The following is a 72,089-nucleotide window of genomic DNA, read 5'->3' as shown; positions in this document are numbered from 1 at the left end:
AACAGCTTCCAGGGGAAGAGAAAGAGAAGTCTCTTATTTCACCATTAAAGTTGGTAAAAGAGAGATTCCCTGACTTTTGTTTTTTTAAAAATGATAACTACTGCCATAGGATAAAATTAATCATTATAGCAAATCAAAACTAGATTAATAAATCTCAGAAAAATGTGTGCCTCTGCTTGTGTTGAGGTTGGAGGGAAGGAGAATGAGGTGATATAAAAAGATCATTTAATCTGCCAAGACACTTGGATATAGAATCTTATTTATTATATCCTAATACACAAAATGAAATACAATCATACATTTTGTTAGTAGTATAGATATTCAGAAAGTCTTTGTGGGATTAGAGCTGAAACCTAAGAAATTAATGATTCTTTCTCATTTCTGTCAGTAATATGTTCTAGAACACCAAAAGCCAAAAACTGGACCAACTTTATTATTTAGTCTAGAATTTGGCTTTAATTACTATTTAGTCGATTAGTGTAGGAAACATAGTATCTAGAGAAGGATAATTGAATGAAATAAATTGTAGCTATTACAATTTATTTCATTCTTTCAGATAGCCAATTGTTCCTAAGGAGTTTGCAGAGCAAGACTGTGATGTGTTAACAGAGGCTCTCAGAATCTACTCTTAGCTTTCTGTACAAATCTCACTTTTCCTTTGTTTCTAGAATTGAAAATGTTGTTTTGGTTACTAGAAATAGGTCTCAGATCCTTTAGTAGGTTTAATTTCCACACCATCTCTCCTCCCTCCTAACAAACAACAAGAAAATCTCCAAACATCTTTTCATCTAAATCAGTGATTGTCAACCCAGGATGTGTGTGTGTGTGTGTGTGTGTGTGTGTGTGTGTTTTGTCCCCTAGCGCATATTTGCCAATGTCTAGAGACATTTCTGCTTGTTACAACTGACATCCAGCAAGGATGCAAGGATGCTGAAGCAAGGATGCTGCTAAGTAGCACACAGTGCACAGGTGAATTCTTGTCAAAGAACTCTCTGGCCCCAAATGACCATAGTCCCAACGCTGAGAGAGCCTGGCTTAAATGGATCTATCAAGTCTCATTCTGCGGGGCACCTGAATGGCTCAGTCAGGTAAATGTCTGACTCTTGGTTTCTGCTCAGGTCGTGATCTCAGGGTTTTGAGATAGAGCCCTGCACTGGGCTCCATGCTCAGTAGAGTCTGTTTCTCTCCCTCTGCCCCTCCTCTTGTTTGTGTTTTCTCTTTCTCTCTCTCTCAAGTGAAAATAAATAAATAAATAAATAAATAAATAAATAAATAAATTTTTAGATGCCTGCTAGGCTGTTCATTTTTCGATGCATTCTTTGCTTTAAAAAACAAAAGGCAACATCCCTAATCTCAGCAGAAAAACACGCATGCAAGCATTTAGCTTAGTTTTCAATTATAAATGCTGTCCCTCTTGTAAGTACTCTTAAAATAATGAAGTTAAATCACTCCAGGGCTTACAAGTAACATTAACAGAGGCCTTTCTTCCCCAGAGGGATAAAACTGATTAAGGAATCTGTAAGTAGTGAGAATAGCAGAGTCATGAATACCCCATTAAGAGGCAATTTGGTGCTTCACACTTTTCCTCTGTTGACCTCTACTGTAGGATTGTTGAAAATTACCTGATACTCCTAAAAAATGATTACCCTGATTCCTTGAAAAAAGGAGATGGGTTTACATAAAATTCCACCACCTGTTCCAGTGTAAACAGCAACACCCACCCACAAGCCCAGTCCTGGCAGGATTCAAGGAGAACCTTTGTGTTTTGTTTTCCCAACAGCAACCACAACAGCCTCCCTGCAATGGCAAATGGGTGTCAGTCAGTGGGTGTTCATTAAATATTGTTGACGGACTAACTTTAGACCTTGAGTGAGATCTTCTCTTCCTTTTACTCTGGCCATGATCACTTTCACACAGTCCACCTGGGCTCCTTCAAGACAAGTGAGCTTCTGAACGTAAGCAATGAGAATGAGATTTTCACTTTTGAGCGTAAGACAACTCTTAGAAGACTAAAAATTGTGTTTCTTACGATTAAAGAGGAGAGGTCAAGACAACCCACTGAGAACCATTCGTTAAACTTCAAGGTTGCCTGACCTTATTTTGACATCATGTATACCCTCTTATCTGCCTCATGATGAGAGTTCTTTGTCAGCTCATGAAAAATATTTTGACTACGGTGAAAGCTGATCTATCTTGTTTTGCTCAAACGGATTGGGAAACAAAATCATGTGAAAGTCTGGGGATAGAAAAGAGGCCTAAATGGATTAAGGTTGCTTTTAGTTTATGAGTTCTATTGATCTAAGTCACCATCTATAAACTAGAAATGCAAGTTGCATTTAATTCCAAAAGGTAGTTTAAACACATGGGGGGGATTTTCAGATCTGTTCCTGAATGTTTACAGACTGCTTTGGAGTCTCAGTTCTGGAGAAATTATAAACCAAGGCCAGTCCCAGCCTTAGAAATAGGTACGGTACATTCAGTAGGCCTCTTAGCTTTTGTCGGCCTGTGCCAGAGTGTTAGGTGACCTTCCTGCTATTGACAGCCTCGGTGCTGTAAAGGAATGAGTGTCGGAGATCATCATTGGGTCCTTTGATAAAGAGGGCTGATCTAGAAGAAAGAAATCCCAGTCGGCCTGAGGAATCACGTAATCAGAGAAACCACAGAGGCAGTGAGGCTCGTAGCCACTGGCATCAAAGGCAGAGTCCACTCAGGTAACAAAGCCACCTTTTCCAAGTCAGCCGATAGGGATAGGCAGTGAATGACCCATAAAAACAGGCCTGATACTAGGTCCATTACATAATTGGCCCTCTGTCACTCAAGATGAGTTCCACAGTTACAGTTTGTGTTCCACGCCCCTTTCTGCTGCTTGACTGTGAGTGGGCTTGCCGCTTACAACCGGCAGAAGGATGTTGGTTTTCCTAAAGAGATTTTAGTGTGTGACCAAGGGGACAACGATTAAAAAGTAAGGGTGATACATACATCTTTGTTCTTTATTCCCATTGTGGCATTAAAAAAAAAAACCATTTTAATTTAATCACCTCCTCACCTGGCTGAACACCAGTGACATTCTGGAATCTTTTATTCAATTCTCAATCCCTCATCTGATGATCAGGAGCTTGGTAGATCAGAAGTTACCACTTAATCTTTCCTTTCTCAGACTTGCATCTGACTATGTGGAGATGCTTAGCAGAGGGACTTCATGTGGGTGCTACAGTCTCACATTTATTAATTCATGAGAGAAACTTTGGTTGATTCTTAGAGCTGGAGGGGCCTGACAGCATCAGTGTTTTCTGTTTTTTTTTTTTTTTTTTTTTTAAGATTTTATTTATTTATTCATGAGAGACACAGAGAGAGGGGCAGAGACACGGGCAGAGGGAGAAGCAGGCTCCCTGTGGGGAGCCCAATGTGGGACTTGATCCCAGGACCTGGGATCTTGATCTGAGCCAAGGGCAGATGCAGGTGCCCCATCAGTGTTTTACATTTGAAGAAAGTGTGGGACAAAGACCCCAAGGAGCCCACCAATCCCTGTAGACTGGGAGAGCCCAGAGGTTAATGCTGCCTTCCTCTGTGAACCCATGGCTGGACATGTACATCCACGTCCTCCCTCCATCTTGGGATTCTCTGCCACAAGACCTCAAGAATTTGAGAAACTAATGAGATGTACTTCCGTTTTCTCTTCAAACTAGAAATGAGAATGGGATGTCCTTTATTCTGTGTTATTTGTTTCTTTCTAAGAGCAATGCTAGAGTTTTCTTCCTCATAAGCAATTAAATGGCACCTCTCCGGCCGAAGAACAGACTCAGTATATTTTATTTTATAAAAGATATATTTATTTATCTAGAGAAAGAAAGAGAGAGTGCATGTGTATGAGTTGGGGGAGGGTCAGAGAGAGCGAGAGAGAATCTCAAGTAGACTCCCAGCTGAGTGAAACCCGAAAGGGCTCCACCCCAGGACCCAGAGAACATGATCTGAGCTGAAATCAAGAGTTGGCTGCTTAACCAATGGAGCCACTCAGGCATCTCTGGCCTCAGTATATTTTAACACAACCACTGCCAGTGTATTTAAGCCCTTAAGGGTTCTTAGCCTGGGGTTTTCGTGAGCTTGAGGAACAGTTTGTCATCTTATGATGAAGCTATCATAAGTCTTCTCCTCCAGGTCAGGTCTGGAGCAGTAGGCCTCCTTCCAGGGGAGAGAATAGGTTGGTAATGAGATGGAGTTGTCAGGGGAACTCTGCTGATCTTTGCAGACAGACTAAGGAAGAGGGAGGATGGCACAATGCAATGGGCTGCTGCCCTGCATCTCTGCTGTGAGATGTGGGATGGAAAATGAGCTTCAAGCTTAAACAATTTCAGATCCCCAGATCAAGCTGAGCCTCCTCCTGGCAGCCTGCTGAGAAGCTGTTACCGCAGGCAAATGCAATTGACACATGACTATTTTGGGGAGGGAGGGGGGATCCTCTTACTTCACTTCTGAAGTGTAAAGGCTTCTTTTATAAAATCATCTTTGCCAAAGGCCACATATTTTAAGATTCCATGTATGTGAAAAGTCCTGAATAGGCAAATCCACAGAGCCAGAAAGTGGATTCCTTGGAGAAGGGGAATGGGGAGGCACTGCTTTGGGGAGGGTTTCTTTTGGGGAAAAAAAAAAAAACACCCTAGATTAGACAGTGATGATGGCTGCACAACACAGCAAATATATATTGAAATGGTGAATTTTATGTTATGTAAATTATATCTCAATACAAAATTAATATAGTTTGTCATCTTTTTAATTTTTAAAAAAAGATTTATTGATTTGAGAGAGAGTACAAGAGTGGAGGGGAGGGGCAGGGAGAGAATCTCAAGCAGACTCCCTGCTGAGCACAGAGCCTGATCTCAGGAGTCTGATCATGACCTGAGCCAAAACCAAGAGTTGAACGCTTAACTGACCGGCCACCCAGGCGCCTTAGCAGTGTATCATCTTACTGTATCACTGGTCAAAAGTGTCATTGGGGGTGATAGGTCCTGCAGGGCTCTGAATGATAATGGCTCCAGCCATTGGTTTTCACCTTGTGCATCATCACTACACCCCACCAAGCTGGGTACTATCATTGCCCACATTTTACAGATGAGGGAATTGAGGCACAGAGAGGTCTGGTGACTTGGTCAAGGTCACTCAGCTGGGGCATGGCCGAGCCAGCTTCCCTACTAGGTAGTCTGGCTCTAGAGTTTGCATCTGGACTCCAGGGCTGTGATCCTACCTGGATTCTAACAAGGTTACTCTAGGATACCAAAAAAAAAAAACCCCAAAAAACAAACCCAAATGACCAAAAAACAAACAACCCAACCCAACCCAAAACAAAAATCTAGAGAGGCTACGTGAGTGTAGGAGCTCAGGGTGGCCCACTTCAAATGTTGCCACAGGCGCGGCCTGCAGCAAAGGTTATCTACCCAAGTAGATTAGCCCACCTGGCTGACGTGCCAACCCTGCAGCTAACGTCAGCCCACTGGGGCCACTGTTTGCTCAGAGCTGGGGCACACAGGCGTCTCTGGCTGCAGATTGGCCCATGCCGACACACCTCTACCTCTCCAGATATCTCTCAGTGGGTGTGATAGAGGCAGCTTGGCTCTCATTTCTGTTGCAATACTGGTAAGCTGTCTCAACATGATTGAGCTTGAGGGTTAATGTGTGCAAGTAACACCATCAAATTTAGGTCTGAGGTAGGAAATAAGTTTTAAAGCAATTTTGAATCCTGCTTTATGGCTTTAAAATCACATACTGCTCTTTGAATGAAAGAAAAATGAGTCACCTTAGATATCTTAAAAGGATCCTGACTTTAAGTCGATAATATATAGAAATAATGATCTAGCTACTTTCCATTTGATTGAATACTTAAGGAAACATAATTTAATTTCCAGTGTTCTAATTTATCTTCAGAATCTCTTTCTTTTGTTAACAAGTGAAATGTAGGTACATACTTAACACCCAGAGCTCTAGGCCATGTGGACCAAGAGGTGAGATGGAGTAGAAGAACAGAACCCATTGTCTGGGTTTGAAGCTCTCTGCCTGGGCACTTAGTGCCAGCATGCCCTTAGACAGGTTTATTGAGCTTCTCTGTGCTGCTGTTCCCTGAGTGTGAGATGGGACAATCACAACCCCTACCCTATAATAGTACGAGGTTTAAATGTCCTAGCAAGTGCCAAGCACATAGAGAACAGCTAGCACAAAGCATGTACCATGCTTAACACTCATATTAAATCTAGATGTTTCAGTCTGATAAATGAACATTTAAAATGGCAATAGCAAGTCATATATTTGTCCCAAGCATTATGTGTTTCAGAGTGTGTTTTCTTCATTATCTCAATGGATTCTAATATGGTTCCTATTGGACCCACAGAGAAAAGTGACAGGTATCTGTTCAAGATCACTGGGCCTCAGCTGGATCCAGAGGTCAATTTTCCACTTTTAAACCAGTTTTGCATATTTTTGAAAAAAATCTTTCTATATAATTTATCATTAAGTTCTTAGAACATTTTTAAAAAGGAAGACATGTGTCAAGAGTCAAGAATACTTGAGGATCAAAAAAAGAGATGTATTGTTTGAGAGATGGAACCTGAGTCCTAGAACGACAGCTTGTTAGTTAGACAGCTTCTCGAGAAAGCCCCTGTGCAGTTGTACTTGTTCATGGATCAGATTGTTCAAAGTAGTAGGGGGATTAGGGATAATCAATGTTAACTCTGCATTTTATGGATGTGGAACCATTTCCAGAGAGCTGATGTGACTTTATTAATAGTGCTAAACAAGTAAGTATAAACTTTGAGAATCCAGCACATTAGTTTAGTTCCAAATCTGGTCTCCTTTCCATTTTAACAAATTCCGTCTCATGGGTGAAGGAACTTGCTTGGACTGCATCAGGATGAGGCAATACCTCCTTCTCAGCTTCCCTGTTCATTCCTCTGCCCATTCCTAAGCACCCTGCTGTAACGGGCTGTCCAGGTGGAAGGGCTGCAGGAAGCAGGATGCTTCCTAAGGCCTGAGATGTTCATATACATGCAGCAGGTGCACTAACAATCCTTCTCCCCAGGGCTGCCAAGGAATGAACTTCTCTTCTGCACTCAGGTCTTTTGTGGCATCTTTCCTGCCATCTCCTGACAGATATGGCAATGTGAATCCATTTTCCCGCTTATAAAACAGGTATAATTCCACCCATTTCGTAAGAGTAAAATGAGATCATAAATGCATGTGACTTAGTACAGTGTCTGTAAAGAGTTCGTTTGGCTGATACTATTATTATTATTCAAGACTGCTTTTTGGATTCATTTTAATATGAGTGGGAACACTTGTCAGAGGCAGTGGGGACAAGAGATTGACTCCAGGCTCTACATTCCTTGGGCTTGGGTCTCAGGGATTCCTCTTCTCTGGTTTACCCAACATCAGTCTCCAGCATCCTCAAGTCAAGACTTCACTAGCCCCTTTCTGCTGAATCCCGAAAGTCACTGGTTTGGTTTCTCTTCTGAGAAGGTATGATAAGAGCTATAAATCATCCTGAGCCATAGTTGGGCAGAGAATTGCACAGGCCTCCTACTGAAATGAAACATCAGCAGGAAGACACTGAGCAGCGTCCAGGACCAGTGGCAGGGTAGGTTCCGTTTCCCCAGGCCACACGCTTCCAGCATGCTGCCCTGCGGAGGTGGAGCCCCCCCCCACCTCCCTGCAGCGGGAGGGAGGGCACATGCTGAGGCGGTGTGCAGGTCTCTGCTGAATTCTCCATGTTCGGTCACCCGGCCCCCCATCATCGACAGCATGCGATTGTCTTGCCTCAGGGCTAAGAGTGTTCGGGACTTTTCACACTCCCCTGTGTGGTCCGCTTACTTGCTGGCAACTCCCACAGGCAGTAGGATCCTCATCGGTAGAGATAATTTCTTTTTTATTTATTTATTTATTTATTTTTAAATTATTTATTTATTTATTTATTTATTTTTATTTTTTTTAATTTATTTTTTATTGGTGTTCAATTTACTAACATACAAAATAACCCCCAGTGCCCGTCACCCATTCACTCCACCTTTGCATCTATAGCTCCCAGCACACAGTAGGTGCTCAAGAAATGCTTTTAAAATAAATCACTGATTAGACAAACTTCAAAGCAAGGGAGGCATCCATGAACACGAAGTGAAGGATGAACCTCAGTGAACTTTTCAGGCTTAGAAGCCAGGACCCAGCCTGACCTGGCCTCTGTCTTACTTTGCATACTGCTCTCCTGTTCGCCCTCTGTGGAACAATGACTCTGATCTTCTTTCACTGCCCCATGCTCATCATGTCCTTTCTTGCCATGCAGGGCACACAGTACAGTTTGCCAGGTTGTGTAGCACACAGGCCACTCCACCAAAGGGTGTTTCAGCGTTGTCCAGGAGAAATGTCATGCGAGCCACAAACAGAGCCACACGTGTAATTTTACATTTTCTTGTAGCTCCAGATTAAAAAACATGAAAAGAAGAAAGCAACAATAATAAAATCTTTTACCTGAGCCAATATATTTAAATGGTACAACTTTAGCCTGTAATTGATAAATATAAAAAGAATGGAGGTATTCTGTATTTTCACGCTAAGTCTTTAAAATCCAGAGTGTATTTCATACTTAGAGCACATCTCAACTTAGACTAGCCACATTTTAAGTGCTTAGGAGCCAAACACAACTAGTTACTATAATATTGGGCAGCATATGGGCCACTAATGGTCCAGATAATATAGAATTGTATAAACAGAGTTTCTGAAAGGTGACAGTAAAAAATCTTGTTTGAACAAAACTAGCAAATCATGAAATTTTTCAAAGAAGCAAAGGGTCTTGAGGAGTGATATCTTTTTTCTTATTTACACAAAGACGCTTCCGGCCAGTGGTAGACTTGCTACCACAGGGCTTTTGCACATGCTGTTCCTTCTCCGTGGGAGTCCATCCCACTGTGATCAACATGTGCTCCTCTTTCTAGTAAAGCGTCACTCTTTCCATGAGGTCTCTTTTTGTTCCATTTTCTCTCAGTCCTGTTTCTTTGCCTCATCACGCTCATTTGCATTTGTGGTAATATATTCATATGTGAGATGTTTGGCTAATTTCCGTCAACAACACAAAATAGTAAACTGTAGGAAGGCAATTCCTCTTTTGTTTTTGCTCACCATGGAACCTTCAACTCTGAGCACAGCACTTGGTTGCTTAGAAGGGGTCCTAAAGAGGAGCTGAAAAACTGCCCGGCTGAGCACCTGCATCAGTGTTAACCAGCCCCATTGGTTTTAGATGCTCACGTTCTCATACTTCCAAGTACATCTTATTCTCTGCCTTCAAGATGGAGCCGAGACTAGAAGGTCATTCAGGGCCTCTCCAGGGAAGAAAGCTGACCATCCCCTCTCTCATTATTCAAGTATATTTCCTGTTCAAAGTATGTGAATTCATCTGACCATGTTCCTCTGTATCTGTTCCCAGTGCAGCCCACTTATGTCTCTAGAGCTGAGTGACCCTGAGTTTTATCTGGAACTCATTCAGGAGATTTCCTCTTCAGTGGCCACTTTAAAACAAACACATTTTAAAAGCAGGGTAGTTGGTAACACAGAAAGCAGCTCAGGTGATAAGACACTCTGTGTTTTGAAACATATAGGATTGTGCAAGTTCTTATCTGAAATCCAAGAGCTGTCAAGCTGGGAAATTTACTGAGTTGCTTCATATTCTGTCTTCTCCCTTCCCATCCTCCTGGGATTCTCACCAGTAAATAAAATCCACACGTAGGGCAGTTAGGAAGAAAAGCTATAAAATGAATAATGAAAGTAAGGCAAATGCTTGCTGGGCAATTAGCGTTAATAGTATGTGTTTAATGTTAAGTGTAGTGATTAAGATTTGGAATTCTGATGTCATTGGACTAGGTAGATTCAAATCCTGGCCTTGGCATCCATTAGCTGTGTGACCTTGGGCAAGTTAATCTCTCTAGGCTCAGTTTCATCATTTGTAAAATGAAGGATTAAGAAAAAAGAGCTTACCTCATAAGTGTGTTGTGATCCTTGAAAGAGCTTCTGATCATACAGCGCTTGCATAATGTTATTCAAGAAGTTATACCTAATTTTTTCTTTTTTTTTTTTGTGAAGGAGTTTGCACCCATGTGATATATTAAAGAGCTGGTTAAGAATGACACTTCAGGAAATTATTGTGCAGACAGAGCCTAATTTGAGAGGAAACAAGCAAGGTCCAGTACTCAGTAATACTTGGATTGTTCCTTTAGACTTCTTCATTTAGGCCTTATTGAAAAACAATGTTCCAACAAAACAAGACCTTCTATGAATGAAGTAAAAGAACTGATGGCATCAGGGTGTAGGGCTAGATCTCACTGAAAATATAGAAATATTTCATAACTTGGGAAGTGTTCAGGGCTCATATTGACCAGTCTATTCTAACCAGACTCTCCTGTGCCTAGAAGATAATCTGGCTCATCCAGGGAAGTAGAGCAATACAACACCTGCTTTCCTGCCAGGCCCATCAAGATGCACATAAAGTGGTTTCTCCCAGAGAGATTGCAAGGAAGCTGCCATAAGGGTGTTCCTGCTCAAGATTTCGTGCCTCACAAACCTGGCAAAGTACCTACAAATCCCACCATTAGAGACGCACTCCTTTGTATTGACGTGTTGGGATCTGCCACGTTAAATGAGAATTTCCGTCCTCCGCACTTAGTACACTAAGCCACCCCTAGCTATTGCACCTCGGTTTGTCTTTGACAATTGGCAATTGGGATGGTGGAAAGGGCATAGAGTTTTAGGTTAGTGATACTTGACCTTCAAAAAACTGTATTCTCTCTAAAAATTGTCCAAGTCACTGGGGCTTGTTATTTCCTCACTTATAATGAGGGGTGATGCTAATACGCTGCTCTATAGGGTTGTCCTGGGGATTAAATTATATGATGACTTTGGCATAAGGAACACAGAGTTGCCTATAATAGATGTCATTACCCTGAGAAATGGAGAGGTAAATTATGATGGAAGAAGGCAAAATCCAGGGTAGCAGCTCCGGCCTGGACCTGGAGCTCTGGAAAATGGGAGATAGCATGAGGCCATGGGTACTTGAATGGGTGTGTGTGTGTGGGGGGGGGGGTGGGGGGGACGGAAAGGGAAAGGCAGAGCACATGACAAGGGGAAGAGGACACTGAACACAAGTGTCACCAGACTTACAGTGCCCAAGTATATGTAATAGAGTTAATAGAATGGGGATGATAATGACATTACTTTAATCATGAGGAGGGAGAAAAAGAATGTACTCCATGTATGGAAAGAACTTGATGTATGTCACAGTTATAATGTATAATCCAGATATTAATTTATGTTCACTTATTTATATACTTCTTTGAGAGCTTGCTCCAGGCCAGGCACTGTTCTGAAACTGGGGATACATGCAGAGGTGCGCATTACAGCCAATTAGTTGCCAGTGAGCTAATCGGAGGGAGATGGACAAAAACCAACAAAGAAATACAAAATATATCAGATGATGAATGCTAAGAGAAACACTAAGTAGGTAAGGATACGGGGAGTGCTGAGGGGTGGTATGTTAGATAGGATGGTCAGAGAAATCCTACTCAATAGCAATTGAATTAAAAAAAAAACCCTCCTTATTCATTTCCTTTGATGCACCTTTCCTGAGTACCTACTATGTGTTAGGTAGTTTGCTAACAGATGGGAACATAATGGTGGACAAAACTGACAAATTCCCTCCATTTCATGAAGCTTTCATTCTTTGGAGGGGAGAAAGACACATGTAAACAAATGAATAAGCAAGGTAACTTCATAGAGCATAAATGTGTAAAAGCAATAGCCAATAAAGTGGTAGAATATGACAGGAGAGGGATTTTGGGGGCAGGTAGGATAGGAGAAGTGGGTGCCAGCATAAGGCAGAATTAAAAACTCCAGACAACTTTAACATACAAGTGTGCAATAAAAATCATAACTTATTGATTATATATAATGTGTGTCTGTAGCCTTAGGACATCTTTAATACATCAGAACATGTTAATAAAATTTCAATCATAATTTGCTTCTATGTGAGAGAATATGAAAAAATTCTGGAATATTTTATGTATATTCCTCTTTCTTATGATCTACCCATTGATGAAGCCAATTTTCCCTTCTTCATTGTCCCCGATGACTTGAGTATTTATGGTTATCACCCATTTAAAATACCTTAGAGGTCAACATTCTTCAGATATTTCACCTACACGAACAATATCAATACCCTACCACTTTCTCTGATCACTAGCTAAATGAAGTATGCTTAATAAAATAATAGCTTAGGGCATTCTGTTTAGTTCCAGAATTATCTCAGGATTTCTACATGAAACATGGCTACCCTCACTCTCTTAAAATGAATGCTATTCAGATCTATTCTCTGATACTCTGACAATGTAAAAACCATTTTGTAGCAGACTCTAAAACAACAATCCTTCGAAGGTCTTTTCTCAATAGAACTGGCTATAGAGCTGCAGAATGTATTTCTTCTAATCATCTTTGAAAGTGACTCAAAGTCTCTTCTTAAGAGGATTCATTTGTAAGATATTTGTCCCCATGACTTGGTCACCTAAAGACTTTGTAGTTTCTCTATCCCTTTGCTCCTTGGCCTGTCCTTCAAAAGCTTCTCTTGTTATCCTTCATTTCTCCTCTCTTTGGGCTTTATTTGCTCTCCCCGATGAACAGAGCTCTTTCCATAGCTTCATGTCACAGTAAATAACATGCCTTTGCTTCCCGCATCTGGGACTGCAGCCTGCACAAAGTCATCTATCAGTAGCCCATTGCAGCTCCGCATGGAGAGTCCAGAGCCTGAGAAACTCTACATCTCAGATGAAACTCTGATGTCCCCTCCAATTGATTCTACTTCCTCTGTATGAGTTTCCCCTGTTCAGTCACTTCAGCTGGAAATCTAAGGGTCATCTTCAACCCTCTCCTTTGTTTCCCCATCAACCGCAGGGGACCCTGTCCTGCTGTCCTATGTCTTTATCATCCACATGGTCTGTCCCCTTCCCCCACCATCCCACAGCTGTTGTCTCCATCCAGCTCTATTCAATCATCCTGTGCTTCTTATAACTGCATCTTTCTCACCAGTTTAGAGCTTGAAATGCAAATCTGATTGTTTTGCACTTTATTACTTAAAATTCTTCCATGACTCTCCATCAATGACTATAGATTGAGGTCCATACTCTGTGGTGTGATGTAGAAGACGCTCCTCCGGCAGGGACATTCCTGCCAGTTTAGACTTGTGCTCTGCCCTTGTGTCTTGGTTCCTGCAATCAATTGTCATTGTGTTCCAGGTACTGTGCCAAGGGCCTTCTAAATACTCTTTCACTTACTTTTCAGTTAATTGTACTTAATTTTCACAACACTCCTATCAGGTAGATACTACTATCACTTCTATTTAATAGCAGGCATAGCGTTCCCAAGGTCACATAGGTAGAGGATTGAACTTTGAATACAGGACTGACTTGTAGAACCTGGGTTTATAACAATTTTTCCCTAAATGATGTCCATTTCACTTCATTGTAGCTCACTTGTTCACCTGCATGGTGCTTGCACAAGCCCTCTCCCTTGGTTGGCTATGCCTTCCTCTGACTTGTCCTCAGGTTTCCTTTCAGGACACTCCCCAAGCAGTGCTTCCACAAGGAATCCTCCCCAGGGGATACACGTGCCCATCTTTGGCTTCTAACTTGCTACCTCTTCTCCACGGTAGCTCCCACAGCTCTTTATGGTGCTGATGTTTTACACATCTGGCACCTCCTCTCAGCTATAAATTCCTTGAGAGTAGGAAGCATATTTTATTTGTGGAACTCCTGTGCCTGGCATAGCACCTGAAACATGCAGGCACTCAACAGTGTTTGTGCAATGAATGACTATGCAAATGAACAAATCGAGTGTGGGAACAGGGGCAGGGCTGAACTCACCCACCAGCTGCACTAAAGTGAACTGATGTAAGTCTTTACTTTTTACTCAGTAAATTCCATCCCTGGATTCCTCTAGCACATGAATTCATTCATTCCCTCACTCAATTTGGCTTTGAATATGCACTGAGTACTGTTAAGTCCCAGCTAAACTCTTGGAATGAAAAGGTGAAGAAAATTAATTCCTATCCTTGAAGAGCTACAATGTAGAGAAGTGAAGCAAAGTGGTTAATAGAGGATTATAATACAATGAGATATATGCCAACAAAGGGTTTTTATGTAATGTGTAAAGAGCAATTTGAGGACACCAGGGAAGCCTTTACAAGAGAACATAGGAGGGGCACCTGGATGGCTCAGTTGGTTAAGCATCTGCCTTTGGTTCAGGTCATGATCTGGGGTCCTGGGATTGAGCCCAGGGTTGTCTCCATGCTAGGTGGGGAGTCTGCTTCTCCCTCTCCCTCTGCCTGCCACTCCCCCTGTTATGCTCTCTCTCTCTCTCTCTGAAATAAATAAATTAAATCTTAAAAAAAGAGAACATGTGTGTTGAGTCTTGAACGATGTGTAGACGGCAAGTAGAAAAGGGATGAAGGGATGACTTCAAGGTTGTGGAAATGCTTAGAATGAAGGACATTGAAGCAGCACAAACAGGAATATAAAAGCACAAGGTATACAGGTTTATGGAGGGTAAGAGAGGGCTCTTTCCAAGTGGAGGGAGAACTGGAGAGGCAGCCAGGGTTCAGGTGTAGATAGATTTGAGGTACTCGAACTGGAGAGGCAGCCAGGGTTCAGGTGTAGATAGATTTGAGGTACTCCAAGCAGCATGGGCTTGCCTCTGGAAACCTTGGAGAGCTAGAGGGGAAGTGTGTGCAGGTGAGTGAGGGATCAATGGTGTTGGCTTGTAGGATGGTCACCTTAGGATCTGGGTGGAGAATTGATGAGGGCCCGAGTTAGGACTGCTGCTAGATTGTGGAGAATGGATGGGTCTGAGAGACACTCAAGGGTAGGACAAACAGAACACGGTAACTGAATAAATGTGGGTCCAGCACAGAAAACAGATGTGGAAGGAAAGTGAAGGTTGGTGCCATTGACTGAGCTTGGGGCATGTGGTTTTATTTCTTCATGAGTACTAATCACCCAGAGACAATCATAGGCTGAAGAATTTTTTAAAAAATACTTATTTAATTGATTGAAATCATTCCCTTAAAACCATATATATATATATATATTATCTTTTGCATGTGTTGTATTTTAAATATTTAAATACTTTGGTGTTAGGGATCTGTTTCAACAATCCTTTGGACCAAGTCAATCTCTCTAAATAAATGGTTCTTTGACCCAGGTTAGGGACTGGATGCCTTCACTGGGAACAAGAAAGGTCCGAGCACACAGAGCTGCAGGCCAGCTCTCAGTGATGCCAACTGCAGTATCTCTACCCTTATTTATCAACACCCGGCTTACACTGCGAATTTCAGAAAAAGCTCTGAAGCTTTATTATCTCTGAAATCACCAGTCTAAATATCAGTAACACATGCAATACATTTTCTTAAATATAAGTGCTTGGCTGCAGTTCTGTATTACAGGGTGTTTCTTTGTGTGGTTCTGTTTGTTTTCATGTATTGTTTGTTTCCATCTGGGAAGTTGTAGATCATGTCAGAGGACACAGTTGGTAAATCTGGTATGTTGTGCCTGATTGCTCTTAATTGCCAATAAGATTGTTTTCACTGTCACGTATCTCTGCTTCCTGATAAACAGACATCTCACACACCATGATCCAGGTTTCTCCCAACTGTGGAAACAGAGGACAACACCTGTACCCGGAGTGGCCGCCTGGCCGCGCTGCTGCCTGCAGCCCATCTCAATGAGGTCAAGAGTAAAAGCCAGCCATGAGTCAGCTGAGAATTAACACAAGTTGTTGTTTTTGAGTTTTCCAAATATTTCCCAACTCCCATTGTGAGTTTTTGTGTTTTGTACTTAGAAACCCCTGCCAAAACCTCCCCCAAAGGCATTCCTTCCTGTGTCCTAAATCATTTAGACAGAAAACAAAACTTCTCATAGGTCATTCATATCAAGGAGGTATGTTTGTTAAAATATAAGGAAATGACTAGAACACACATATACTTTTTACCATTTTTGGTTTCACAAATTAATTTTTTTAGAAATAAGAACTTTGCTGGTTGCATTTGTAATCTATTCCTGATTTGCATCTTTAGGACAGTGTTCAGATACTCAAAATGTATCTAGAATGAAATGCTCCTGTGAAGTTAGTAGACACAGATGTTGAGGGCAGGTTGAGAGAACAAGAGAGGATAGAAAGCTAGATAAGCTCAAAGAGAAAGTACAAACATATACACATCGCCATTTTCCTAATATACATTTATGTCTGTTTATATATGTGTATTGTCTATAATATGCTGTTTTTCCTGAGACAGAAATATATATGTATATAAATTTTCTTTCTTTTTTTTTTTTCTGCCCATGGACAGACTCTTCTTGGGAAAACTGCTCTGCTTCTATCCCTTTTGTTAAATATCACGAATTTTTAGTATGCCTTTTTCTCATTGATGATCATTACATTCTTTAGATAATAGCAAGACAGTTTTCCTTTTTTCTACCTATGCTTATGAGCACTGTATTAAAATTGATTCTAATAAATCATGTGTGCAAAGTACTGATCTCATTTTTCTTCCTTTTTATTACTGTGACCAATGGGATGGTATAGATACGATACCTTCATGCCCCAGAGAAACAGAAAACAGAGGTTGTCCCTCCTTTGCCAAGGAGATTGATGTCTTAGTTGATATCACAGTGGGACATATGGGAAAGCTGCCTTTCTCCTGTCCCACTACTCTTCCCTGATTATCAGCTCAGCCGTGGTTGTGATCTTGTTCCTTTCATTATTTCAGCAAGGGAATGTTAAGCTTTACTAACTCCTTATTCAAAATGTCCTTGAAGAAAGACAATGAAGTGTCAGAAAATAATAGATTCACAACTTCTCCACAAACCTCTTAAATGTCCTTGGAAATGCAATTGTTTGACTCAGTTTCCCTCTCTCTTGGGGAGAATAGGAATTACAGGCATCTAAGGTAAGCTAGATTCTTAGATGCCTTTGCTACCTAGAATGGTCTACACATAATGTATCTTTTCTATAATGTATCTTTTACATTTCATATTGTCTCACTAAAGTTCAAAATATCTATTAAAACCACTAATAACATAATTTACTGTTAGCTCTTGGCTTTGCAACAAGCCAGTTCCATCCTGCAGCAAAAAAAAATAAATAAATAAAAAAAAAAAAAAAAAAGAGGGCGGGGAGGGAGTTGTTGTTCTAAATGATAGGAAGTTTATTCATTATTATTTAAAATCCATGTTTCATTTTTTTCTTTGTTGGTTTTTAACTTGAAATCTGTTTTGTGATATAAAGAATATGAAAAGATTTAGAAGGAAAAAAATCTTTGAATACACTACTCCAAATATTTTAAACCCCTTTGGTATGCACAGATAAAATCCATTGTAGTTTGTGTGTGGGATCTTGGTTATGTAGCTATGAATTATGTAAAGAATGTTTATGCAACATAAAGAACAATTGTCCAAAATATGAATACTTGTTTTCTTCCTTTTGAGTTGTAAATTCATTGGTGTTGCTGTCATGGAGGAATACTTTATTGACCATAAGCCTAGTTTTCTGCCTTGCGTTTTGGTTAGAGTTTTGGCTCACATGAGCAGATCAATTAATGAGTTTCCCCACATTCAACCTGTTGTTCTTGGGAACAGTGTCAAGTGTGACAAAACAATGACCCCATAGAACACAAACTTCAGAGTGGCCTCTATGACATCTGGGCTGCCTCTTGTGTCAACAAATGTCTAAAATTATAGCATCTAATTGATTACTTTTCCACAAGGGAAATAGTATAGGAAAATAGCCCCAGGCTCTGAAAGCTGCCAGACCTTTCACTTTGGTTGGCCTTTTTTATATATTAGGGTCCAGCTTAGCTCTGTACTCATACTACATTTTTTGCTTTTCCCTTCTAAAATATCTCATTATATCTATGAACTAATTAATAGGCCAGTTGAATTTTTTACTGCCCATAGAAAAGATTTGTGGGGTGGAATGAACACAGAGTAATATCGCTCTGTTTTTGTCTCTGTCTGTGGGCTTGAAGAAGGATCCACTCATTAGTGATAAATATTAAGTCCTATGTTGTGTTTAAAAGAACAACTTAAAAATATACAATGGAATAAGTTTGATTTGATGAGAGCTTAATATGAAGAGAAGTTCCCTCTGGACTGGAGGTGGGTTACCTGTCAAATGTGAGTGAACAGGATGGGGAGGCTATCCGTTCTGCAGGACTGGCCTCAAGGTACATTGAAGGAAGAAGCATCATCCAACAGTTATGACAATCCTTACGGCCTCTTCAGGCCTTCTGACAACTGTCTGTTTGTAGGCCCTCCCTTTCAAATAAGATTTGCCCGAAACTTAGAAAGCCCATTGAAGAATGACCAGGATAATTGGATCTCAAAATAGTGGCACTTGAGTGATGAGCCAGGAAGGATATAATTTAGGATGGTGCATAACTGCTCTTGTAAATATTTGAAGGGTACTGTGAGAAAGGGGTCGTATATCTTCACTGTGGCTTCAGAGAATGAAATTCTGGCCAACAGGTAGAATTATAAAAAGTACATTCCAGCTTAAGGAAAGGAAGCTATTTCGAATGGTCCAAGCTCTTCGAAGTGGGAGTGCTACAGGATCTAGGGAATTCCCTTCACTGGGGGTGAGCAGAGAGAGGATGGCTGCTCCCCTTGTGGAAGGGGGGTGGGGAGTCCCAGTAGGGACTGTACTGGATGCTCTCTGTGGAGACTCTCATCACAGTCTGAGTCTGTTACAGAACACAAATTCTCTGTGTCTCTAAATGTGTAAAGATTTACCTATAATAGGCACTTTACAAAAATGACGTAAAAATGTCCATTACGAAGGCATTGGTTAAGTGCTGGGGTTCTAGAACTAGGCTAGGTGGGGTTACTATTTAGGAGACAAGGTACTTAACCTCTCAATTTACACAAGTATAAAATGCAGGGTAGTAGAATGCATCTCATAGGGTTGTTGTAAGGAATAACTAAGACATATATGTGAAGCTGTTAGAGCAGGGCCTGACACAAGAAAGCTCTCTCTATGGGTTAGCTGCTTTTATGTCATCACGGTACTTGCATATACTAAGTTAACCCTGCATCTTAACTGAATTCAGATAGCCATAGATTCTGGTTGTGAAGTCCTGAAGGATGAGAGTCTACTAAGAAGGTTCTTTGAGTTAATCCTTAGTAGTTCCTGAGACTGAACACAGACCGACTAACCAGAGAATTTTTTCTGCTATTAGTGGACAATGATTTTTCTGACTAAATAGATACCAAAATGCATGATACTCTGGTTCAACTAATTGCTTTCCCAATGAGCCATAAACTGTCTAGTTAATATGTCTCTGTCCCCTCTAAAAAATCAAGTTTTCCAGTTTTCCCAGGCTGGTTAAACTCCTAATTATTATTCTAGTAACAAAATTGGAGCCTATTCAGGAAATCAGTGTGAAATAACTTTGAATTTTAACATAAATAAGTAAATAGTGCCTAATTTTAGAGGTAAATGTATATTTAGCACAAGCATGTGCTGCAAACATAATCCAACAGAGGCAGAAAAGGACATTTTGGATCAAGGGAAAAACGGTAGCATGGTAATGGGTTATTAACTCTGCATCATTTGCCCACTCCCTTACTAATGTTTAACAAGGCTTTATTGATCACAATAGCCTTGATTTGTTCATGGGAACAGAAGATTACATTTTGGGCACCAAACCAATTCTTGTATACAGCATCTGCCAGCCAAAGACTTCATTAATAATTGATTTTTGGGGAATTGTACAAGCCCATATGGGCCTCTTTTTTGCCAGCATGTTCCATCATAATATACAGATTGATTTACGAATAATCACAGGATATTAGTTCTGGAAAAGACCACAGATTGGAATTTGGAGGAGTTATTCAGTGGCACAGCCAGAATCAGGTTTTTCTGACTCCTTTTGTAAAGTCTTTTTTTTTTTTCTTTTGTAAAGTCTTTTACACAAAAAGTATGTTGAATCTTTCACCAACAGACTCTGAACCTTCGATGCACATATAAAACCTTACAGCTCAATGATAAAAAGCATGTCTCCAAGAGGCTCACTCCAGATGACCTGTAGATACTCTTGACTACATCTTCTGTGAAGTTCCCCCATGAAGCTGAATCTCTATGCCAGACACCATGAAGACTGGGTTCAGAAATTCTTTGTTTAGTGAGACACGCAGAGTCCACAGTTAGTATGGAAAGGTCTCAGGTAGCCCAATTTGCAGTGCAAAACTTTCTCCAAAATTATATAACACTCTTGCCTGGAAACTAGTTTCCTACTCATTAACACCCAGGACATCAGGTAGAATTAGCAGATCATGATTTGCCCAGATGTCTGGCTAATAGCCTGCACATTCACCTACGGGGAAGGCCACAGGTATGCCCCAGAGGTTGGAAGGCTCTCCTAGCTCTATCTTCTAGTGTCTGATGTCTGATTTCTAACCTCTTGCCTTGAATGTTTAAGGATCACATTTCTACCTTGGCCATTTTAATTGCTGTTTTCACATGAACTGCCTGCTTGGTCTTTGGTTTGGCTCTGGTCTTCCTCAGTTCTATGATTTGTGGGTCAGCACCAAGTCAATCCTGGTCCTGCAGGGCCTGTGTCTGGCAAGCTGAACTCTTGCTTGTCTAGGAGGGGAGTTCAGACATTCAATTTCTTCATCACCAGTTGTGTGAATATATCATGACTTACTGCCCAGGGCTGTGGCTGCTGCTGTAGCATTCCTTACCTGGGGTCCATCTACGACTCTGGCTGGTTCTGCACATAGCTGAGCACTCAAAACTCAAAAGCACCCAAGGGGCATGGTCTCCACCTTCCTGTACTTGATAGTAGCTCCTATCAGCCAGATATGAAGATAGAACTCATGCTGCCAGGGGCTTACCAGCACCTTCCAGTTACAGGGCAGCCAACTGCTTCAGGACCACAAAATTCCATAGCTTACCTTGACAAGAGATCGCCAAAAAGACCAGCCACAGGCTCCCTCAGGGGTGCATAGATGCACTTCCATGAAGCCTTGAAATAAAAATAGAATGCAAACTGGAACCTTGGGAGGACCTCCTGAAAACTTTGGAGAGAGTGGCCCAGTGCTCCAATCTTCCCAGTTTTTCCAAAGCTCACAACATGAGAATGCAATGATTGCTTTTTCTTGATTCCCTTTTCCCCTCCTGGCATGGCTATTCCCTGCTCCTTCTCCTCTCACAAGGGGTTTTCTTTCTGTAAGTACTCACAGCCTTCTGACACCCGTAGTAGGGACCCTTTGCCATGCTGGGTGGCCATTCTCTACTGGGTAAGGGTCCCTTTTTCATTGCTTAGCCCTTAGAGGTCTTCTCCCTTCCCTGGCTCCTGCCCTGGTCACACCCTGGTTCTTAGTCTCAGGAAGAGGTGTGTCCCACTGCACTGAAATAATAGAGTTGGGTGGCATCATTGACCAAGGTCAGATTTTGTTTCTACCTGCCGGTAGGCATGGACCCCACTACCTGTGTGAGGAAACTAGTGGTCTGTGGGAAGACTATGTTGCAAGGTTTCATCATAAGCTGCCCATGCTTCAGTCTGATCCCTGCAGTGGCCCAGCTGTCTTGTGGAGAATCATCCCCTTGCCTTCTGTCATCAGGGATGCTTCTGTCTCCAGGCAGCATCCACTATCACTGAAACCATCATGCCAGGGGATCCTGGTCAGACATGTCCCTCGTAGGAAAGCATTTCTAGTTGTAGAGCAAGAAAAATTGACCGGTTGTCCCAAGTGCTATTGTGAAATGACACTAGTACTATGGTTGGATTTTCTGCTAAGTGGATATACTCTTCTGAGTCTGATATTGATGCGGTCCATAAATAGGTGGGTGCCAGCTCACAGAGGGTGTTCATCATGCTCTCCATCCCTTAAAGCAAACATACAACTTATGAGGTTACTTGCCCTGGAGCGTCCTAAATGCCTAATATTTGGCATATGACCTCCTGGTCTGAAGGGCCATGATGTACTTGAGAATGCCTTCCTAACATTTCATAAACTGGGTTCACATAGTCTCTATCAGCCATTGCAGGAATTCACAAACTTTCCAAAAAGAGCCAGATAATAACTATCTTAGGGTTTATGGGTCAGTGCTTTCTTTCTTGTAACTACTCAGTTCTGACATTGTAGAACAAAAGCAGCCTTAGGTTCTTAGGTGACTCAGTGGGTTGGATATCTGCCCTCAGCTCAAGTAATGATCCCAGGGTGCTGAGTTTGAGTTGTGCGTGCACTGGGCTCAGTGGGGAGTCTGCTTCCTCCTTTGCCCCTCCTGCTCATGCTCTCTTGCTTGCTCTGGCTTTCTCAAATAAATCAAATCAAATCTTTTTTTAAAAATCTTTTTTTTAAAGTGGCCATAGAGAATATGTAAATGGTGGGTGTGGCTGTATTCTTATAAAATTTATTTATAAAATCAAGTGGTAAATAGTTTGCAAATAACTAAGATATTACAATCCTCTTTCTGGTTGCCCCTGAGAAATATGCTAATCAGACTTAACTGAGTAGAGTTTTGGGGCCATATTTTGTACAGGTAAGCAGGCCAATATAATGGTAGATAGGCAGAATGTCAGCTGTTCCAGAATGGCCTAGGTCAATCAAAGACATCTAATAATTTTGGAAGCTGGGAGATTCATCCCTTTGTCTCTGTGCCCTAAGGACTCTGGTTCCCTGTACTCCTTTCTCTTAGTCTGTTTACATACCAATTCTTCTGGGAGTAGATCAGTAGATTCAGACTCTAGGCTAGTTTAGCTTTTTTTTTGGGGGGGGGGGCTATATATCACCTGTAAGTTCAAAGAGAACAGGATGTTGATCATTGTTTAACACAGTGCGAGACTCATGGTAGATGTCCATTTATGTTTTGATTTTTTTTTTTTACAGTTGTTCAGTTGAACTCATTCCTCATACATGCTTCTCAGAAAAGGCTGTCCAAATGAATGAGAACTATTCTACTTCGCAATGACACTCATCTTGTCACAGCCACCCTTGAGGTGTGGAGGCTCCACCTTCTAGTGTGCTATCACATAGGGCCAGGGCTACCAATAGGCACAGAATCTCACTACACTCAGTCCCACATTCTGTTTTGAATGCTTATAGTTTTCATTCTTATTTGTTAGGCAGTGAAAGCCACAGAGCAGATACCCTCTCTCGGAAGGCCAGGTGTGAAGAAGAAACTGCAGCTGAAGCTTCCGTGGTCTGGTTCTGTTTACAACTGATGGAGGTGAGCCAACATGGCCACAGGCTGACATCTACATGTTCCCGGCTTCAGGCCTGTGAGGCAGCTCTGAGAGGGGTAGAGTGCCAAGGGAGCTGCTTTTAGTAGAGTGGGAAGCTGGGAGGCAGCCTGGCTGCAGATTATTCTCACCTTCCTGTGGTCCCACTACTTTTCTAAGAGAAGAATTTAGAAATGACACATCCAAATCTACAAGTTGACTCTTGAGCTGGGCCAACAAGGAGCCATGTAAGTTCTGCTCTTCTTTGTGGTTTGGCAGTTTCAGAAGCATGGCAGTCCATTTTGTTCCTTTTCCCATTGGGTATTTATTTGATGAATGGAACGTCAGCCTCAGCATAATATACTATGGTAACAGCATTGGCCAATGCACTATATCATACGACTTTAGTTCTTAGCTCTATGTGAAATGTCTGGCATTCATTTGGAGAAGAATGTCAGCTCAGACACATATCTCCTATTGTCTACTGCCAAGGTATGGAAAATGGAGTAGAGCTTTGTAAGATCTGAAACTTCAATGAGCATAGTTAATAAGAGAAACAATAGCAGGTTTGGCTGAGTTATCTTTTGAGTCAAGATTTTAGTAGGTAGATTAACTATTTGTATAAGCAAAACAGAAATAGAAAACGCTAGCCCTAGTTCAGAAACAAAGTTCTTGAAAAGAAACGTTGACCTCTTAATCACCAGTTTATTATTATTTTTTTAAAGATTTTATTTATTTATGAGAGACACAGAGGTAGAGACACAAGCAGAGGGAGAAGCAGGCTCCATGCAGGGAGCCAGACATGGGATTTGATCCCGGGTCTCCAGGATCACATCCCAGGCTGCAGGCGGCGCCAAACCACTGCGTTACTGGGGCTGCCCTTAATTACAGTTTAGAATTAGTTGACAAGACTGTCCTGTAATGATACTAGCATTCTAATTTTTCCTCTAATACCAATGGGACTGGTATCTTCACAAAACCAAGAGAAATAGACTTTTCTAGAAATCCTCACACAGCTGTGCTTTTCTGATACTTAAGATGATTTTTCTAACTCCTTTATTTTTTGGCTAATGGTGATTTACATTTGACCTATTCTCCTTTACCGTATCTTTTAGTCTGAAAAATTTCTATTTCTCTTATGACTGCTTTTAAATAGGATGCCTATCAAATTATTTTTTCATTTATAAAGCCGGCACATGTTGAATGAGGATGATATGATGAGAAGGGACCATTGTGAATATTTAAATGTAATTTCAGAGGATTTATACAAGAATGAAATTGGAAGAAAACCCAGAAAGTTTCCAATTTAAAATTATTTTATTTTCCTAATAAGTATTTCTTGCTTTTGATTAGCTCTTTATTAGAAAGAAATGGATTGAGACGCAATAGGTCTGAGTTTTTGCCCTAACATGACAAATAATTTATACTCAGAGTCTCAGCTACACCAGCACTTCAATGAGGGTGCCATTTTAGGAAGAAAACAGCTTCAAACATGGCTGGAATAAATAATGTACTTTGTTTCTTGGAGACCTCAAAACAGTCTTTTTGTTGTGACACATGATGTGATGGTATCTCATTGCATATAAAGTCCATGTTCCCGAAGATAGCATCTAAGCATCTTTGTGTTCTAATTCTTAATTCCTTTGCCAGATCACTTCCCATTTGTCTTCTTGGGCTCTTTTTTTGTGAATATAGTAGACTCTTTGCTGACCCTTTATCATACCATGTATTTTCCTGACTCTGCACTTTTGCCCTTGCTCTTCTCTCTGCTAGCCTCAGCAGAATGATTTTTCCCCTTTGAGCTCACTAATAACACAGCATTTATCATATAGGGCAAGTATTTGTTGATGAATTTTATTTTTCACCTCCAAAGTTAGGGTCCTGAGGGTAGGGGACATGTCTGGCCTCTGGAATCCTGGTAAATGGTTGAGAACATGAAAGACAGATGAAGAGATGTCCTTGGCTGAAACTAGTCCATGTACTTATTCACAGAACTGTCCTGAGGCATACCTATAATTATTTCAAAGGCAACAAAAATGTCCTTTCTCTGTCAGTAGGAGGGGAAAGGCAAGTGTTATATCAGGATGCCTAAATGAAATGCATAACCTGGATCTTGAGAAGAAAGGAGAAAATTTCTCTGATTAAACACATCAGTTGGCAGAAGGCCTGAAATCATGGGTAAGAGTGTTATTTTGCTGAACACTTGAATCAAGAAACACTCAAAAAGACATCAGCCACCACAGGTATGGTACCTGAGGTGGATATTCCTGATACCTGTTGAAAGCTTGGCATGAGAAGCCTGAAAAGTACAAATGGGCAAGAAGGTGGTAGAGGAGTGTCCCGCTGATAAATGCTCAGGCTTTGGAAAATCTAGGGAAGGGAAAAATATCTCAAAGTGTTGTCTTGGGCAGTCAGAAACAGCAGAAATGGGTGAGCAACAAGTTGTGAGGGAGGGTTGAATGGCAGCTCTTCTAGATGACTTTGATACATTGCCAGTAGATGATGCTGTTTCCTCATCAGGCAAATGCAGCCTGTCCAAAGGAAGCCTCACACCGCAGGAGCCAGAGTACAGGGTCTGTCCCAGTGCTGCGCCTCACTCAGAGGCCTGGAGGGAAGAGACCTCTGAGTTTTCCAGGGAGTCTTCATTTGTAAAACCAAGAAATCCCAGACTGAGTGATTTTTGAAGCCTCTTTGATTATTTTCTTTTTTTTTAAGATTTTATTTATCTATTCATGAGAGACACACACAGAGAGAGAGGCAGAGACACAGGCAGAGGGAGAAGCAGGCTCCATGCAGGGAGCCCAAAGTGGGACTCAACCCCGGATCTCCAGGATCAGGCCCTGGGCGGAAGGCGGCCCTAAACCACTGAGCCACCTGGGCTGCCCGACTTTTTGGATATATTGTTTATCTTTAACATTCAAACCTTAGAGATGCCTTCTATGCAAGCATACTTTTTTTTACAAAAATATTAATTTTTATTTAACCAAATCTCACTTAGATAATTATATGTTAGATCAAATGCACAATGGCACACCTGTGTGTATTGGTGTACTTCCTGGACCTAAACAACAATCTCATGCTAAATCTTATTTCTGTGAGCAAGAATTGTAGACCTAGAAAGAATCTTACAGGCTGTACCGTTCTATCCTTTACTTTTCCTAGTATTTAAGCATTGGCTTCTTGGGAATGGGAAGGGGGATCCTTGTCATTTTTTGTTATTCCTTTTTGGAAGCTGCAGTTCTAGAACTCTGGACTTGTCTGCCAAGTCAGCTCTGCACTACATCAGCTCTTCAATGAGTGTGCCATTTTAGGGAGGAAACAGGGCTTTCATGAATTCTGAAAGCCCTGTTAAAACATATGGGCTCAATGAATAAATGACTGACATAGAACTTCCAGCTATTGTATTTGAACTACTTTTCTTGCCTACTCTTGGAACAGGAGTCTAGAAAGACCTTTGCTCTGTATTTGCTTCAGATGTTTTCAGTTACATGGGAATTCAACTCCAAGGCAAGAATATGGTGGTAGATCAAATCCTAGAATTGTGCCCCTCCCTTCCCTAATCCAGAGGAAGTATTCAGCTCCACGTCTCTGCCTCCTGCTTACCATTGGTGAAACCCAGATAATTTTAACAGACAGAAGGGCTCACTACTCTTCCTGGCGAGTCTTGAAAGTCATTCTCTGCTGTTTCTTACAGTGATTGCAACAACGATTCATCATAAATAAAATAGCATACCCTGAACCTATGAAAAAATAGTTAAAACCCTCTCCTAGTAGGACAAGACAATTGCTGACTATTAGAATTGGGAAAATAGGGGGGAAAAATCAAGGTTTGAAAACTCATATACTCCAGTTTATAACTTACGTTAAGTGGACGATATGCATTTTTATCTGAAAAAGATGATGGCCCTCAATTTTGTTCTCCAAAATGAGGACAATGTTTAGTAAATATTTAGGTTCTCTTGCTTTAAGAAGAAAGTCGAGAATGGCAGTGACCTCTGAATGCCCCAGTGACCCCTAATAACCTCCCAATGACCCAGCAAATCATCTCAGTAGATCTGTTCGGCTGCAGTGTTCAGAGTTAACAAGGTTTCATTAGGGCAGAAAAAAAATTTGCCTTTGCTTCCAAACATGAGCTGAGAGCTCTGATAGGGCCTCCACAGGGGAACAGATTTCCCTTTTTTATCTTTCTGCCTCCCTGGTGTGTAATCTTGTCTTTTGAAATAGTGGCAATCAGAACAAATTACCTATAGAGTGGGGAATGAAAAGATTTCACAGTCGTTCGGGGTATTTTTTAGTTTTCCTTAACAATTGGTACCTTCTCTTAGTAATTGAAAATGATCCAACGACTCTATATGTACTTGGTAATGCTTTTCTAAACATGTGAGCTGGAGAGAACACTTAAGGTGACAGAGATTGTTTCAACCAGCACTCAAAGAGCTCTGGAAAACCAGCAACCTGCCTCCTGGCCTGGTTCTTTCCCTGAACAAGGACCCAGAGGTTGGGGACAATGACTTCTATGGTTGGGAGGGAGTCAGAGCCTAGAAGAGGACAAATTTCTGTGGCTGCTCTTTGGCTCACATGCCAGATATAGAGTTCAGCGTGGTTATCGTGTTCTTTGCAATCTTTTTTTTTTTTTTTAAGGATTTTAATTTATTTATTCATGAGAGAGAGACACACACACACACACAGAGAGAGAGAGGCAGAGACACAGGCAGAGGGAGAAACAGGTTCCTTGCAGGGAGCCTGATGTGGGACTCGATCCCAGGACCCCGGGATCATGCCCTGAGCCAAAGGTAGACACTCAACCACTGAGCCATCCAAGATCCCCTCTTTGCAGTCTTGAGAAAAGATAAAGAGCAATGTTACTCAGAATCCATGCCCTGATTCTTGGTTGGTGCCCCTGTCTTCCCAGGACCTGGGTGCCTGTAAGGAGGGCAGCCTGAGCGCACCTCTGAAACATGGAGAGTTCACCGAGTTGGCAGTTCTAATCATCACACTCTGACCTCACATGTATGTTGGAAAACGTGTTCACTTCCAGAGTTTCAGGGAGATGAAGAAGGTGCCCCAGTCCACTAGGACTAAGAAGGATTTGATACACTGAGAGGAGAAATTGCAAGATTAGGGTAGAGGAGGAGGTGCTGACATTCCTGGGGCATGCTTGGAGGGAACACCTGCCACCTTGGATGTTGTTTCTGGAGGTTTACAGCTGATAAGTGAGACATGTGTGGACAAGCAAACAGCCAGCCATGTGAAAGGTCACCTTCTAGACAAAGCAGCAAGGCTTCAGCTTCACTCAGAAGACCACGAGAAGCTCTAAGAAGGCAAAGTGGTCACTTCGCTACTAGAGAGTCGGGTGGAGAAAGGTGAGCATCTTGTGCCTTGCAGATATTCCCATTGATGGATGAAGAAATGAGCAAAGATTGTAAGAACCCTCTCTAGGGCTTGAAACCTTCTGAGTCTCATGTTATCCAAGATGAAGGTGCTTGGGGGATATCAGTAAAGTCTGGGGAGACTTCCAGAGGTGATAAGGTCTCCATTGTGTGTAAGTGATAAGGAGTTAAACAAGAAGACATTTTCAATAGCAACTCAAGAAAGTGAATACCAAAATCAGTAATTTCTAATGGGTAAGGCCGTGAGCTCCTTGAGCTTGAAGGATATGATAGCCCCAAGTGGAGGTATGTGTAAGTGGGAGTCAGTGCAGGGCATCTCTGCAGGTGTATCTAATCAAAAGGAAGCATCAGGGAGCTGCGTGAGTGCTGGGTTGAGGCACAACACTCAGCCTTAGTGGCTGAGAGACTGGACGCCTGCCAGCAATTCAGTCCTTAGGAGATGGAGTGCAAGGTGCACAGCCTAGACCTTGTTGTGGACTTCAAGGTCAGAGCAGGACCATTTTTATCAAGGATACTAGACCAAGTTCAATATAAGGCCCATTCCGGTGCATGGAGCCTGCTTCTCTCTCTGCCTGTGTCTCTGCCCCCCCTCCCCTCTCTGACTATCATGAATAAATAAATAAAATCGTTAAAAAAAAATATAAGGCCCAATGACCTCCCTTCTCCCTTGGAACAATGCAGAAAGTGTAGTTACTCCCTGAGCTGCTTTATTTTTATTTTTTAAAAAGATTTTATTTATTTATTTGACAGACTGTAAAAGAGCACAAGCAGGGGGGATCGGCAGAGGGAGAGGGAGAAGAAGGCTCCCCCATTGAGCAGGGAGCCCCACTCTGGGCTCCATCCCAGGATCCCCCCACCCCATGATATCCTGAGCTGAAGGCAGACACTTAACTGACTGAGCCATGCAGGTGCCCCTCCTTGAGTTACTTTAAAGCTGGGCAATTCAAATATTCATTTCTGTTTTCCATTAGTCAAGTCAAATTTTTCACGTGCTTGGCCAAAAGCTATTAAAAAAATCAGTATAATAACCAGGGTTCAGAGTAATTTTTAAAAAGTACAACAAAGTTTACAAATTATGAGACTACTCCATAAACATACAAACAAGCAACATTACCAACTCACGTTCAAACTCAACATCAGAAAAAGGAAGTATAATTGTGAATTTTAACAGCTGCATTTGAACTGCATTTTGCATGGGTTTGTGGAGCAATTGTGCAAAAAGAGTTCATGAGTCATGAGCATGTCTACATCAGACTACGAGTAGCCCATCAATTTCTAAAATTGATCTTGAATATATTCATGTCAGAGTCATCTCAGGATGCTTCTGATATGAGTCTTGTGCTAAAGAGTGGAGTTATTTTGGAGATGTTCTAACTAGGGGACCCTCTTGAAGAAGTCCCTGAAAAATCCTCCTCTATCTACCGTGATGATGGCTGCACAGTCCATCCTGCTTCACAAAAAGCAGTTAATGTCTGGTGGGCCAGAGAGGTGCTAGAGGTGGAGATGAAGAATGGGGAGATGTTTTGGGCAACTAAAACAACTTTTGGAATTTACCTGTATTTAACCTTACTTACATTTTTTCAGAGGAAAATATAGTGGCAAGTTTTGACAATTATGGAAGCTTGGTGGTTGGTCAAGGGAGTTCATTATACTGTCTTTACTGTTTAAAATTTTCTATAATAAAGTTAAAATAGTTCTCTAAAGTAGTTCCTAGAATTTTTTTTTAACAAAAAGAAAATGATTTAAGGAATTCCTGATTCTCATTGATTTTATTCATTGAAAATCAACTTAAGAGAAATAGATCTAGTTATATATGCCTATTATTTTGCCTATTTTGCACATTTACATATGCCTATGATTTATATTTCTAGGGAGTAAGAGAAAGAAAGTGAACAAATGAGGATTTTTCCTAAAGACATTATGTATTTTTTTCACACTACATTAATGCTTATAATCTGAAAAATTCCATTAAGATATGTAAAGTAGACAACTAGAGTCTAGTTGTCTTTCCACTTGATGCAATAGGCTATGGAAATGGCTCTTAATTGAATATACATGCTCAAAAGTACACACACCTTTCATTACATTGTTATCTTTTATGTAGGAAAACTCCAGTGAGCATTGATTCTAATCCTGGAGTGTGTTCTGAAATATTCAGTATAGCCAGATTTCCTGATAACTCATTCAAGAGGGAATAGCCCTTGGCTTAGCCACCTACATACCATCTTCATTTTAATAATTATGTATAGCTTATAAATTAATAACCATGAACTCTCATGCCTGGTTATGTATTTTAAAGATCTGTGTGAAAACTCATTAAGACAGGCTGTGTGTGTGTGAATTTGATTGTGTTTTCTGTTCGTACAGGAAATACAAGAGCTTAGACAACCAAAATGGCTATATTTTACAGAATATTAAGAAAAACTTCAGCACTATTGATATAGTAGTTTAATAAAGTCATTCAGTGAAGAAATATCTATGAAGTACTTTCATGAGTCTGGCATGGTGGTAGGTGCTATGAACAGTGAAGAGCAAGCCAGGTGATTACTGTCTTCATGGGCCCTCCAGACTAGAAAGGGAGCAAATGTTAATCTAAATAACACATCCATGTGACTGTGTAATTACAAATGCCACCAAGTGCTATGAGAAAAGCATAGGGTATTTTGAGAGTATCTAACAGCTATCCCCATCTAGCTAAGGGTCAGGGAAGACATCCTTGAGGAGGTGATATTTGAACTCACATCGAAGGTACAAAGGGTGCCAGATTGAGGGAGATGAACATGGGAAGTCACTGATTCTAGGAAGAAACATGGCACTTTGGAAGTACTGAGAGGCCAGGGTGGCTGGCGTGTAAAGGGCAGGGGGGAAATGGTGAGCAATGAAGCTGGAGAAGTAAGCTCAAGCTGAATCCTGCAGGGCTATGCGTGCCATGGAAAGAATTTGGTCTTTATCTTAAGAGCAATTGGAAAGTCTATTAAGGGTTCTAAGCAGGGGGAATAAAATGATCTGATTTATGCTTTTAAGGAAATCACTTTGACTGGAGTCTGGAAAATGGATTAGCGAAGGGCAAACATGCCTGCGGCCCCTGGTGATTAAACTATTAGGGCCAGCCTCTCGGCCATCCCTTGGGAATGTGGAGGTGAGTAGAATATTATCCCGTCCTCTTCAAGATCACAAGGTGTGGAGTCAGACTTATAAACAGATAAGGATGATGCAGCATGATGAGCTTCATATGAAAGGTGAGTAAAATCCATTGTGTGAGCCTAGTGGCTAAGGCACTTAATTCTGATGTGGAGGATCAGAGGGACTGCACGAGGAGGTATCATATGATCTGCATCCTAAAGAATGAGCAAGAACCAAAGAGGAGATTCAGAATTATTCCAACAAGAAGGCAGAGCAAGAGCAAATTTAAAGGTAGTTTGAAATGCTCTGAACTTCAAGGAATGGGAATGGGAGTGATAAGCAGTCTGATATGGCTGCCACCTTGCCTTCAGCCCAGTTCAGATGCTTCCAGATTCCTGTCTTGTGTATCTGTACTTCAATAATTCTTTGATCACACCAGGGCCAGAAATCCATCGACCTCTATAGATGTTCACTGGGTCTCACTCCCCTATGTCCTGAGTTGTCTGAACTAAATTCCATGAGCCATCATTAGCATCATTTCCTGGTATAAAGCCTCAACTCTTCTGCCCTTCTCTAACTCTTTCTTGAAGACTCAGTGGCCCTCAACCTCGGTTAGCTCCAGCTCTGCCTATTGCACCCTCTGCTTGAGCAGCTGCCCTTCGCTGGAGAAAAACTCATGTCCATGGGCTTTAGAATATCTGGGGTCACTGAACTCAAGGCAGTGCTCAGTGTAGGAATATGGTCTTGGCACATTTTCTTAACTGGTTCACCCCACTAGCTGGGAGGGTCCCAAATGACCATTGTTCACCTTTTCCTTTCTCCTCAAAATAGCCACACTTTCATACTTATTCTCAGTGAATGACCTAGCCTTCTGTTCATTGAGAAAATAGAAGCAATCAGAGGAGACTTTCACATGCTTCCATATCACAGCTACTCATGAACCAGAGTCTGGGCCTGTAGGCTGTTATGGATGAACTAACTGCCAACCCTACTCCTGTGAGAAGCTAGCTCCCTTATCTATGCCCATGTCCTTCCTCCTCTTCAGGGACATGGCTCTATCAATTCTTCTGTTCCTTTACTCTATCATTAATTACCCCCTCTCTACTGAATCATCTCCATTAACATGAAATAAATTATAATACCTCTCATCTAAAGAAAAAAATAACTCTTGACCCCACATCCCCAAACATCTGATCATTTCTTGTCACCTCCACTGCCATAAGTGGAGGCTCCTAGTCTAAGCCATCAGTGTCTCTCGTTTTGATTTTTGCAACAACCTCTTAACCGCTTCCACATTTGTTCCTTTCGACTCTACATAATATCTCAGCATCCAGAGTGATCCTTGCACAATGTAACTAATATCTTGTCACTTTTCTGTTCAAAATCTCCCAATAACATACTGTCTCATTCAGAATAATATCCAAAGATGATATAACGCCCTGAGAAGCCCTTTGTGATTGGCCCCCCTGTTTCTTATCTGACCTCAACTCCTACCAGAAATCCCATTGTTTGCTCTACTTCAGGCCTCCTGACATGATTCACATTGTGGATGTTCCCTGGACCTAGCAGGCATACTACTCTCTCTGAACCCTTGTTCTCACTATTCCTTTCTGAAAAGCTTCTCCCAAGAGCTTCATTTGACTCCCTCACTTCCACTCTCCACTCATGCTACTTTATCACTAAGATCTTCCTCAATCACTCTGTTTAGATTAGCCACTCTTTGCCTGTTGCATTTCTCATTTCCATCTGTGCATTATTTTTCTCAATAGCATTATGGCATCTGATATACTATATTAGTTAGATTCATGATAGACCCTATAAATATTAGTCCCAACATTTCTGTAATTTAACATATTCCAAGTCCATCCCATATGCTCCCTTTATAGTTCACTGCTAATGTTCTAGCTAGTGGGTGGCTTACCTTCACCTGGGATTCAGGTGCCCAGATCCTCTCATCTTGAGGCTCTGTCTTAAGAACCTTAGTCTTCTGTGTGCATCAGAAACCAGGGGAAGAATAATAAATGGAGAAGGCACAGCAGGTTCTTAAAAACCCTGTCCTGGAAATGAAACACATCACTTCTGTTCACATGACATTGGAAAAAGTTAGTAATGTGGACACAGTTGGATGCAAGGGAGACTGTGAAATGTAGTGGCAGGGCCTCTTCATGCCAGTGACAACTCCACTCTGGAAATGTTGTTGGACAAAGGCCATCTCTACTGTACACATTATACATTTACTTGTCTAGGTTCAGGGTTCCTTCATTACAATAGAAACTCTATGGAGAAGTGATATTTTTCTGTTTAGCTCTCTTGTAATTCCAGGACATAGAACAGTTCCTGGTTCCTGGTAGATCCCCAATTATTTATTTATTTTTTTAAAGGCCATAGAGGGGAGGAAGGGAGGAGTTCCTGATGGAGTGGGAGTGGAGGCTGAAAAGATAGAATCAGATCATGAAAGACTATGGCTATATGTACTTACAGTCCGCATAAGCATGGGCTTCTCCAAAGCCTGAATATGACCAGATCACAGGCAAATTGGACTAGAACCAAAGCATTTGGCCCACTTTTTTTCCATAAAACCATTTGGACAATAGTTGCACAACAGGAATTTCTCTATTGCCATCCTGTGGCTTCGTAGATAAGCAGCAGTGAATCAGCCAGCACCAAAAAAATGTAATTCTGTTTGATTTAACTGCACTTGTATACACATGGACTATGTTCCTCCATGGGAAAGTTTTACTTTGTTCAGTGGACTGCGTGTTAAATCTGTGGCATAATTCCAAATTATTTCTTTGGCTTTTTCCTCTACATGCTCTCCTAATTTAGGCTTGATCTGTCATTACACAGGTAAGTATAAAGCATGAAATACCATTAATGTACTCTGGATTGAAGGGATATTATGGGAGTGACTTCGGACTTCAAGCCAGATTCTGAGACTCCTTTGAGCCTCCCTGTTATGTCATCATTTGAGAGCACACATTGAATTGAGTGAACTGTGTTTTTGATTTAATAATTCATGGTGGGTTCCTTTAAAATACAACATGAGCATGATATATCAAACTAAGAGAAGATACACATATATATTTGGTCAACATATTGCCAAACATTCAGGTACTGGAAATGTTATATAATCGACTAAACACTAGTTATGTTGACATAATCTCTGTACACTGTGGGTGTCATTACTTGGTCACATAGCTTATCATAAAAACGACTTGCATCATAAAAATCACTCATAAGATATATCCCCAAAACAGGTTTTATAATGTGAACTGTCACATATGCATAAAATGCTGGTTTTATAAAACATTTTATTAAACATTGGAAAGAATGCTTATTATTTGAAGAGAAATGAGTTCAAAGGACTTGTCAACCAAAACAGTGGGTGTGTGGTTGCAAAAATGACATACAGAACTATCTGAGAGAAAGAGAGAGGGAAGTTGGCAAATGTCTGACAAACCCTTCAAGCTCTTACTCCGGAGTATTTTTGTTTAAACCAAGACATGTTAAGTTCAATTTATTTTACTAAATAAATTGTATCTTGAGGCTAAATTCTTTCTGAAACATCTACATAGACTTTGGGACCCATCATATGGTGTTCACTGTAAAATTGAAGAGTAACTACTTCTACACATCTGAGTGGGAGATGGGAAAAAATATGAAGTCTCCTCAGCCCAGAAGCCTGGGAGTACCAGGGTATAACATTGGGGGTAAATGGAATGAAGCCTTGGCTCGTGATTATCTATTATTATTATTATCTATTATTATTATTATTAATAATAATTAATAATTATCTATTATCTACAGTAGAGACATACAAATTGATGCTCTTCTACTAAATAGTTGGGAGAAAAATACTAAGGGTAGGATGTGTAAGGATATTTAACTTTTTCACTCTTTTATTAGTACTGTTATTCAAAACACCAAAAAAAATTGAGTGAGCTATTTCTCTGAGTTAATTCATTGTAGAGATACTTCTATCTTCTAAGCACTATGATGATCACAATTGCCTTTCAGAAATATTTTGATAAGTAAACTTATTTTTTTTTTCATCTAATGGAAATATTAACTAGAAATCTGTTCATGCAAGTGGGAGTTATATCCCATGTGTTATATTGCTAGGGGTGCTGTAACAAGGTACTACCAACTGGGTGGTTTGAATTATAAAATTTATTATCTCACAGCTCCGGAAGCTAAATCAAGGTGTCAGCATGTTGGCTCCTTCTGAGGCTGTGAAGGAGAATCTGTTCCATCCTCTTTCTGATTTTGTTGGTTTGCTGGCAATCCTTAGCATCTCCTTGGTTTATAGAGTCATCCCAATTTCTGCCTTCATCTCCATATGTGTACATATGTACAAATTTTTCCTTTTTATAAGGACACTGGTTATATTAGATTAAGGGTCCACCCTACTCCAGTATGATCTCAGCTTAACTAATTACATCTGCAGCAATCCTACTTCCAAATAAGATTCCAATCTGAAGTACTGGGGTCAGGAAATCCACATATGAATTTTGTGAGGATACAATTCATCCTCTAATACTGTCCAACCAATTATCCCAGAGAAAGGAGAAGATGGGGGGGGGGCACATCCAGTGAAATTTATATTCCTTATGGTGTATATCCAAACCCAGTTTGGTTTTCCTAGGTGATCCATTTTTACCTAAGAAGATGGAAGAAGAGAATTCAAGTTTCCCTCCTTTTATTTGTTTCTCTTGTATCAAAGGAGGATAAAAATATCTGCTCCCACATCCCGCCCAGTAGACTTATGCAGATAAGATGAAACAAAGGATGTTGTAATATTTTGGAAAGCATAATGCATTGTGTCTCCAAGTGGTAGTGTTGCTTTTTATCTCTACTGCTGTAAGAGTCAATGGCTCCCTAATTGGCTGATTATGAAAATTGTCTTGAGAGCATTCTACTTAGGGGGATTCCTGGGTCCATCTTCAGAGATTCTAACTCAGTAGTTCTGCAGTAACTAGGGCCTAGGAAATGTTTTAAGTGCTCTCCAGGTAATTTTGGTGATTAGCCAGGTGTGGAACTACTGGTTTTGGAAAATTTCTCCTTTAAGAATGAGCATTGTCAATAATGTATATTTAACTTTATTATTCATGTAAAAGGGAAAATATTGATTGATGATTCTAAAAATAGCCACTATCAATTGATTTTAGGAAAACAATATGTGTTTAGTGGAAAAGTTCTGGGTTGGGCATTCCTGGATTTGAATCTTGATTCTATATATAGTTTTTAGTGCTTGCTTATATATCTATTTTAGTACTTATACATCCATTGTATACGAAAGTTGGGGTAATTTCTCTGAGCTTTAATTTCATTGCCTATAAAGTAAGGATAGTAATGCATACCTTGGAGGGTCTTTGGGAGAATTAAATTGGATAGCTTATGTGAAAGGCTGCTGGAATAAACAAGTGTTTATTAAAAGGTCATTTTTTTCTTACTCTTCTAATAATTGATTTATTTTGAGTCACTATCTCTAAGTTTTTGAAAATGAGAAAGAGTTAAGATAGATTAATTAGAACTATACACAGTGATCCCTTTTGCTCTACCTTTTATCTTTTTAATTAATATTTCTTGGATTCAAAGTTTTAAATGTGTAATTATGATTGCTGGATGTTTTCAGAGTACACCAGGTCCTAATAGTGCTATACTAATTTTGTGGAAGAGTGAGAATGTTGGCAGTAAATCCTGAATTCTAGGGAAGTGGGTGAGCTCTAGTGTGATGAATGACCCATTAATTTATGAGAAACTTGGGTACATGCTGTAGGGCAGGACAGAGCTGAAGGCACTGGACCATAATGTGGTTTAAGTATTAAACTTTGAGTAGCATGTAGAAGAGGTCTCCATAGCATTTTTGTGGAATGTTTTAAGTAAGCATCTGGCTTTTAATGAGTCATCATTATTAATGAATGGCCGGTCTTTCCTCAAGGATCTTCATGTCGGTCTTCCAACGATGCCACTTGTGTACTAAGAGTTCCCAAAGTTGGAAAGAAAATAGTAAGAAACAGGAGGAAAGTACACAGTTTATTTGCAATTGTGTCTTAGGGATAGGGAATCAATCTAATTGTTGGATCTAGTATCTTTCCAAATTGGTTCAGGCATACCTTGAGGTAGCCAATGGGAACTTTCAAGAAATTCTATTTAATTTCATTTTCCTTCTATGCACATTAATGGCAGATGTTAGCACCTGTTTCTGTTCAAAAGCCTCCCTTAGGAGATTTCTCTGCCTCTTATGGTATTTGCATTCTTGTATAAGACCACACAAAACAAGCAGGAAGCCTACCCAGAATATGGACTAGCATACTATTTCATTATTGATCAAGAAATAATTATAATTTGGCTGGAAAAACTCAAATAATGTAGACCTTTCCATATTTATTGGGTGGTTCTAGTATGCCTTTCAGAAGTTATTTCTCCATCTTCCTATGTGTGATCCATAATAATGGATGCAGCAGGACAACGTTGATAGATGTTAAAAAATGTCATCAGGTTCTTCTCCAGTTCTAGACAGCCTATGATGACCTTTCATTCTTGCTGGCATACAAGAGTAAAGGGAAAATTTTTGTAAAAGAAATGAGGGAAAATCACACTCAGAGAAAGGAGCAGATCTTTGTATGAAGACTCTGAACTAAGCATTTTTTCCTCTCTAAATCTATAGGGGCGAGATAAGTTGCTAGCACCTCTAGATGTACTGAGAAGGGTCAAGCAGGTTATGGGGACCCAGAATCTAGAGAGGAATCATCTAAGTTACTGATGATGCCAGAGATTGGAATTTTCAGATCAGAGGAAGGTAACAATGTGAGACAAGATTTGAGATGACATGGATCTATGTATGTTATGTGTGCAATTTCAGGCAGAATGTTTGGGATGTCACCAACAAGACAGAGAAGCTTGATTACTGAAGATTTTGGAACTGTGGAGTCAAGGGTGGGGCTCTTTGGTTGACCAGGAGGCCTGGCATTTTTGTTTAGGTGGGAAGGGGCCAAAGTCAAAGCTTCTCAGTGGGTCTAAAGAAAAGCACATGAGGGACCCTGAGCCCATCACAGAATAATAAAATCTTTCTTGAGCTGAACTGTTGACCTGGCCAGTAGCCAGAATAGCAGTAGCAGAGAGCCTCTCAAGGTCAGACACATGAAATGGAGAAGCTAGGAGGACCTTTACAGCTTATCCACATTCCAAAGGTTGACAGCATAGGTGGGAGAAAGAAAGAAATCCCATTTAAGAACAGATCCTAGGGGGATCCCTGGGTGGCTCAGCGGTTTGGCGCCTGCCTTTGGCCCAGGATGCGATTCTGGAGTCCAGGGATGGAGTCCCATGTCGGGCTCCCAGCATGGAGCCTGCTTCTCCCTCCTCCTGTGCTCTGCCTCTCTCTCTCTCTCTCTCTCTCTCTCTCTGTCTATCATGAATAAATAAATAAATAAATAAATAAATAAATCTTTTTTAAAAGAGAGCAGATCCTAGAGTTTTGCTTTTAGATACTGGCTTAGAAAACTCAGGGCTTAATTTTCTTAATTTCATAAAAATGTAATTACTGGTTAAACAACATGTTGTCCTACCATTTGAAGTGAGCAGATACTGGGAATGCTGCAAATGCAACTCTTTGCAAGGCAGATTGATGCCATGGGTGCCTTTTGCTCAGATGTCTGCTATCAAATGCTTGTGAATGTCTGTGAAATTGTACTGTGGTTGTGGAAGGGAGAAGTTTCCATAACCTCCTGGTTTTATATGTGGGAATAATAACTCTTAGGTTAAATGTTATCTGGAAAGCCATCTCTTATTATTCCCAAGTGAAATATACTTTCTGCTAAAACAACTCATTGCTTCACTGTTGAACTGTTTCATTCATTCATTCATTCATTCAGCAATTTGTTCAACATTTATTTATTTATTATTTTTTATTTTTTTATTATTTTTTGTTCAACATTTAATCTGGGCACTCACTGTCAAACAGGCATAGTACTTTCTCGTACTTGCAGATTGCACTTGCATTGATCCTTACCCTGCGACTTGACATTTAATATATTTAAACAGGGACAGGATATAAATATGGGGACAAGTTATAGATGAAGCCTTTCCTTCTTAGAATGACAGATTCTAGAGATGCAACAACATCAGTTAATTTTTATGAAAAGCCACAAACGTAAATGGCTATCTTCTAACAATGTAATTTGAAGAAAGAGATTTATTTATAGATCACCAGGACTCATGATCTGGCTGGATAATTCATCTTTCATAAGGAAATCTCTGGAGAATGCCTAAACCAGGTCTTTTCACATCCACAGTTGGAGGCTATATCCAACTTTATATTTATTTTGTAAAAGTCTCTCAACCATGCATAGCTTTTCTAGAGTACAAACCTCAAAATGCTTTCTATGCCTCCAATACAATATTAAGAGAAAACATGAAAAAAAAAAAAAGATGAACTGTTTAAATTCTACTTTTCTTTTTTCCTTTTTTTAAATTTGGAGAACAGCAACCTTTACTGGCTGAGGTCAGCCCTTGTCTCCCCTTGTGTAACCAGTCAGTATTTACTGCGGATTACCATGTGTTAAGTGCTTGACACATACTAAATCATATGATCCTCCTGGCAGCCCTAAGAGTTTGGCACTCTTTCCCTATCTTACAGATGAGGACCAAGAGGGGCAGAGGCCAGGTAAAGTGGTCGAGTTCCTATTGCTATAAAGTACTGTTTTGGGGTGTGAACATGGGCAACTTGGCTCCAGAATCCATGCTTTTTGACCACTGCCCTAGGCTGGGAGAGGCAACAGGGGCAAAATGGGTGCTAGTTCCTTCCTACGCTCACATCTGCATTTATCTCCAGAGGCTATCTTTGTCTAGTTCAAAATGAAAAGCAAGTTAAAGTTAAACTGTAAGAGCTAAAGTGACACCGAGTATTCTTTTTTTCTTTTTTAAGGATTTTATTTATTTATTCATGAGAGACACAGATTGTGAGGCAGAAACACAGGCAGAGGGAGAAGCAGACTCTCTGTGGGCAGCCTGATGCAGGACTCGATCCCAGGACCCTGGGATCATGACCTGAGCCAAAGGCAGACACTCAACTACTGAGCCACCCAGGTGCCCGACACCAGGCATTCTTATTATTCTTTGGTCAAAGTTCCAACGTGTGTTGAGCCTGGAGTGGAAGCCAGCTTTGGAACAAAGCCCTTTAGGCCAGATATCAGCCCCAGGATATGATAATATATGTGTGAGCCCTCCAAACTTACTCACTTACTTACTTAATTAATTTATTTTCTGTCTATTTTCTCTTCTTTTATTAATTAATTTTTAAAATTTACATTCAGATTGAATAAAGAGCAGGCATGGTCTTAGCTCATTGGTTTATTTCTGACCTACCTCAATGTTCACCCTGGTGGTGGTAGGGGTGATGGTGGGGGGTGGGGTGGAGGGAGAAAAGAAGAGAGAGGACTAATGGAAGACTAATTCAGATCGGATTTCAACAGAGACATATGGGAAATCCAGCATGCAGTGTAATGGCAGAACTAAACAATGTCTTTATTCCAATGACACTGAGAGAGACATGTCTAAACACCTTTTTTTTTCTTTCTTTTTTTCCTACTTAAGGGAGTTGAAACTCATTGGAGAGGCTGGGGATAATCCTCATTTCTGTAGGACTAGAAATGTGTGTGAGGAGCATTAGGTTAAGGCGAATGCCTTTCATGCTTTCTGGAGAGGAGAGTGAGCAGGCAACTGGGCTGTCTGCAGCCAGGCTCACATCAGCAGCCTGCTAATGGCCCTCAGGGCCATAGCCAGAAGGGATTCCTTCAATAGAGGGCTTATTGAACTTGGTGATGCAAAGAAGGGAAGAGACCTGAGGGAGGAAAGTAGCCTCACCGAAATGAAGCTTTTTGGTGGCTTTGGAAATAGCCATGCCAGTCAGCAGGTGTGTGAGTCTTGCACCCATGACACATATTACCTAAATCCCCTTGAGAGCACCGCTGGACCCTTCTGAAGGCTGAATCGCCTTGCCTGCCTTGCCACTGAGTGAAAAGTAAAGCACTATATGTGTTATTTTTTGTTACCTGCACAGCCAATAGGCTTCCTGTAGAGAGGTCTCCTCCACATCTGTGCGTCTTGAACGTATTATCTGCATCGTCTTTACGTAAAAAGGAAATTTTCATCTCCTGGAAAGCCATTGTGTGATCTGTGAGAAGTTGGCCTCAAATCTGGCAAGCGGGCTTTCAAACAAGGTGATTATCATTGAGTAAAGAAAAAAAAAGTCAAATGTTTGTTTTATTTCTTCATTAATATCTACAATGTTTGCCTTTTGCCATTCAGGATTTAAGTAAATATACTTAGGGATGGCCATTTACGTCAGTCACTTAATTTTCTTCTCGGAGTCATTCCAGCCTATGAATGGGGCTAGAATGAAAGTCAACTGTTTTATCAAGGTCATTTCTTCCCTGACTGCCTCTGATCGTCTCTTATCTCCTGAGATTCGCTATGATAGGAAAAGCCACTTCCCAGTATTCCAGGTGTACCTCATTTTAAGAGTAAGGAGATGTTACAGTGTTCACAAGAATCTGCTTTAAAGGTACTTGTGACAGGTCTGTTCTATATAAAGCTTCTCTTTTGCTTTTAAAAATCTTTTGCAGGCACTTTTTCAGGAATAAGTTGATGTACTATGTGTAGCTTGGGCATGAGAACTTGTCCTTGGAGAGGAACTCTGAGGTGATCTGAAGGACACACAACCCTGTTGTGGCCTTACTGCTCTGTGATAAAATCCTCACAGGTCAGCATTGTCTGGCCCTCATTTCTTCTTTCTTTCTTTCTTTCTTTCTTTCTTTCTTTCTTTCTTTCTTTCTTTCTTTCTTTCTTTCTTCTTTCTTTTCTTCTTTCTTTTTTCTTTTCTTTCTTTCTTTCTTTCTTTCTTTCTTTCTTTCTTTCTTTCTCTTTCTTTCTTTCTTTCTTTCTTTCTTTCTTTCTTTCTCTCTCTCTCTCTCTCTCTTTCTTTCTTTCTTTCTTTTTTTTTAAGACTTTATTTATTCATGAGAGAAAGAGAGAAAGAAAAAGAGAGAGAGAGAGAGGCAGAGACACAGGCAGAGGGAGAAGCAGGCTCCATGCAGGGAGCCTGACGTGGGACTCCAGGACCATGCCCTGGGCCAAAGGCAGGCGCTAAACCTCTGAGCCACCCAGGGATCCCCCCGGCCCTCATTTCTGACCAGACATTTCCATCCTGTCAGGTGTTTCTCTGAGGACTGGGAACAGGTAGAGAGGGGAGGTGCAGCTAGAGGCCTGGCATGGCGCAAGGAACCAGCCCAGCGTTGGGCTTCAATTGCCCTGAGGACCAAGACCATACCCACCGCTGACTGGATTTGATACCAGGAGTCTTTAGCTTCTAAGAGGCTTGATTATCTTCCTAGGAAGGTAGAGCCAGTCATACATCCTTCACGGGGTTCTGGTCAAGATTAAACTCTTCCCTCCGAATCCTCAGTTTTGTTTGAATAATTCCTGCCCAGCCTTCAGTCCCCAACTGAGATGTCACCACTTCCAGAATCTTCCTGTGTCTGGGTAGGAATCCTCCTGTAGAACCCCAATACCACTGTTTTCTCTGCCATATCACATTGCATCTTTTACCCATTAAACAGCAAGCTCTATGAGGACAGAAAACAGATCTATCTTGCTTATATGGCGCACATCATAGTGCCAAGCATGTGGTCAGCTCTTGATATTTGTGGAATGACATAGAATTAATACCCGTAAAACACCTAGTGCACATGTGGCTATGGTGGCGACCCTCTGCCTATCCTTGCTCCTTCTGGAGCACAGCCCAACTATAGGTGGAGGATTCATACTCCAGTGGCCATTTGCTCACAGGGATGGATTTCTCTTCTGCCCACACTGATGCCTAAAGCTAGAACTTTTTGATTTCTCTGTTTCCATAGGCCATTTATGCATAAAACTGCTTCCTGTTTGCATCAGACAGTCTTGTTTTGGAGACTCCCTGAAGCTTTATTAAAAACTGATCCTCTTAGGAATGAGTGGTTAGGGGGTGAGACCCCGGATCGGTGGTGGTTAGGTGGCACTATGCCACATAAGTGAGTCTCAGTGGTGGGGAGAAGAGGAAATGGAGGTGGGGGGCACCAGAGGGAGAGGCTGGGTTAGATTTTGGGGACCTGGGGAGAATACTGAACCAGAGACAGGGGAAGAGGTCAGACACAAGGACATCTGACCCAGCATATGTGTTTGGCAAACTAAAATACATAGAAAATAAGGTGATATGTGATAGTTCATCACTGATATGTTCCTCTGTATAAAAAGGCCAAAGAAGAGGAAGAGTAACATAGAGGTGTTGTGGCAAAGATGGAATAAGACCAAATGAGGCCTGTCTTGGAATAACCATGGTGCTGGTTTTGCTCCATATTGCTTGGCCTATAACTAGCTAGCTGTGATCTCAGCTGGGCCTGCCCATTCCTGTCACCTGCCTCCCACTGCTGACTTAAGGGAAAGGTTTTTGGATGGCTGCAAAACTTGGCCGGGTTTTGAAGGCTTTAGGTTCTTTTGAGAAAAAGTTCAGTTCTATTGCCAATTCTAAGTTATAGTGACCTCCTTTAAGAGTAATGATTAACTTCATGGCTAAAGATTACTGAGAGAAGAAAATTCAAGTAATTCTCAGGCTATTAAAGTAATCCCTGCCTTGCCCCAAGGATTACTGGGAAAATTCACTGAGGAAGGGAAAAAGGGAAAAGGAAAATTAGTCAGTATGCCCTTAGAGGATGGAAAATTAAGGAGTTTCTCTGTAGCTTAAGTTAATAAACAGAGTTCAAACCACCTGCATTAAGATCCAGGTCTTAAGAAAAAGCATATGTGGAGGAGGAATTTGAGTGACCAGGATTTCTCTCAAGGGAGCTGTGGTTGACAGGTTGAGTAGTGAGCTCTCTGCTGTTGGAGTATGAACAAAGGTGTATTCAGGCGGGGGCGACTGCACCTTTTCAACCCTTGACATAAAGTGTAGGGAACACTACCAGCCCAAACAGCTCTCATTTGCTTGCTTTGGTCATATTTACCAAATGCTTATTTCTATTTGTGTGTATGTGTTTGTTCCACCAATGTCATCTGTACTACCAACCAGACTGATCTTCTTCTGGGTGTATTTGTGTGTTCCAAGGATCATGGCCATCCCCACCCCCACCGCTCAACCCTATAGTCACCATCGTTAGTTAGCCCTTAATATCCTCTCACCTTCTCTGACTCAGGACACCTTCCTACCCGATACCCTTGAAATTGTCACCTTTAGAGGGTGGTTTCTCTGGGCTAAAGGCATTGAATCTGGTTTCCAATATCAACTCCCAGTGACGGCTCCTTTGTCTCTTCCCAGCTTGTCACATCTGTAAATCAGCTCACTGGGTATCTCAGATCTGGGGACAGAGGGAGTGGGTGGGGGAGAACGGGGAATCTGGAATTGTTGCTATGAAAAGTGCAGGGCTCAGGAGGCAGGATGTGCTGTGTGGTGGGCACAGGAGCCCCTGCCCAGGCGCCCCGAGGCTTCATTTAAGACGGGGAATAGAGTGTTCAAACCCATCGGAGAAATGGACAGTTTGAATCAGCAACAAAGCGTTGGGTTTTGAAGCGTGGGTCAGCAGCTGTAAACGAGTGTGCCCCACACCCTCGCACGCAAGCGCGGCGATGAGAGCACAGCTTCACGCTGAAAACACAATAAGCTTCCCTGTAAAAGCAGCACCTTTGGGAGTTTCACGTGAGTATTCTCTCCTTCTTCCTCACCCTCCCTTTCATCAGAATCCACAGCAGCCTCCCCCTAATCCTCCTCGGGGCCCCCACGTTTGACCTGCTATGTGCCAAGTGCGCCTTGGCTCATGGGTGTGTGGGTGAGGACGCGGGGACCCAGGGTGTTCAGAGGCCCCTGAGGACTTGGCTGCCCTTCAGAAAGGAGTGATCTTATTCTGCAGTTCCTCCTGCAAACTGCCTTTTTCCTTTAGGAAAGCTTAAATGAAATTTACTGGCTGACTCCCTGGCTGGAAGTTTTGTTCTTCTGCATGGAGTAAGATATTCTAAAGCTTTGAAACCTAATCATTAAAAAACAAAAACAAAACACATATCACTTAAATGACTGAAGACTGAGGGTGGATTCTCCTTTATGTATACTGGAAAAAAAAAATCCTAACAGGGAAAATGTCAGGGTCCTCTGTCAAGAAATTAAGAAAGGAAACAGGAAAATACAATCTCTTCATTAAAGGGGTCTCCCCTGTTGTTCCTTAGCTCCCCCTCTACCCCCCCAGTTTTGGGTATGAGGAGGTAGAAAATGAGAGTCAAGATTAAGGAGGTGAAGGAAAGATCAGAGAGTCTACGCCTCTGGCATTCTCCAGGATGGACACAATCCCAGAGTGAAAAAGCAATTCTCCCAATATAGGATAGAATTTGGTTGTGAGGCCTCTTGCCCTGGAAAGTCCCTGGGCAATTCTGGGTCAAACCTCTATGTTCTACTTCTTTGTTTTTATTCCTTAGCTAATGCACTTCCTAGCATTATGCAGTGGCTTGCTCCTGTTCACTGTTTACCACATAGAGCTTACTAAATCAGAGCATCCTTTTCTAACTAAATGCTTTTACCTAAACTGTTATCTAGGACATATTTTTAAAAATTTAAGCAACCTGTAAGTGAGAATCAGGATCAACTCCTCTTAGTTTTCACCATTTGGATTGGGGGTGAGATAGACATCATGATGCTTTCTGTAATGTTCCCAGTTTAAATTTTCGTTTTTCAGTCAACAAACATTCATTGTGTGCTTGGTAAGTGCGTGACCAGCACAGGGCACAACAGTGTGCAAATGAAACACTCTGCTCCCCCTTTGGGCACATAGGTCAGGTTGGAAGAAACAGATATTGTTAAATAATCACACCAGTGTATGATTACAAACTGTAATAGGTACAATAGAGGGAGAGTGTCATGTACTCACATATTTCCCTGGAGAGCAGAGAAACAGAGCTGACTTCATAGCAATGCCAGGCCCTGGATGGAACAGGCTGGGCTCTGTGGAAACCTACATCTGAAGGTTATTCTTTCTGCTATGAAGTTGGAAAGAGGAGAGTGAGGGTGAACTCCTCTAAACTACTGAAGATTTGGGTGGACAGTAAGAATTTATTAGACTCAGGCAATATTGCTTTGCCCCATAAAGCTGGTGGTAATCCTCTTTGTGGGTCACTGAGCATCCAAGTGAAACTGACCTAACTTTGGATCCAAGTCTATGAGGTCGAGGCATTTTTAAGATCCATCCTTGGAGAAGAATTAGCTTTACAAAGGCTCCACCGAGTTTCAGATGATATTAAACTGCCTTCCTTTCATTAGGAATTACATTCAGTGCATTAAAATGAGTACTAGCAGTAAAAAATTTAATTAAAATAATAACTACTGGAATAGCCCAAATAAAAAATGATTTAAAAAATCTAATTAAAAGAAGAGTGGCTATAAACACATGTTTTAACCTTTCTGTGGGATTTAAAAATGTCTTCCATAAGTTCTCAGGAAATTAGAGTTCCAATTTTATGGCAAAATGATAAACTCTTAGTACATGAAAGTGATGGTATTTTGTTTAAATTCCAGAGTTTATACATAAACTTTACAAACTGAAGTGGTCATGCAGAATTTTTCATACCTAAAACAGACATGAGAAAGTTGATTTGAAGACTAAAATCTATTACTTCCTTTATGATCATATTCTCATAGGATTTTAGAACTTTAAGTTCATTGCGTTTATATTTCCAGTGTCAGTTTTTCTCTTCAGGCTGCAAAAACTTCACTTTCCCTTTCTCCTGGTATCTGAGCCCACCCCCGCCATCTTTTTACTGTTCACTACTCCTGTGTTATTTCACACACTCATCGATATAACTTGATTTTAAGGTCTACAAACTAACAATGCAATAAAGGACTTTGTAATTCATTTTAGTGGTAGATATTTACTGATATTTCTCTACAGTTCTTAATGACACTATGTCTGTAAGAGGCATTGATTTAGTGCTGAAATAAGAGCTTAAGTTATAGCTACATTTGTTAAAATGAGCTCTTTGGTCATGTCTTGGGTTCTGCTTAATAATTTCTTTAGCATCAGCATCTTCATGCTGGCCAGGCTGACATTTTATTTATAGGCTGAATCATTTACATGAATCCAGAGGGTCTATACCTGGTTCCAGGAGACCACCAGTCCAACTGTAGTCACTGGTGCAGGTTTGGCAATGTCTAGCATCCTTTGCATTACCCAACTTCTACTCTATGTATAAAAAAAGGAATATTTTCTTTCCAAAAGATGGAAGGTGAAGATGGTTGCCAATCTCATGAGGAGCAATAACATGTGTTAAGGATTTGATCTTCCTATGGGATCCTGTTCCCTTAATTATGGGCCATGTCTATTTATTCTGTTTTTGTTGCAGCTTGACATAGTGTCAGATAACCAATCAACAGTAGACCTTGTCTCCTCAAAGAGATTGTACAGGGATCCCTGGGTGGCCCAGTGGTTTAGCTCCACCTTCGGCCGAGGGCCTGATCCTGAAGACCTGGGATTGAGTCCCACATTGGGCTTCCTGCAGGGAGCCTGCTTCTCCCTCTGCCTGGGTCTCTGCCTCTCTCTCTGTGTGTCTTTCATGAATAAATGAACAAAATCTTTTAAAAAAGAGAGAGAGAGAGATTGTACGATGCTTACTAGCACGACCCACACAATCTGGTGTCTGTGTCTGCCTGTTCACTGTCCCTACCGATTATCAAGCCCTGTTGTGGGAAAACACATACTATATACTGTAGTTCTATATAGCAATCACCAAATAGGGAATGGAATCAGAGATGTGAATTGGCAGAGAATATAGATGTATTATTTCTGTTTTATATTTTCAGTTGTCCTTTTGCCTTTTACTGAAAGAAGCCATGAGGAGCAGCCAAAGCAGATTGTCTTGGCATCTTCCACCAAACCTGACTAATATTAGGGAGGATATTGTCTGTCATAATTCCTCACATCCAGGTGAGTAATTTCCTTTAGACTTAAGTACTGAATATGTTTTGCTCTTTCTAGGAAACTGGTATTTTTCTCCTCATGGAGAAAACATGTACATGAAAACATGTACATGACAATATTTCCATTTTTACTTTGAGGGCAAAAAGCTCAGAAACACTTCAGAACCAATTATTGTTACTCTGTTGGACCTTTTGGCTTATGAATTTGAGTCCTGTTTTTTCCCTCTGATTCTAACAATATAATACAATGTATACCTTTCTTGGTGTTTAATTTTATTCTTATTTGGCATATATTACTTTTAGGTCATCTCAGAAGCTTTGTGATTTAAAGAAGATTGTCAACCAGTTAATAAAAAAAGCTAGACTAAATAAATAAATAAATAAATAAATAAATAAATAAATAAATAAAGCTAGAACAGTAGTTTCTGATCATTCCCACAGGTCATTTTCCTATACCATTTCTGACATACGGTCAGGTCCTCTGTGTTTTTGGATCATCATGTCAGGAGAAGGAGGTGAGGAAGAAAAAGTCAGAGTTCCCTGTTGTGATTCTCTTGACAACTCCCACTATTTAAGAGAGCAGCTCATTTGTCTCTGAGCCAAACTGCCAGGGTTCTCACAGTCCTGCCTTCTTCTCTTGGAAATAAAGGGACTGAGGTTTGAAAGAGGCAATTTATCTCTTTTATGGAAGCAGAAAAAAAAAATCCTACTCTTGTGGTATAAAATGTTGGAAACTTTAGGATTATCTTGTTTTCCTATTTCTATAGTCAACCTAACTCAAAACCTGTATTTTGTCTGAAGGGAAGATCAGAGTTATTTTCATAGTTTCACACCTTCTGTAAATAGAGTTCCAGGTTTTCAAACAAAAAGAACAACAGCAATAATGAGAAGTGTACTGGATGAAGTGGCACATTTGCTCATGACAGATTTGAGAGCAGCATCACCTACTCTCCTGTGGGGGTCTGCACTCAATCCCTGAGTGTCTCTCCTGCCACCTCATCCCATCTATGACCCAGGGAATGGGACTTAAATAGCAAATAAAAAATACTATGGCAGGTTTAAGGGGGACCACAGAAGAAAGGAGAAAATTCTACATATTAGTATTCTCTAAGGCATTTTTTTTTTGCTTTTTAAACAAGAAGACCTGCATTTTCTTTTTTCCTTTTTTTTTACGTTGAAGAGTAATTGACATACAATATTGTATTAGTTTCAAGTGTACAAGTGATTTGATATTTATATATAATGAAATGGTCATCACGATAAGTCTAGTTACCATCAGTCAACATACAAAGTTATTATACTATTATTGACTGTATTCTCTATTCTGTACATTGCATCCTTGTGTCTTATTTATTTTATGACTGGAAGATTGAACATCTTTATCCTATTTACTTGTTATGTCCAGACATTCACACCCCTCTCCTCTGGGGACCAGTTTGTTTTCTGTATCTCTCAGTCTGTTACTGTTTTGTTTTGGTGTTTTCCTTTGTTCTTTAGATTTCATATAAATGAAATCATATGGTATTTGCCTTTCTCTGTATGACTTATTTCATAGCATAACATCCTCTAGGTCCATCCATATTGTTGCAAATGACAAGATTTATTTCTTTTTATGGCCAAGTAATACTCCATTGCCTATATACTCCACTGGGTTTACTACAACTTTAACCATTCATTTATCATCTGATGCTTAGGCTGCTTCCATATCTTGGCTATTGTAAATAATGCTGTGTTGAACATAGGGGTGCATATTTTTTTGAGTTAGAGTTTTCATTTTCTTTGGATAAATACCTAGAAATGGAATTGCTAGATTGTATGGTATTTTTACATTTAATTTTGGGAGGAACTTCATACTGTTTCCATAGGGGCTGTACTAATTTACATTCCTACCAACAGAGCATAATGGGCTCCTTTTCCTTTACATGCTTGTTATTTCTTGTTTTTTTGATAATAGCAAGGTGTTAAGCATTTGCAGTTTTCATTTGGCCCAGCCAATTATGCAGTTGGAGGCCTGGGAATTTAAAAGAGAATAGTATCTCCAGCCCCATCCTAGATCTAAATCAGATTTCTAGGTAATTCACCTGCATATAAATGTTTGAGAAGCACTGATCTAGAGGTTCCTATCTAATATGATAGTCACTGACCACATGCAGGTTACTGAGCACTTGAAATGTATTTAGTCCAAATTGAGATGTGCTTTAAGTGTAAAAAACATACCAGGTTTTGAACACTTAGTATGAAAACCGAATGTAAAACATCAGTAACTTTTATACTGATTAACATTGACATGACAACATTTTGGAGATGTTGAGGTAAATAAATATATTATCTAATGTAATTTTACCTATTTCATTTTCTTTTTTAATGTAGAAGCTGGATAACTTTACATAGTGGTCTGCATCTGTGGCTCATATTGTATTTGTATCGGACAGTACTGGTTAGATTCCCCCATTCTACTTTTTTTTTTCGTCTCAGCTTATGTATCTTCTGTCACATTCTTTCAGGAACAGGTTAAATAAGTGCTATATTAAAATGGTAAGCTAATTCCATCTAAAGTGCTACTGTCAGTCCAGTACTTTAACATGTTGCCATTTCTAGATATCGTTGAGTTTTAACTGGGATCTTTAGTACCTTATTCCATTGCAGCGTTCTAGAAGCTTAGCTTACATCAGCATCCCCTAGAGGGCTTGTTAAAGTGCCAATCAGATTGCTGAATCCTGCCCCCAATGTATCTGACTCAGTCTGTCTGAGGTTGGGCCTAAGAATTTCATTTCTAACAAGTTCCCAGGTGATACCAAAGCCTCTGGTATGGAATCCATACCATAAGACCAACTATTCTTATGGCTCCCAACCCTGGCTACACGTCAGAATTGCCTGGGTAACTTTTAAAAAAATCACATGGGTGCCTATACCCCACCTCCCCAAGCTGGAATTTAGTTGTTTTAGGATATGACTCTGGGAATGATATTTTATTTATTTATTTGTTATTTATATATTTAAACAGCTACCTCTTATGTTTGTATATTTATATATTTAATAATCTGCACCCAACAAGGGGGGCTCGAGCCCAGGACCCCAAGATCAAGAGTCATATGCTCTTCTGACTGAGCCAGGCAGGCGCCCCAGGTAATGATAAGCAGCATTGAGAATGAATGCTGTAATTAAAAAACAGCAATAAGTGGGAATTATAGGCATTGGGACAGGGCCAGCATAGAGACATTTCTCTCTTCTCTTTTCCTTTTGAAGGAACAGAGAGCAAACAAGATGCTCAATCTTCACCCTACCCTGATGGGACATGGAGGCTAATTTGCACCATTGTGAATCAGATGGGTTTCAGGGAGAGGTAGTTATTTGCCCATACTGAACAAGAAGGTAACAGGAACTCAGTGTTTCCTCCTTACTTTGAACACCCTGGGAAGCTCCTGATGTGTTAAGAGGCCAAGACTTGGCATCTGAGGTTTCTGTCCTGTGTTTCCCTGTGTGGTTGGTGTCCCTCAGTGTGGCTCCTGGAACACACACAGTGCAGAGGTATTTGATTTACTTCAGGCAAACTTGGCACCAACAATATCATTTTCGTTTGTGACTTCAATGTGTTTCTCAAGAAGATGCATTTAAGAAATAATTTAATCTCTTGTGTTTGCCTTCAAGTGATGAGAAAAACATGAATATGAATTCAGTTTAATGATGAATCACCAGCTTAGCCTCGCCTGGGATTTGACTGACTCACTTGGTGTATGACTCATGTGTTATTCGATTTATATTGTTTGAAGATGGATTGCTGTGGCTCCTGGAAGTGTTGTATTTTCTTCTGAACTTTTGAAAACTGTTCTTTACAGTGGATAAAAAAAAAAAAGAAAATAGAAATGATTAATAATGAAATGTTACACACATATACACTTGTATATACCCAACAGGACTTTGGCAGGGAGAGATGCTGTAGTTTCCAAGCATATGGCAGTAACGTAAAGTAGGTTATTTGTCTTGACTAGATTAATATGAAATATATTTGTTTCTTGACAAACATGATTGATGGGCATGAGCAACCATCCCCAGGTTATTTATTTTGATTTGCTTCTCAATAATTGGGATGACTTCAGATGGCTGTTCATTTGTTCCTGTTTTTTTAGTCCCAACCAGTGGTAAGAATTCCCAAAAACTGTGAGCGTGAAGAATGCAAATATTTTTAAGTTCAAATTTCTTTTTTTTTAAAAAGATTTTATTTATTATTCATGAAGGACAGGGAGAGAGAAAGGCAGAGACACAGGCAGAAGGAGAAGCCGGTGCCATGCAGGGAGCCCGATGTGGGACTCAATCCCAGGACCCAGGAATCACCACCTGAGCCAAAGGCAGATGCTCAATCACTGAACCACCCAGGTGCCCCTAGTTCGAATTTCTTAAGGTTATTTCTTGAGTTACTATTTTCTCTTCTTTTTTAGATACACACAAATGCATTCCATGTTTCCTGAGTTCTAAATTTAATATCTCACCACCACTCTCTTGCCTCCCCTTCTTTCTAGTAGAGGTTAGACATACACTTCAAGCCAGGTATGCTTGCTGCTGATATGGTGCTGTCCATAGCTCTGATCTTTGGAACAGTTACTATTTTTTTACCTTGATAATTATTCACAATATGTTGATTGAGAAGATATTCCTTCACAAATCAAATGGTAGGTTATTGGATGACAGAAATCAACCTTGTATATCAAAGCAGCCAAAGTCATATGCTGATAATTTTAACGGGATCTCTTAAATGACCAAAAATACATAGAATTTTCTTAGGACAACCCGTAACATATAAGATGTTTTAAAGTACCTGAGCATTCCAAGTATTAGTGATGCAGAGGCAACTGCATTGATTTGGAAATCTAAGATAAGTACCCAAAATGAAGTTCTGTAAAAAATTTACCACATCTAGTATAATGGGTACGCAAAATCCCTAAATCATACAGAAAACTCATTTCACCTCATAATATCTTTCTTGATATTAAAAAGTTAATAAAAACTGTGGAAAATGGTTGGTTTGAATTTTGTCCTTCTTTCCACAAATTTCTATTGATGAAGATACTATCCATCAGTAAAAATGTTTGAAAGGACTCTAGTAGGTATACAAAAGGCTTGTGTATATTTTAAATAAATAATTTAGAGTTTACCTAAAAGAATTGAGTGTGAAAGTCTTTGTAGACATCATCTAAATAACTCAATGTAAAAAAATTGTGAAAATAGTAAGTGTGCTAAAACTATCTGGAAAATCTTTAAAAACTGTCTAAGACCTAACTATACACAGGCAGGTATCTCTGATTTTCCCAGAATGATTTTTGGTATTTTTGTTTTCTGGTCTATAATAGAGACTTTTAGCTTCAAATAACAAACCCAACATAAACATTAGAAAGCAGAAAAAGAAAGCAGAAAAAGAAAGGAATCCAGGGTTCTAAGTTCGTTCTCAGAGCTCTGTCTCCATCTTACTTCTCTTGACTTCTTTTTTACATATTGGCTTTCTTTGTATTTATTACCTAAATAAAATGGCTTCTGGGGTACCTGGGTGGCTTAGACGGTTAGCATCTGCCTTTGGCTCAGGTCATGATCTCAGGGCCCTGGGATAGAGCCTGAGTCAGGCTGCCTGCTCAACAGAGCGTCTACTTCTCCCTCTACCTCTCCCATCATACCCCCACCACTCCTGTTCATGCTGTCTCTGAAATGAATAAAGAAAATCTTTAAAAATAAATAAGTAAAATGGCTTCTTTTTATGGTTAGGAAAGATGGCAATAGGCCACTCCAGATTTCATTTTTCTTATAACTTGCCACTTTAGAGAGCAGGAGACCCTTTCTTATTGTACTTCTATGTAGGAAATCTTGGCGAGGGTCCCTGCTGGTTGATCCTGCTTGGGTCATAGGTTTATTCCCGAATCAATCATATTGGAAGTGGGAAGGATCACACTGGCCTCTCCTATTAGAGAAGAGGAGTGGGTATGATCAGCCTCATTAAAACCATATAAATCATATTCCTTTTAGGAAAAATGTATACTTTTATTAGAGAAAAGAGAGAAGGAAGTTAGACAGACAAAATACAACAGATGTCCACTAGTAGGCTGCTTTAAGTTATTTTTGTTTTTATAAGTTGTAAATTAATGGCAAGTTTGTCTTATCTGTTTAGTGATTTCTACATATGTTTTTGTGTGTATGATTGTTTATGTGTGTGCTCATTTTTTGTTTTATTTTAAATATAGGATCATATTCTTTAAAGGAAAGTTTAACTTTTACTGGGAAATATATTCACCCATGTCCTGAACTCAGCATGTTTCCAGAGTTTGTCCTTGGCATTGCTTTGGAAGCTCTGAACTGTAAATAATCTGTTTAATAACCACATGGAAAGGGAGAAGAAAGAAATATAAATATGGGAGAAATAATTCTTCAAATGATTCTATAATGCTGCCTTACAGAAAGTCCTAAATGTGGGCAAGCACTCCACTTACTGCATAAGCCCCCAGGAAGCCTGCTTTTTCCCCTCCTCTCCTACTATAATCACCATCACCAGAGATTCCTTTGCTTGTTTTTCAATTTATGTAGATTAAATCATATAGTATGTACTCTTTTGTGTCTGGCTTATTTCACTCGGCACTGTTTGTGACATTTCTCTGTGTTGTTGAGTGCAATTTGTTCATTTTCATTACTCTTTGGGATTCCATTGTATGCATATGCCACATTTTATTTAACATTCTGTTGTTGATGGATGCTTGGGTTGTTTCCAATTTGGGGCTACTACGAAAAGTGTTGCTATGTACATTTTTACATGCTGTATAAGAAGCATATGTACACATTTCTATTGTTTATATACCCAGAAGAGAAATTACTGGATCATAGTATATGTATATATTCAGCTTTAGTAGATGTGTCAAATTTAGTTTTCAAAGTGATTTGTACCAGTTTATATTCCTACCAACAATTAATGAGAATTCTAATTGTTTTCACATTCTTACTAACATTTGATATTGTCAGAGTTTTAAATTTTAGCTATGTTCAAGGATTTGCATATTTCTTTTATCATGATTTTAGTTTGTATTTCCCTGATGACAAATGGGGTTAAGCATCTTTTAATGTGTTACTAGGTCATTTGCCTATTTTGTCCTGTGGAGTGCTTGTTCAAGATTTTTGCCCATTTTTTTCCCCCAGATTTTTCTTCTTATGATTTGTAGGAATTCTTTATATGTTCTGGAAGCAAGACTATACAAACACACATACATATTTGTGACTTGTTTTTTCAGTCTTTTTTTTTTTTATTTTTATTTATTTATGATAGTCACACACACAGAGAGAGAGAGAGAGAGAGAGAGAGAGGCAGAGACACAGGCAGAGGGAGAAGCAGGCTCCATGCACCGGGAGCCCGATGTGGGATTCGATCCTGGGTCTCCAGGATCGCGCCCTGGGCCAAAGGCAGGCGCCAAACCACTGCGCCACCCAGGGATCCCTGTTTTTTCAGTCTTAATGGTATCATTAAATGAAGGGAAATTTTTATTTTACTAGATTTTAATCTACCTCCCTCTCTCTCTTTTAATCATTAGTGCTTTGTACATCTTTAAAATTCTTGGGCATTGTTGGACCTTTGCATCTCCATATACATCTTACCAATAAGCTTTTCAATTTCCATAAAAAGCCTGTTGGTGTTGAGATGGCTTTGAATCAAAATTTTTGGAAGATCTCCCCTGGGAAGTTGTGTTTAGGCTGAAGACTAAAGGAATAAAAGGAGCCAGTTATGTATGGAGGGGGTGGGGAGAAAGAATTTTCTAGGGCAAAGAAACATAGTGTACAAAGGTTCAAAGTGTAAAAAAAAGGTAGCAAAATTGAGGAACCGAAGATGGCCTGTGTGGCAGAAGCAAAGTGGTGGGTGAAGCTGATCTGTTAGTCAAAGCCCAGATCCTGCAGTCTTAAGGCCATAGTAAGGGGTTTGATTAACAAGTGATTTGCAGAGACTCAGAAACTGTTGCTTTGTTTGTATGCTATCAAAATGCTGTGTTTTTTTTTTTTTTTTTTTGTAAGATTTTACTTTGGCATTTATTCAAATACTCTTTATTTTTTTATAGGTAATTTAATTTGAAAGGCCCTTAGTAATTTACAAAGCTATAATTTGATTCTCTTTGACTGAAAACAGAAGTTTTGTTGAATTCCATGACTCAAATTTGGTCTGAATATATCCATGGGTACTTTCTAAATCCATTTAACTCTCACAATTCCTTGTATTATTTGAACTCAGTGCATTAAATCATTTCTTTGAAAACTAGGCAAAAAGGTCCCCCACATGACTCAGTATATGTTCACTTCATGTCTACTTTCATTCTTTTTTGTTCACTGGGAAGAATTACAAAAAAGATGAGTCAACGGTAAATGGTAAATGCGGGAGTCTGAATCTATGCCCATTGTCCTCAGGCATCCATAGAAACACTTGTAGCTTAGAACTCTTATCAAAAGGCCTTTTGTTATTTCAAGGGCAGCACTAACATGCACAGTGACTATATGTTTTTGAATGCTTCAAAGAATCTTTGCTATTCTCCAGAAAGAATACAGCTGCTTTAGCAATTGCAACAGGGCTCCATGTATAAAGTGCTCTCCAAGTGAGTCCAAACGGTTTTATTTATGTCAAATGGTCAACCTTTACAATGGTTCTTTATATCAAAGCAATTGCATGTGGCTCTAGAAAGTAAATCCTTGTTACTTTGTCTTACTACCATAAAAAGAATGCAGTTCAATAAATAGTTGAATGAGTTTATGGACAAGATACATTGTTAAGCTCTTCTGAGCATGCAAAGATGACCAAGGCTGGAAAGCTAATATCAAGGGTCTTAACCATTCCTGAGCACAGGGTGGTGGGGTACTCTTACAGAAAATGCTGTGGAGCAGAGTAAGAAGAAATGGAAGACACAATGGGGGAGTATTTAATAAGCTCAAATGAACCATAAATAAAATGGTGTTAGTCCTTTCTTTATCAAGCTCTGCTCTGCCTTGGTAGCCCTGGCCTCACCAACAGGTGTGGTCTGGAAAAGTCTTGTCACTAGAGGTCACTTACTGAATAGATTGGGGTAAATTTCTTCAGAGTACATAGTTAATTCTGGCTCTGAGCTCCTGAGCTCTTGTTAGGGTCTAGCCTTTTTTTCTGAGGGTATGACCCTGTTCCCTAAATACTCAGCTATCTTCTGGGGTTCTTCACAAATGGGACAGTCCCTGGGATTCCTATGTTTCTTCCTGCTTGATTTCTGAATGTGCTTTTGGCAAGAGACTCTCTTCTTGCAGCCCAACTGCCAGGCCTAGGGCCCCTTGGGAAATAGTACTGGCATCCATAGGTTGCCAAATTTCTTGAACGAGGATATGAATGATAAGCTTACTTCCTTGCAGTAGGGTCAGCTTGGCAGCTTTGTGTGTCCCTTAGCCCATCAATTTTTTGTTTTCTTTCCATTCCTTAACCAGCCATAATGAAGCCTCCTTCAATTTATCCTCACTTCTTTTTTTTTTTAATTTATTTATGATAGTCACACACAGAGAGAGAGAGGCAGAGACACAGGCAGAGGGAGAAGCAGGCTCCATGCACCAGGAGCCCGACGTGGGATTCGATCCCGGGTCTCCAGGATCGCGCCCTGGGCCAAAGACAGGCGCTAAACCGCTGCGCCACCCAGGGATCCCTTATCCTCACTTCTATAGGTAATTATTCTGGATTTAGATTTGCCTTCTTGGCCTTTTAGAGTTCTACCACGTATTTACCAAATGCTTTCTATATATTCTTGGTGTCCTATATTCTTTGCTTCTGATTCAGGAACTCACTACATAGAAAAATGTTTAAGTCTGCTTCAGGTTCATAGTTCTTTTTTTTTTTTTTTTTAATGTTTATTTATTTATGATAGTCACAGAGAGAGAGAGAGAGAGGCAGAGACACAGGCAGAGGGAGAAGCAGGCTCCATGCACCAGGAGCCCGACGTGGGATTCGATCCCGGGTCTCCAGGATCGCGCCCTGGGCCAAAGGCAGGCGCCAAACCGCTGCGCCACCCAGGGATCCAGGTTCATAGTTCTTATGAATCCCTCTCTCGAAGGTACTTGGCCTCAGAGAGCAATCAAAAAGCTTGCTGAAAACCTAAAACACTAGATGGAAGATATTGTCTTGCCTAGTTAGTGTTTGTCCTGCTTGATGCAGCATATACTATGAGTCAACAAATAGTACATGGTGCTATTCTTCTAGAAACAGAAGGCACAGGTGTGTGTACCAGGGATGTAAGTTGAAGCGGTTCCTTACATAAAAGTCTTAATGACATACCTCCTACAAAAATCTTTCATTTAATCTCTGTAACTCTGGGCTCAACTGATTTAGAGATTTCAGATCCCAAGAGACACACGTGTCCATCAGGAAACACAATAGTGTTTCCACTGAATTGAAAGCTTAGTCTATTACCTGGGCTCTTCTTTTTTTGTTTTTCTCCAGTTTTATTGAGTTATAATTGACATACAATATTATGTAAGTTTAAGGTGTACAATGGGATGATTTAATATATATATTTGATATATATATATTTGATATATATATTTTGCTATATATATATTTGCTATATTATTTTGCTATATATATGTATATATATAGTACATATATGTAGTATATATACATTCTCTCTCTCTCTCTCTCTATATATATATATATAGCTACACAATAAAGTTAACTCATCCATCATCTTGCATAGTTACCTTTTTGTATGTGTGGTGAGAGCTTTAAAGATTTAACCTCTTATGAAGTATAGTCACCATGCTGTAGATTAGATCCCCAGAACTTACTTGTCCTACAACTGAAAGTTGGTACCCTTTGACCGCTTTCATTCATTTCTCGCTGACGCCCACCCCTGGCAACCATCAATCTACTCCCTGTTTCTATGAATTCAGTTTTGTAGATTCCATATATAAGTGGCAGCATACAGTATTTGTCTTTGACTTCTTTCACTTAGCATAATGTTCTCAAAGTTCACCCATGTTATCCAAATAGCAGAGTTTCTTTTTAATGGCTGGATAATATTCCAGTGTGTGTGTGTCCATGTGTGTATGTGTGTCTCTGTGGAAGACAGTATGGAGGTCCCTCAAAAAATTAAACATAGATGGGATGCCTGGGTGGCTTAGCGGTTGAGTGCCTGCCTCAGCTCAGGGCGTGATCCCAGGGTCCGGCATCAAGTTCCATATCAGGCTCCTTGCAGGAATCCTGCTTCTCCTTCTGCCTATGTCTCTGCCTCTCTCTCTGTGTCTCTCATGAATAAAAAAATAAGATCTTAAAAAAAGATTAAACATAGAACTATCATATTATCCTATAATCTCACTTTTGGGTATATAGCCAAAAGAAATGAAATCATCATTTTGAAAAGATATCTGCACTTACATGTTTATTAAAACATTATTTACAATAACCAAGGCATGGAAACAATCTAAATGTCTTTCAACAGATGAATGGATAAAGAAAATGTCACACACATTGGTGCTGCACCAATTTATATTCACCAAGAGTGCACAAAGTTTCCCTTTTCTCCACCTTTTCACCAGCACTTGTCTCATCTTTTTTTGAGAATAGCTATCCTGTAACACCTGAGTGGCTCAGCGGTTTAGCGCCTGCCTTCGGACCAGGGCATGTTCCTGGAGTCCCGGAATCGAGTCCCACATCGGGCACCCTGCATGGGGCCTGCTTCTCCCTCTGCCTATGTCTCTGCCTCTCTCTGTGTCTCTCATGAATAAATAAATAAAATCTTAGAGAGAAAGAGAGAGGGAGAGAGAGAGAGAGAGAGAATAGCTATCCTAACTGGTGTCAGGTGATATTTCATTGTGATTTTAATTTGCATTTTCCTGATGATTAGTGATATTGATCACCTTTGCATTTAGCTGAGGGCCATTTATATATTTTCTTTGGAAAAATATCTATTCCAGTCTTTTGCTTATTTTTTAATCAGACTATTCATTTATTTGCTCTTGAATTTATGAGTTTTTAAATATATTTTGGATATAAACTGCTCATCAGATTTATGATTTACAATATTTTCTCCCATTCTGTAGGTTGCCTTTTCATTGTTGATTGTTTCTTTTACTGTGTAGAAGCTTTTTAGTTTGATGTAGTCCCACTTAATTATTTCATTTTGCTTTTGTTGCTTGTGATTTTGGTGTCATATCAAAAAAATCACTGCCAAGACCAATGTCAAGGAGAGTTTTCCTTATGTCTTTTTCTAGGAGTTTTAGGATTTCAGGACTCATATTTAAGTCTTTAATTCATTTCAAGTTAATTTTTGTGAGTGGTATAAGATAGGGCTCCAGTTTCATTCTTTTGCAAGTGGTTATCCAGTTTTATGAACACCAATTATTTAAAGAGACCATCTTTTCCACATTGACTATTCTTGGCTCACTTGTCCAATATTAGTTGACCATATGCATGGTTTATTTCTGGATTTTTAATCCTATTCCTTGGTCTATGTGTGTTTTTTTATGCCAATACCATACTGTTTTGATTATTATAGCTTTGTGGTATTGTCTGAAATTAGAATATGTGATTAAATCTAACTTTGTTCTTTTCCTCAGGATTGCTTTGACTGTTTGGAGTCTTTTGCGGTTCCATACAAATTTCAGAATTTTTTTCTATTTTTATAAAAAATACCATTGGAATTTTGGTAGGGATTGCATTGAATCTGTAGATGGCTTTAGATAGTATGGACATTTTAACATCATTAATTCTTCAAATCCATGAACATGTGCTATGTTTTAATTTATTTATATATTTTTTCCATTTCTTTCCTCAATGTCTTATAGTTTTCAGTATATAGATATTTCAACTCCTTGATTAAACTTATTTCTAAGTCTTTTGTTATATTTGATGTTACTATGAATGGGGTTGTTTTCTTTATTTCTCTTTCAGATATCTCAATATTAGTATATAGAAATGCAACGGATTTTTGTACACTGATTTTGCAACTGATTTTATATCATGCAAAGGTACTGAGGCTGAGTTGCATTATATTCATTAGAAATATTTATTAGTTACTTATTATTTTTGAAGGAATGGTTTGGACATAAAAGCTTATGAGAATATCAGGTAGCCAAAAGTGAGAAGATGAGGTTTTCATTTGTTGTGTTTTTTTGTTGTCTAGAAAATGAAGCACTTTTCCTATTTGGGGGGAGGCTTCATATTGGGTTAATCTTGGTGAGGGCAGTACCCCGCTTCTTCTTAAGGGTACTGAGATGCCTACCCCAGGAAGGTTGGTGTACAAGACTGTTACCTGCCTCAACCAGTCCGAAGCTTATGGAACGGTTTGGAATCCAGAGTGAGTATGTCAAAGGAGAGATGATGGCTACAATTCATTTGCATCAGTGTATCCTATATTTTAGGTATCTTGAATAATATGGAACAATGGAAATAATCCAGAAACTTACTTGATAACTAATTAAGATTATTTTTAGTTGTTCTGATTTTTTAAAAAGTATCTCCTTTTTCCCCAAACGGAAGTATGGTACAATCAAAATAATTGTAGAAAAATTCTGACATGCATGCTGTGTTTTTTCCTGTTTATTTCCAGCACCTGATCTGACATGTTGCAAGTATTTGACAAATGTTTGTATAAATGGATTTTAGAAGAAAGAAAATATAATATTATTAATGAAAAGACCTACTTTGTTGCATTCTTCAATTAGATTTCTCGTAAAATAAAACACTGACCATTTTACTTCACTTTTGCATATTTATTAGCAGTATTATCACCTTTATTATTACTCTTTGGTTATTTCTACAACAAATACTCTTTACTTTTTAAATTTCCTAATATTTTACCATTCGGATCTGACTGGTAGTTCTAACAAAAGTAACCATTTTTCTTTAGTTTAGAGATTAAACTGTGAAATTTATTGCCAGAATTCTTTAAAATATCGATGACCCAGTGATGCTACTACATATTAATGAAACCATCACTGATTTGGAAATCACTAGTGTGTTATTTTGGCTCATATCTTTAAGGGAATTAAAGTTCACAGCTCATTGGCTTCAAAATTTCAATAGAATAGTATTACAAAAACAGTTTGATTAAAATGTCTAAGAGCCATCAGATTGAATATCCCCATCACCTCCCTGAGAACAACTTTCTTGAGAGATATAGTAGTCTATGTACAACTCTCATGTAACAATCAGAAAAAACAAAATGGGAAGAAGTAAGAATTGAAATCGGTATCCCACATTTATAAAGTTTAAATATCTTCCTTTTGGAAAAAGTGCCAGGATACTAAATGTAGAAGTTGTTTTTCACAGCAGACAAACCTGGTTGGTATGTTCTTGGGCTATAGAGATACTCATTAGCATTGAATAACCTTGCCCATGGTAAATATTTAGAATGTGATTTCTAATTCTAGTCAATATACCTGAAAATGGATATGTGACTTGACCAGGAAACTTACAGCGTTTCATTATTTCTTTTTTTGGATTATATTTAATGGAATGTTACAGACTTTTCATAAAGAAAAATTGCTAATAATTTCAGTGTTAAGATCCGGACTAAAAAAAACCAGCACATTTTCCTTCTAATGCTTACCTCCCATGTAGCATACATTATACAAAAGTACCTAAGTGTAGAAGAGATCGGTAAAAATCCAATAAACTATATGACTTGAATATACTTTTCCCAACAAAAGAAGTAATTGTAGTAAAGCTAAAGCAATTTAATTCCAATCATGGAATTTGCGATTGAACTGCTCCCTGATAACAGGTGGCAATGTTTGCTACAGGATTGGAGGGAAAGGAGCCAGTAGAAACCACTCCTGGCACCTTCTGACCATCTGCAGTTACCTCTTAGATTCCTATTAAATTACAGCATCTGATCTGCAAAATTAAATTTTCTTCTTAAAAGTAAGAGGAAGAAAGAGTCAGAGGGAAAATAAGAGCTCAAGCAAAATCAGTCTTTGCATCAGAGAGGCACAGAGCAACCATTGAAGGATTAAAGATGACCTTCTCTGAGGACATGCTCCTCTCTTCCCAGACTGCTCTCATGCTGCCCCAGCAGACGCAGAAGCAAGTCACAGGGCCACGGTCATGGGAATGCTGGGGTGTGGGGCTTGCTGGCCTGATGTGCTCATGGAAGCCCTGCATGTGGACTGTCCTGCAGCTGAACTGAGAGGGAGAGCAGCATGGCTCCACTAAGAACCAGTGGGAAGGGCCGGGCACTTCGATGGGCTTCTTTCCAATTCTAGCTGTGTCCTTCTAGTTAACTACACAGGTCATTTGTTTCATTTCTCAAAGTAACAGTTCCCTAGAAAGGTTGACATGAAGATTGGGTATAAGGGATGCAGCACAGTGCCTGGAGTTAGCAATGTTTTGAGTAAATGGCAATGATGATGTTGCTGGAGGTGATGAGGAAGAGGATGAGGGAGTGAATAAACATGAGGAAGAAGACGATGATGAAAAGAACTAAGCACTGGGGCACCTGGATGGCTCAGTTGCTTAAGTGTGTGCTTTAGGCTTGGGTCATGATGTCAGGGTTGGGGATAGAGCCCAGTGTCAGTCTCCACACTCAGTGGGGAGTCTGTCCCTTTGCCTCTTTCCCTTCCCCTTCTAGTGCTCTGTTTCTCTCAAATAAATAAATAAATAAATAAATAAATAAATAAATAAATAAAATCTTAAAACAACAACAACAACAAAACATCAAGCATTGGCTAAGGCTGGCTTTTACTTCAACTTTGGGTAAACCAAGCTCACTATCCAGATGAAAGTATTTTCTTCATGGCATGGAGTTGGACCAGGCATTACAATGTACCTTCCTGTTTTGTTTTTTTTTTTTTAAGATTTTATTTATTTATTCATAGAGACACACACACACAGAGAGAGAGAGAGAGAGAGGGAACCTAATACAGCCTGGGTGGCTCAGTGGTTAAGTGCCTGCCTTCGGCCCAGGGCGTGATCCTGGAGTCCCCGGATTGAGTCCCTCATCGGGCTCCCTGCATGGAGCCTGCTTCTCCCTTTGCCTGTGTCTCTGCCTCTTGCTTTCGGTGTGTCTCTCATGAATAAATAAATACAAATCTTTAAAAAATAAAACAAAAACAAATATTAACAGTGCTGTAAGCTAATGAGTACCATTAAGAAAGGGAAAAATGCTTTGAGAAAATTTAATAATAAAATTCAAGATTTCCATCAAGTTTACTGATTCCTTAAAACTCATGAAAGTTACAATTTTCAAAAAATCTTTTTTTCCCCATTGTATACTGACAGTTAAAAACATAGCAGTAAAATTGATAATTAAGATTACTGGGCATGTAGAGCTATTACATTAGAACTTTCTGAATGAGTAATATACAGATAAGCTTTATTGCAGGAACCTGATTAACAAGTTTATCGTCTGTATAGTAGATGTTCTTTCTGCCTGCCGAAGCTACTTGGAAAACAAGCTGGAAAAGACATTTGAAACATTCTTTTTTGCATTCTTTGATTATGTCTTGTTTGCCTCGAATCCTTATTTATGGATGAGATAATGTCTGAAAACTTCCCTTTCTTTATCTTGAGATAGAAGTATTTTTCTCCTTATGGCCTAAGTCAGCATTATTTTGGAGGACTATACAAGTTATTTTGAATTCATTATTTTCTTCAGTCACTTTTAGACTGTTATCAGCTGTAAGTTGTCACAGACCTTATTTCAGAACTAAAGAAAAATAAATGAAGAAATGAAGCTTGAACATAGGATATGATAATCTTTCTCAAGGATCATTTTTTTCCCAAAATCAGCCATTTTTAAAAAGATTTATTTATTTGAGAGATAGAGGAAAAAGAGAGAGAGACTGTGCATGAGCAAGGGGAGGGGCAGAGGGAAACAATCATCAAGCAGACTCCCCGCTGAGCATAGAGCCCAAGGTGGGGCTCAATCCCATGACCCTGAGGTTATGACCTGAGATGAAATCAAGAGTTGGTCACCTAACTGACTGAGCCACCCAGGTGCTCCCCAAATCAGGCATTTTTAATGGGATTGTCAGAGAAAATTAATTCTTAAGACATTTCTAGGATTCTGAATCCCTCTTATCAACTGAGTGTGAGATTTGGGCAGTCTCCAAAAACAGTATAGCAAAATGTCTATCATGCTATGATTCAAGGAAGAATTTCTTTGACTAAAAGACATGACAATTCAGAGCAAAGAACTAAAAATATGGTTAGTAACTCACTCCCTTTGGAGTGCTACCTACAGAGTTATCTTCCCTTGCTGAACTTTTTCATGCCATCAAATTTGTTACATGGTGTTTGATTGTTGCCTAGTGGCACAAGAAAGGTTTGAGTAGAGGAGATAAGTAAAATCACAGAACTGGACCATAATCCTAATTAATTCTTTAGGCCTCCCCTTATATATTGTGACAACAAGTTATGGAACAATGAAAAGACCATCATCCTTGAAATTAGAGTACCAATGTTCTGGCCCTCCTTCTGCCACCTGGAAACCTTGGGCAAATAACTTAAACAGGCCGAGACTCAGTTTTTCCATCTGCTCATCAAACAATAGAATTATCATAAACATTAAATGTGGTAGCATATCTATAATTACTTTGTGAAATATAAAAGGTTGCATAAATCCAATATATTATTTTCTAAGTTATAGTGAATCTTATCTTGTGTATATGTTAAAACGTTACATAAGAATGTTTTTACTAAATTTCCTTTTTTTGACACATCTACTTTGTCTTAAAGAAGATTCCATGGTAATCTGGTTAGAAATTTTCCAGAGCAGAACTAGGGAATGTTTTCCCTAGAATGTTTTAATTTCTCTAGGTCATTGTGTGAGAAATATCTTCCTGGGCCTTTGTCACAACCCCATAGACTTGGACAAGGAGCCAGAAGACCTGGGTTTGTGTCCAAATTCATCATTAACTGTACGACTTTGAGCTGATTCTGTTACCTCTCTGAGCTTGTTTCTCAAACAGTAAAAAAAAAAAAGCAGAAATAGTATTACCCGACTTGCTTATCTCACAGAAGTATTATGGAAAGCAAATAAGAAAATGGACATAGACCACTTAGTAAGCTATAATAAAATTCTGATCAAACATAAATTCTGCATTATTCCTCTGACATCACTAATAATAGTTTGTTATATCATAAATGTACTTGACTACAAGAATAGCTTTTTATTTGGAGGGTATTTTTTAAATCAAATGTACAGTTAAATGAAAGCATAATAACAATGTTTGCTTACAAAGACCAACAAGAAATGGCAGTAAACTACATAACAGCTTCAGTGAAGTAGCTACTCAAAGGGGAATGAAATGCATTATCTCAAAATATTTGAAGATAGACCATTAGCTGCTTGGTTATTACTGCTAAAAATAGTTTTCTCTCCATATAAAATTATCTCAGTATTGTAAGCAACCATTTTAAACTTTAAAAAAGTGTGGCTCAGGTGACCTAACTTCTTTTATACAATGTGAGATGAAATGGAAAAGAATACATTTCCCAGAAAAATTCAGACAACTAATACAAATAGTTTAGTGCCACACTCCACCTACTGAAGTTCACAGCATTCCTTTAGTTTCCTGAGTAACTGATTCAAATCACCATTCAAAAGGCTCTTTGGGCACTGTGTTATCCAAACAGACTGTATTGATCTAATAAATCAGATAATTGGTGAGTAAATACAGAATTTTCTTTGTGCTATGCTGATATAGCTTCAAAGGTGAAATTTGTCTCAGAACAAAGAAAAAGTCCCACAGAGAGACTAGCACATGTGGAAAAGGATTCTTCAAAAAAAAAAAAAAAAAAAAAAAGGAAAAGGATTCTTCTCCCCACATAAACTGGACCTTTGACATTTTTTCATTTTAAGAAGAAAAAGCATTTAATATATCAAAATTACACATTCATCTGCATTCTCCAGTGTGCTTCTAAAATAGTTTACTGTGAAACTGCCTTGCGGTAATATACTGACGAGTTTTGTGTAAATATATACTATCACCAAAAAAAGTTATATATCATAGGATATTTGGCACCTTGCTATTGACTAGTTTTCATTAGACTGCGTGGGAAAGGGCCATAAGCAATATCAGAATGTTTTGAACACTTAACAGAGAACCAAGAGGAATGTTAAGTAAACCAAACAGCTTCTTTTGAACGTGTCAGTTTATACCAGTTCAGTTCTGGAAAGCAAGAGTTAGAGATTTCCTTTCTTATCAACTAAACACTCTTTCTGATCTCGTTCTCTTTAATAGGCAGCACCAGGCCAGAAGACTTGATCCTCCTGTCTATCACCCTGACTGACCACCATCGATAGTTATGAAGATGTATCAATGGCTCCCAACAAATATAGACTGTAGGAAAGACAGTAGAGTATGATGTTGGCAAAGCAAGGTGTCTTCTGCTTAGCCTTGAAAGCAGCTATAAAAACAACCCTGGCAACTCAAGACTGAAATGTTTCAAATGGAGTAGGTCATGGACATGTGATGAGCCTCTTGCTGGTAATAATTTTCTGTTGGCTTCTGAGGGAGAGACCCATAAACATCTCACAGCCGTGAGATTATGACCTGAGCTGAAATCAAGAGTTGAAATCAAGAGTTGGATGCTTAACTGATTGAGCCACTCAGGTGCCCCACTATCAAGAGAATTTTCAACGTGAATTTCCAACTATAAGCTGCCTATAAAATAAAGATCACATGGTATTGATTCATTAAAGCCAGAAATTGGCCACAAGAGCTCTCCGTGTGATGGACACTAAGCAGGAATTGTGATTTAGATGCTTCCATTTGATGGTGAGTCTCAGTTTTTGAAATATTTGAAACTGAGAACTTTTAAATAAAAAAATGCATTCATTATATTCTGTTGACTTCTTCTCTGTCTCTGCCTCAACAAAGGCTCACTAAAAGCAGGCTGAGAATTTACTTAATTCATTTAGTCTGAGACAATTGAAACTATAGCTCTAGTTTAAAATTCCAAGTATTTGCTAAAATTCTATGTTACCTGCATCAAGTGAAACTTCACTATAAAATATTGAAGATGGCTTTGGCCCCCTGGCCACCTCACTCACTTAAGGTTCTCTGAGAAATTCTTTTGCCCTGTCCTTGGACTTCTGTGATAGCACTTCTGTTAAGCACTACTTCTCAATCTGTCATGTGCATACAAATTGCCCAGGGACTTTGTTAAAGCACAGATTCCAATTTAGGGAGGAGGGGGTATTTCCAAGATGCTTTCAGATTATCATGCTAGCCTGTAGATATACTTTGAGTACCAAGGCACTAAACTTTGGCCTTTTTTTCTCCACTACTTACTCCACCCATGGAAGGAAGGGGGATTTATCTAATTGGTGTAGTCAGAATCTGACAGTTATCACCCATGATCATCCTATCGAGATATGGGGGCAGAGGCCACTTGTTGCAGGTGGCCGCCTCTTTTGCCCTCTCCCCTTGTAGGTGCCCTGCCAAGAGGGGGGAGTGTCCTCCATCTGTCGAAGTTCCTGGGAAGTTTCTGCTGGTAGGGCAGAAAATGTATAGCAGTGCCTATCACAGCCTGGTCTGTAAAGTCAGTGTCCTTGGGGATGCTGTAAGCCTCTTTGGCAAAGGATCCAAATATTGTTCCCAGCCCAGCTCCACCAGCAATAAAGCAAACCTTCTTCTCCTTCATTTGAATCCTGTGTATGTTTCTCAGTTTGTTACAAACCTAGTAGAAAGAGGACGGTAATTAATTGGTTCTCTAAACTCTAAGGAATGCTATAGAAAAGTCGGCCTTCTGATATGGGAGCTCATCCTGGCTTCTTGGATAGTAGAGAGTAGTTGTCCCCTGTAGAGGATCTGCAGCTACTTATTACCTCCAGTGTCAAGGTTAAGGCACAGATGAAGGTTATTTTAAATAGAGTTTGAAAAATTGAGTCAACTGTCCTGCTGTTGCTGGGCTTTTCACATCCTCAGAATCTATTGAGCAGGAGTATGTTCCCATTAGAAAGGTGGGATTCAGATGAGAGAGGGACCTGTTTTTACCTATGGACTCCCTGGGAAAGCCTTAGAACTCAGAGCAATGCAGGTGTGGAGCTTCTTTCTAAGGGAGGATAGGATACTATTTTAAGGAGGTTAGAGATTCCAAGAGTTATGCCATAACAATAATGACTCAAGTTGTATTTAATTCTAGCCTACTTAGTCTCCTACTCCTCCACCCGCTTGTCAGTTTGCCTGTCACCGAGCCTTACAGAGTGAATTACCTTTAACATTGTCTGACCAAAAGTCTATATCCTTAAGCAACCATGGCCAATGGGCCAGGTCTGAGTTCTCTTTCGTGGGAATTGTCTTGGCCTGAAGGAGCTTACAATGCCAGGATTGATGGCATATTTGTTTTTGTTTTTGAAGATTTTATTTATTTATTCATGAGAGACACAGAGAGAGAGAGGCAGAGGGAGGTGCAGGCTTCATACAGGGAGCCAATGTGGGACTTGATCCCGGGACCCTAGGATCACACCCTGAGCCAAAGGCAGATGCTCAACCGCTGAACCATCCAGGTGTCCCTTGATGGCATATTTGAAAGTGTATTGGCTATTGTGTCAGACCAACATTCAAATACTAGCTCTGTCAATTATTAACTAGATGTTTTAGAGTCTAGACCTCGTTTAATTTCTCCGAGTCTTAGCTTTTCTCTGTTTATTCAGCTAAAAAATGAGAAGCCTGTTTAGGGTTAAATGAGATAGCAGAAATAAAGTATCTGGCATACAATAGACAACCCGTAACCAGCACATATTATTTCTATTTTTTTGTTTTTGTTTTTGTTTTTTTACCAGCACATATTATTAATATTAAACATTCAATCTTTACTTCCCATCATCTTCTTCAATATCTACTTTTTGTCACGATCTCCAGGAAAACACATATACACACCTATATATGCACATGCATTATTTGAATTCAGTTGCTCACTGATCTTAATGTTAACCTATACAAATCAAGTCAAGTAGTAATGTGCCTCAAAATACCATGTACCAAATTCTGGATTATATATGGCGTTAATGATTCTACTACTTTCATCCATTTTCTTGAACTTTGAAGTATGGTAAAATGTCTCTGAGGACTTACCATTTGAGGTCAAAAGCAAGTCTATGAATTCCAGTCTTACGAAGCAGCCAATTTCATGTAAGTGAACTCACCCATCAGGAAATTTGAATCTGTTCATATTGAAAGAGATACTCAAACTTGGTAACAGGATTGAAAACATGAGGAAGTTATTAAGCACTTCGCAATGTGACCTGACAGGTTTGATAGTAATATGCAAAGGAGTATGTTTCAATGGGAACCATCTTCCCTTCCCTTAAGTGCCCACAAGGAAGACACATAACTCATCTCCCAAACTCATTTCAATTTCTTTAACAACATGTGTTACTATCTCATCTTCATGGAAAAGAATACCTATGGAAACCAATAATAGTACTCGCTTTTAAAGACTTTCTGGTCAGAAAATATAAAATGGTTATAACCACTCCAAGCCAAAACTCCAATTTTATAGAAAATCAATTTAGCAAGATTTCTCTTTGGAGGTGGAAATGTGGTAGATAATGCCATTTGATAAAGATTATACTAAGCATAAAATTAGAACTGTTGGAGAAATAGCTTCTTTCTTAAAATACTAAGTATTCAAGAGAAAAATTTTAAAAGAGGAGTTGATTTAAGATAATTTCGGCATTGGCAGAAATGTATGCTCCTTCAGGGCAGGGCTTTCTGTTTTGTTCTCTGACATGTGCCAAATGCCTGGAACCGTATCTAATACTCAGTGGGTTTTAATAGATACTTACTGAATGAACTTATGTACCATTTAAAAAAACTATATGACCAGTCACACTATGAAGTCATCCCAAGGAAGAAATTATTATTGTTCAATCATTTTAGGACAAAAAGCAGTTAATCTGTTTTTTTTCACTTGCCAAATTGCTAGCTTCTTTTGCTCTTTTCTTAAAAAGAGAGAGAGAAAAAAAGCAAAAGATTTGTACTTTCACCAATGTGACTATTTATTCCTTTAAGTGAAATGTGAGAATCCATTCAAATAAGTTCAAATCTAATTGCAATTCAGTTCTGTCCAGAACATGGTACTTAGCAATGCAAGAGAACATTCAAAAGTTAATAAACAACAACAGCATCAGCAGGTACAAAAACAAGAGCGAACAATTCTATGTCCTTGAAGGATGAGATTAGACCACACCTTCCCTTGTGCTCAAGTATGTGTATCTTGTTATAGACTGACCAGAGTGGTTGGTTTGTTTTTCCTTTCTGCCCGGAGTGGTCTGAAGTGGTTCTGTAACTTGTGTCTGTCCAGGTCTCAAACTCTGGTTTTATGATTGCTTGTCTTTTT

General features: G+C 39.7%; 2 long non-coding RNA genes across 4 annotated transcripts; one reads left to right on the top strand and one right to left on the bottom strand.

Moving 5' to 3' along the window:
- Positions 1–17,829: 17,829 nt before the first annotated feature.
- On the top strand, positions 17,830–68,268 carry LOC144311424 (uncharacterized). 3 transcript variants are annotated; one of them, XR_013377009.1, is made up of 7 exons: positions 17,830–18,286; positions 23,192–23,295; positions 25,345–25,530; positions 31,702–31,816; positions 48,668–48,791; positions 62,003–62,094; positions 67,985–68,268. It is a non-coding gene; the product is annotated as an uncharacterized LOC144311424 (long non-coding RNA). The 3 variants fall into 3 exon arrangements; XR_013377002.1 differs by lacking the exons at positions 17,830–18,286; positions 23,192–23,295; positions 25,345–25,530; positions 31,702–31,816 and adding exons at positions 44,480–45,526; positions 58,300–58,468; XR_013376991.1 differs by lacking the exons at positions 17,830–18,286; positions 23,192–23,295; positions 25,345–25,530; positions 31,702–31,816 and adding an exon at positions 44,480–45,526.
- Positions 30,499–34,418, bottom strand: LOC144311428 (uncharacterized). The gene is made up of 3 exons (XR_013377015.1): positions 34,280–34,418; positions 33,722–33,857; positions 30,499–32,015 (listed from the first exon to the last, which is right to left on the bottom strand). It is a non-coding gene; the product is annotated as an uncharacterized LOC144311428 (long non-coding RNA).
- Positions 68,269–72,089: the final 3,821 nt, after the last annotated feature.

Source organism: Canis aureus, chromosome 1 (assembly GCF_053574225.1).
Source record: "Canis aureus isolate CA01 chromosome 1, VMU_Caureus_v.1.0, whole genome shotgun sequence".
Taxonomy (NCBI): Eukaryota; Metazoa; Chordata; class Mammalia; order Carnivora; family Canidae; genus Canis; species Canis aureus.
Note: the sequence above shows the minus strand (reverse complement) of the source record. Positions and strands in the feature narration are given on the sequence as shown.